At 37.8% G+C, this 57,500-nt stretch overlaps 2 protein-coding genes across 2 annotated transcripts in view; one reads left to right on the top strand and one right to left on the bottom strand.

Annotated features, from left to right (window-relative positions):
• Positions 1-8,567, top strand: part of LOC133579537 (xenotropic and polytropic retrovirus receptor 1 homolog) — a 72,364-nt gene extending 63,797 nt beyond the window's left edge. Inside the window, exons 14-16 of the mRNA XM_061934031.1 lie at positions 3,398-3,537; positions 6,150-6,371; positions 7,901-8,567. Of these exons, the coding sequence (XP_061790015.1) occupies positions 3,398-3,537; positions 6,150-6,371; positions 7,901-7,955 (417 nt within the window). The 3' untranslated portion in view covers positions 7,956-8,567. The remainder of the gene's footprint in view (positions 1-3,397; positions 3,538-6,149; positions 6,372-7,900) is intronic.
• A 19,038-nt stretch (positions 8,568-27,605) lies between these two features.
• On the bottom strand, positions 27,606-56,315 carry klhl20 (kelch-like family member 20). The gene is made up of 14 exons (XM_061934030.1): positions 56,188-56,315; positions 47,630-47,693; positions 44,256-44,513; positions 44,080-44,188; positions 37,875-38,081; positions 36,821-36,979; positions 36,647-36,741; positions 36,462-36,577; positions 36,134-36,317; positions 35,522-35,665; positions 33,888-34,021; positions 30,146-30,354; positions 29,956-30,062; positions 27,606-28,032 (listed from the first exon to the last, which is right to left on the bottom strand). Exons 2-14 carry the CDS (start codon positions 47,650-47,652, stop codon positions 27,948-27,950), a joined length of 1,830 nt encoding a protein of 609 aa, XP_061790014.1. The 5' UTR covers positions 47,653-47,693; positions 56,188-56,315; the 3' UTR covers positions 27,606-27,947.
• Between the last annotated feature and the right edge of the window lie 1,185 nt (positions 56,316-57,500).

The raw sequence follows: 57,500 nt of genomic DNA, 5'->3' as shown, positions 1-57,500 counted from the left end.
CAGCTGCTGTCTATATCAACCAGGGTGAGCCCCACCCCTTTCGTGAGCGCACTGCGCGTGGAGTGACCCCTGTTACGCGCCCCCGGCAATGGGGGTGGCGGGCAGGTAAGCTGCGCGGGCGGAGCGTGCGGAGTGACCCCTGTTACGAGACCCCGGCCACGGGGGTGGCGGGCAGGTAAGCTGCTTACCAGCTGCGCGTGACGCCGGCCGTGGCGAAGGCGGACGAGGCGGGGTGTCGGTGCGGTGGGCGCGGTGGTAACCCTGGACGTGCGTCGGGCCCTTCTCGCGGATCGCCTCAGCTACGGCTCCCGGTGGGGCCCTCTCGGGGGAAGGGGCCTCGGTCCCGGACCCCGGCGAGGCGTCCCTTCTCCGCTCCGTAAAAGTGTCCATCTCTTTTTTTTTTTTCTTCTGTTGTGGCATATGCAGCAGGTGCCTGCTCGTTTTTTCGTATGTGGGTAACATTTAACTATGTATATATATTTCCGAATTGGTTTAACTGCCACCCGCCTGAATCTATTTAAAATCTAATTTTTTTTTATTTCAACCACCCGACCCGACCCGCGGATAAAATCTAATTTTTTTTTATTTCATCCGCCCGATCCGCGGATAATCCGCGGACTCCGCGGTTGTGCCCGCAAACCGCGCATCTCTAGTACAGACATATCATTGATACTCTTGACATTTGCGATTAGTTTTTTGCTAGCTTCTCTTATATTGACATGCTAATGTTTTATGCTAGCTTTTTTTGTACATTTTGTACTTTGTGTCATAGACCTTGTAATAGTAGTTTCTTAAAAGCATGGGCGCTTTCAGGAATTCTGGGTGCCATGACCACCATTTATTGTTGTTAAATATCAAAAGTAAAAATACTTTTCCGGACTTTAGACTATAAGTGCTCATAGAGAAAAAAATGTATGTTTCCATATATTAGAAGAAGCCATCGTCATGTACCCACTAGCTCTTCAATCAGCTAAACGGACTCAATAACTCCACGGTGAATTTCTGGTGAATTTACTGAGGAATTTGTGAAACTGAAACAATACAAAAAGAAATCCATACAAGTAGAAACGCTGTGGACGGCTAGAAGACAGAACGACACTTCACCTTCCGGTTCAAATCTTTAAACAGCAGGAGACACTGTAAAGCAGGGGTGCTCATTACGTCGATCGCGAGCTACCGGTCGATCTCGGAGGGTGTGTCAGTCGATCACCAGCCAGGCATTAAAAAAATAGTCCTAAAAATGAGCGATCATAAATCTTCACTATGACGTCACTTTCGTCACTTGATTGACATTCACGGCACCCGAGGGTCTTCTGAGATGACGCTGGCTGCTGCCAGCTCATTAAAATTACCGACTGGAAGGCGAGAAACACTTTATTTCAACAGACTCTGGCACCGTACCTGTCGTCAAAACTCCAAAGACCGACTGCACAGTTGCACAATAAAAGCGCTACTTCATCCTGCCTGCGCTACCAAAATAAGAGTCTCAGAAAGCTGGCGTGCACATGCTAGCAAGCTACGGAGTTTGCCGACAATGTATTTCTTGTAAAGTGTATACAAAGGAGTACGGAAGCTGGATAAATAAGATGCCAAAAACCAACCACTTTCATGTGGTATTGGACAGAAAGGAGGACTTTTTTTCTCCTCCATTCGAAAATGCGGACCTTATCAGCACCACTGTCTGATTCCAATCAATGCAAGTCATCAGAATCAGGTAATACACCAACTTATATTCTTGTCTTCATGAAAGAAAGGAATCTATATGTGTTAAACATGCTCGTATTATCTCTAAACACTTTTAACTTATTAACAAATAGTAACTATATGTGTTAAACATGCTTGTATTATCTTTAAACACCTTTAACTTATTAACAATATTAACTATATGTGTTAAACATGCTTGTATTATCTTTAAACACCTTTAACTTATTACCAATATTAACTATAAGTGTTAAACATGCTTGTAATATCTTTAAACACCTTTAACTTGTTAACAATATTAACTATGTGTTAAACATTCTTGTATTATCATTAAACACCTTTAATTTATTAACAATATTAACTATATGTGTTAAACATGCTTGCATTATCACTAAACATCTTTAACTTGTTAACAATATTAACTATATGTGTTAAACATGCTTGTATTATCTTTAAACACCTTTAACTTATTACCAATATTAACTATAAGTGTTAAACATGCTTGTAATATCTTTAAACACCTTTAACTTGTTAACAATATTAACTATGTGTTAAACATTCTTGTATTATCATTAAACACCTTTAATTTATTAACAATATTAACTATATGCGTAAAACATGCTTGCATTATCACTAAACATCTTTAACTTGTTAACAATATTAACTATATGTGTTAAACATGCTTGTATTATCTTTAAACACCTTTAACTTATTAACAATATTAACTATATGTGTTAAACATGCTTGTATTATCATTAATAACCTTTAACAATATTAACTATATGTATTAAACAAACTTGTATTTTCATTAAACACCTTTAATTTATTAACAATATTAACTATATGTGTTAAACATGCTTGTATTATCATTAATCACCTTTAACTTGTTAACAATATTAACTATATGTATTAAACAAACTTGTATTTTCATTAAACACCTTTAATTTATTAACAATATTAACTATATGTGTTAAACATGCTTGCATTATCATTAAACACCTTTAACTTGTTAACAAAAACATATGTTTCATAAATAAGTAAATATAAATTATATATATGAATGAGGTAGATCCCCACGACTTGATCAATTGAAAAGTAGCTCGCCTGCAGAAAAAGTGTGAGCACCCCTGCTGTAAAGGGTTCACCCTGCAGTGAGTGAAACAATAACACGCCTATTCAGTGTCTTTGCTTGTGTTTAATGAAAACTATTTGCATTGTGGCCGTTAGCGGACGAAAAAAAAATCCACAAATTGCACTGTTCAGGGTTCAAAGCGTATGAAAAAAGTAGCAGCTTAGAATCTGGAATTTAAGGTAATTGTAGCTCCAGCTGCAGGGTGCAACATAATGACAGTAATCCGGATCAACCCCAAAATCGAATCCTTGTCCCATTTTGGACCTTTCCTGAAAGTTTCATCACAATCCACCCTGTAACTTTTTCTGTTGCTCACCACAACAAATCCAGGTGGAACTCAAAACATTAGAAGATGGAGCAAAAGCTGTCAGCAATGTTTGTGAAAAAAAAATTCAATTTGAGGATTTCTTAAGCTGTAAGCCATAATCGTCAAAATGCTGTCAAAAGACGACTTGAATTTGTTGATATCACATCCTTCCATGATGAAGAAGCATCCAAACATGGATGGACACGCCCCCGAAAGGAGCCAGGTGATGGTTGTCACTTTTCTGCTTCTCTCTGCAGGCCTACTACTACAGTGCCATTGTGGAGGACGTGCTCCTAAGGTTCTCCTGGATTCTCACCGTCTCCCTCAGCACAATGTCCAGCTTTCACGGCATCTCTGACATCCTGGCCACCACATTGGCCCCCATGGAGGTCTTTCGGTACGCAGCTTCCCGTCCTCTGCTCGTCTCCCACACACAGACAAATAATAATTTCAGACGTTGAGGCAAAACCTCGGGAAGTTTCTGGAGTGAGAGGGAGCTATCATTCAATACTGCTGAATAATATCGGCCATGATCACCCATTGCCATTTTTTATCTTTTCATTCAAACACCGATCCCCGCTAGTTATTGTTGGTCCCCCGGCCGACCAGCGGCTAGCAGCTAATTGTGTGTCTCTGTACACAGTGTGGAGCCGCTCCTATAAGTGATTAATAATCACCTCCGTTACGGCAAATAAACTATTTTCTGGTTTCTCAAGTAGCGTTATCACTGGAGGAAGGGACTAAACATGTTACACGCCGAGAGCATACAGGAGCAGGCACGCTAATAGCTAAGCTAACCGTAAGGGGTGCAAATCTTTGGATGTCTTGTGATTTGATCCGAATCTGAATCGATTCTTACAATGTATTATTTGGTATAACTACTGTAATTAAACTTTTTCACAGGTTTTACAGGTTAGAAAAGCCATGTATGCTGGTTGCATGGAGATGGCCTAAAACATATTTTAAAACTGATTCCTACAGGTGTTAAAACAGAGTTTTTGTTTTATTATTGATCTATAATGCAATCTTTAGTGCGCAAAATATGCAGTATATATATATATATATATATATATATATATATATATATATAGTGTGTGTGTGTGTGTGTGTTCGCGCATATATATATATATATATATATATATATATATATATATATATATATATATACGCATATATATATTTATGTACAAACCCCGTTTCCATATGAGTTGGGAAATTGTGTTAGATGTAAATATAAACGGAATACAATGATTTGCAAATCCTTTTCAACCCATATTCAATTGAATGCACTACAAAGACAAGATATTTGATGCTCAAACTCATAAACTTTTTTTTTTTTTTTGCAAATAATCATTAACTTAGAATTTCATGGCTGCAACACGTGCCAAAGTAGTTGGGAAAGGGCATGTTCACTACTGTGTTACATGGCCTTTCCTTTTAACAACACTCAGTAAACGTTTGGGAACTGAGGAGACACATTTTTTAAGCTTCTCAGGTGGAATTCTTTGCCATTCTTGCTTGATGTACAGCTTAAGTTATTCAACAGACCGGGGGTCTCCGTTGTGGTATTTTAGGCTTCATAATGCGCCACACATTTTCAATGGGAGACAGGTCTGGACTACAGGCAGGCCAGTCTAGTACCTGCACTCTTTTTTACTATGAAGCCACGTTGATGTAACACGTGGCTTGGCATTGTCTTGCTGAAATAAGCAGGGGCGTCCATGGTAACGTTGCTTGGATGGCAACATATGTTGCTCCAAAACCTGTATGTACCTTTCAGCATTAATGGCGCCTTCACAGATGTGTAAGTTGCCCATGTCTTGGGCACTAATACACCCCCATACCATCACAGATGCTGGCTTTTCAACTTTGCGCCTATAACAATCCGGATGGTTCTTTTCCTCTTTGGTCCGAAGGACACGACGTCCACAGTTTCGAAAAACAATTTGAAATGTGGACTCGTCAGACCACAAAACACTTTTCCACTTTGTATCAGTCCATCTTAGATGAACTCAGGCCCAGCGAAGCCGACGGTGTTTCTGGGTGTTGTTGATAAACGGTTTTCGCCTTGCATAGGAGAGTTTTAACTTGCACTTACAGACGTAGCGACCAACTGTAGTTACTGACAGTGGGTTTCTGAAGTGTTCCTGAGCCCATGTGGTGATATCCTTTACACACTGATGTCGCTTGTTGATGCAGTACAGCCTGAGGGATCGAAGGTCACGGGCTTAGCTGCTTACGTGCAGTGATTTCTCCAGATTCTCTGAACCCTTTGATGATATTATGGACCGTAGATGGTGAAATCCCTAAATTCCTTGCAATAGCTGGTTAAAAAAAGGTTTTCTTAAACTGTTCAACAATTTTCTCACGCATTTGTTGACAAAGGGGTGACCCTCGCCCCATCCTTGTTTGTGAATGACTGAGCATTTCATGGAATTTATACCCAATCATGGAACCCACCTGTTCCCAATTTGCCTGTTCACCTGTGGGATGTTCCAAATAAGTGTTTGATAAGCATTCCTCAACTTTATCAGTATTTATTGCCACCTTTCCCAACTTCTTGTCACGTGTTGCTGGCATCAAATTCTAAAGTTAATGATTATTTGCAAAAAAAAAAAAAATGTTTATCAGTTTGAACATCAAATATGTTGTCCTTGTAGCATATTCAACTGAATATGGGTTGAAAATGATTTGCAAATCATTGTATTCCGTTTATATTTACATCTAACACAATTTCTGCTTCATTGTGGCACATATGCCTCGCTATTGTCCCCTGCTGGGTAGCGGGAGTAGTGCGTACACAAGCAACCCTGTTTTGAATGGTTTCACCCAAACTATTTGGGTGATGTTCAAAAATAAAAAATAAAAATTTCACCCATTTTTTTTGGAGATGTTCGCCATGCAAAATGGCGTCCAATCATGTGATTGCAAAGATTTTCATTGGGCGTCTGCGGTCTGATTATAGAAAATGTAAATGTTCAACGTGACATTTATTCCTCCCTCTCGCAGGCGCTTCGTGTGGAACTTCTTCAGACTGGAGAACGAGCACCTGAACAACTGTGGCGAGTTCAGGGCCGTCCGGGACATCAGCGTGGCGCCCCTGAACGCCGACGACCAGACCCTGCTGGAGCAGATGATGGACCAGGAGGACGGCGTCAGGAACCGGGCGGGGAAGAAGAGCTGGAAACGCAGCTACAGCATGAGTCTACGCAGGCCCAGACTTGCCTCGCAGTGAGTGTGTCAGCACCTTTTTGTCAGTAACAAGGTCAAACCAAAATAAACCACAATAGTTTTGGAACAGAAGAAATGTCCAGAGGAAGCTAAGGTCTTGTGCGATCTCAAATAGCATGCGTCTACGCTGCTTCCAGTAGTAGGAAGATCAAGTGAGGAGTGAAACTTACAGATCTTTCTTGTCGTCTTCAGAACCTGAGAAGAGGGAGGAGGGGTTGGGGCAAAATGGCCTGTTTAGGGGGGCGGGGAGAAGGAGGAAAGGCAAAATACACTGATGTTTTGGTTTAATCTTGGGAAAGGCAGTAATACAGCATCAATCACAAAAGAAACCCATTTGGCTAGTGACCTTTGATGAAAAGACAAGTAAAACATGGATTAGTGGTCTCTGGCAGCACAGCAGTAGTGTCCTATGCTCAGGGAAGGCGGGGGTCAGGATGTAGGAAGAACCAAGCACAGCTATCTCCATGTAAAATGTCTTCTCTGAGATAGAAAAAACTGGCCCAGGGAGCTGAGTGACGCATAACATCATAAGAAGCTTAGACTAAAATTGTTGTTGGGCTAAATGTACATTTCGCCGCACCAAAGGTTTCCCTAATCATTTCATTTATTAGGTGTGGCCATCTTTTTTTTTTTTTACAGTAAAATGTTGGCTATTTTATTTAACCGATATATTATTTGATATATTTATTTTTTATTATATTATTTATTTTGTATTATATTATTTATTTTATTTTCATTATTTTTATTACAAAATATTTATTATATTATTTATTATATTGTAATATATTGTTTTTATTATATTTATTATTTTTTATGATATTATATTATTTATTATTTGATCATTTTTTTCGATCATATATTTATTATATTCAATTTTTTTTATTATATAATATTATGTTATTATATTATATTATTTTTTATGATTTATTATATTTATTTTTTATGATATTTATTATATAATTTTTATGTTATTCATTATTTATTACAAAAATACGTATTATATTTATTATATTTAATTTTTTTATGATTTATTTTTTTGATCATATATTTATTATATTGTTTTTTATTATATTCATTATGTTTTATGATGTATTTATTATTTTTCATTATATTGTTTTATACTTTTTTTATGATATATTTATTTTTTTATTTTTTTAAAAATGTGATCATACAATATTTATTATATTATTTTTATTATATATTTATTATGTTATTTATTATTATATATATTATATTATATTGTTTATTATATTCATAATTTTATATTTGTTATTATATATTTATTATATTTTTCGTCATGTTCATTATTTTTTATTACAAAATATTATATTTTATTATTATATTTATGATATAATATGTATTATACAGTGTATATATTTTTTATTTGAAAGTGAAGTCTATGGAGGTAGTGTTGTGAATAAAAAGTCATACAACAGAAAAGAGAGGACAGACAAACAAGGTGTTTAATGGTTTAATTTGAGCACAAAGATCTGCAGGATTGATCACTGCTGACAAATTTCCGCCCGCAGATCCAAGACCCGTGACACTAAAGTTCTGATAGACGACACAGATGACGACTCCTGACATCAGGCCACGCCCCTTGCCTGGGTCCAGAATCTGTTCAAAGGAGGGAACTCTTCCTCCTAACAAGGAACCGGCGAGTCGGGCGTAGACTTTGGGACATTCTCACCCCTCCACACACTTTGTGAACGCATGAAAGCAACAACTCTTCCTTCACTTCCTACACAAACCTTACCTGGCCCAAGTCCTCCGCAGACCTGGGCGCCGCGCCCAGGCAGGACTCAGTGGCGTGGATTCTCTGCTCTTGCTCCCGTTCAGGTACAGGACAACTTCTACACTTCAGGAGGAGGTCACGTGACCAACATGGCCGCACAGTGCGCACACAAGAAGAATGCAACTTTTTTCTGTTCCACTCCAACTCCCGACAGACTTGGAAGGACTCGACACGTTTGAGAAAACAATTACCGTATTTTTCGGACTATAAGTCGCAGTTTTTTTCATAGTTTGGCCGGGCTCCAGTGCGACTTGTATAGTTTTTTTTCCTTTGTTATTATGCATTTTCGGTAGGTGCGACTTATACTCTGAAAAATACGGTAATTGTAACGCTGTTGTCAAAAGAACAGGTGTGTCCTAACCTTTGGGCGGGGGCGGAAAGTCCACTGCATTTAAAGTAACTATACATATATATATATACACATATATATATATACTTTTACATATATATATATATATATACATATATATGTATTATAATATATACATATATATTTTAGAATATATATATATATATGTATCATAATACATATATATTTTATAATGTATATATATTATAATACATATATAATAACATATATGATAGTAATATATATATATTACAATATATGTATATTATAAAATGTATATATACTTTTTATTTATATTTTCTTATATACATATTTTGTATTACAGTATATCTAATATACATTATATTATGTGTATATAATAAAATATATAACTAAATATATTTTAACATATATGTTATAATATACATATATATATATATATATATAATGTATGTATAATTAATGATTAATATAATTTAATATTAAGAGTATGTGAAAGTTTTGTAATCAATCAGAAATATCAAGCAGCTAAAATGCGCCAAACATGGAAAAATGTGGAGAGAGTGTTTGGCATTTTTCCCATCATGCATTGTAATGTATTTGTATAATGGGTGTCAATTTGATTCATGTATAGTACGTGGACATTTTTTTTTTTTTATCACATCCACAAAGTTCAGTGAGCAAGTTGTGTTACATGTGTTGACTTTTTGTGTTAGTTTATCTGCACCATGAGTGGGAAAGGTTGTTTGGATTGGGTCATAAAAGTACATGCTGTGCTGTGTAGTAAAATCCACAGTCATCGACGTGACACCCTCATGTTGCCCGCATGATGGCGGCCGATGTTGCGACAATCGGACGGTCAGATATTTGAAATTAATTTAGGACTCCTCGTGACGTCTGGCGGGCCACACTTGGCCTGCGGGCCGTAGTCTGGACACCCCTGGATTAGAAGGTGGACCAAAGTAGATTGTGTTGAAGACAATGACCAAATGTTGTGTACAGATCTTGTAGTTCCAGAAGTCATCCTGTCGCGAGTTGCTGAAGTCGTGGACACAATCCTCTTCAGGACTACAAACTGTTGTGTTGTTTGCCAACTTCTCCCACGTGGATCTCAACTCGCAACCTCTCAGTCACTCTTTGGTTTACTTCAATGAAATATGGACCAAGTTTGATGTTTTCCTGGTGAGATCAGTGGTTGATGAAAGGCTTTATGGGAGAATGTTCTAGTTCTTAAAAGGGGCCATCGCGTACTTCCTGTTACATGTTCATCAACTTGTGCTTTAATAAAACCTACTCTTCTGTTTTAGGAACCTTAATTTTTGTTCAGTCTTTCATCTCAAACTTGATTTCAAACAAGACATTTTGTTTACATAGAGTCAATTCCGGACGGTAGTGTCGTTCCGTCTTCTAGCCGTCCGTAGCGTTTATACTCATATGGATTTCATTCATCACTCCAAGCAACGTGTTGTAAGTTTTACAATACAACTAAAACAATTCTTACTTACCCATGTCCCATGTGTGATGTCCGTAGTAGTGTTTTCATGCATATTTGTAATATAATCAAACTAACGTCGTTAGCATTAGCTAATATGCTAACACGTTTACGAGTGTCTGTGTTAGTATTATTAACTTAGAACAAAATTCTTTTTGTGTTGTTTCAGTTTCACAAATTTCTCAGTAAATTCAACAAAACATCACCGTGGAGTTGTTAAGTCTGTTTAGCTGATTGCAGAGCTAGCTTGCGCAGCTAGTGGGTCCATGACGAGGACTTCTGTTTTATTGATCAGCCGTTTTACTGCCGTGTTACAGACACTGTAACAATTAAGGTACGTAAAATATTTCCGAGTAAATAAGTAATTTCACAACGTATATATCTGCGACTTGCGGTGTGGCTAATATATGGAAAAAATAGGTTATATAGTGGGTGGGGCTCATATACAGGTGCGCTTTATAGTCCAGAAAATGCAGTTTCCAATCCAAACAATACAATATGCATCTGTCCATGTAATATTAGTTTTATTGATTTTTCAAGTTTGATATACTGAATCAGCCACAGTTTAGTTTATAATTTGAATACATTTTGCAAAATGTATGAAAATGAGGTACAACGAAGCAATGTGTTAATTGACTCAGCAATGACAGATAATCCTTTCACTTCCTGTTTATTGTTTACTCTCGCAGTGACTTTCTGTACAAAAGCAACGAAGACTGACACAAAACAAGAAAATAAAGTCAGTTTAGATTATAGAATACGATTGAAGAATAGAAAGTACATTTCTCCAGCATGTAATCAATAAAGTCAATTCTTAAAAACTATTGGAATAAATTATTGAAAGGTAGAAAAACATTTGGGACGGAATTGTTGTTAACGTTTTCCAAAAAAAGCAGAAAGACAAAATTATGAAAACACCCCTTCAAAAAAAGGAAATAAAAGAATAATATATACATACTAGAGATGCGCGGTTTGCGGGCACAACCGCGGAGTCCGCGGATTATCCGCGGATCGGGCGGATGAAATTAAAAAAAATTTGATTTTAAATAGATTCAGGCGGGTGACAGTTAAACCAATTCAGAAATATATATACATAGTTAAATGTTGTTACCCACATACGAAAAACGAGCAGGCACCTGCTGCATATGCCACAACAGAAGAAAAAAAAAAAAAAGAGATGGACACTTTTACGGAGCGGAGAAGGGACGCCTCGCCGGGGTCCGGGACCGAGGCCCCTTCCCCCGAGAGGGCCCCACCGGGAGCCGTAGCTGAGGCGATCCGCGAGAAGGGCCCGACGCACGTCCAGGGTCACCACCGCGCCCACCGCACCGACACCCCGCCTCGTCCGCCTTCGCCGCGGCCGGCGTCACGCGCAGCAGGTAAGCAGCTTACCTGCCCGCCACCCCCGTGGCCGGGGGCTCGTAACAGGGGTCACTCCGCGCGCTCCGCCCGCGCAGCTTACCTGCCCGCCACCCCTGTTGCCGGGGGCGCGTAACAGGGGTCACTCCGCGCGCAGTGCGCTCACGAAAGGGGTGGGGCTCACCCTGGTTGATATAGAGAGCAGGACGGTGGCCATGGAAGTCGGAACCCGCTAAGGAGTGTGTAACAACCCACCTGCCGAATCAACTAGCCCTGAAAATGGATGGCGCTGGAGCGTCGGGCCCATACCCGGCCGTCGCCGGCAGCGAGACGCGCTTGGAGGTGCGCTCAGCGCGGCTCCCATATGATTGCGCACTGGTGTGCGTCTGGGTCGTGACAGCGTGGCACGCGAATGTCTGTGCTGCATTGGATCAGTCTCCTTTCTTTAACAGGCAAAAGCTTTATAAACTCACCATACCTGCCAACTTTTGAAATCAGAAAAACCTAGTAGCCAGGGTCCAAGGGCCGCAGGCCCCGGTAGGTCCAGGACAAAGTCCTGGTGGAGGGTTCAGGGCTTCGCCCCCCGACGCAAAATGATTATTAGCATTCAGACAGGTTAAAATGTTGCTAAAACCATCACTTTTCTATCAGTCACAGTGACTTTTCAAAACAAAAATATTACAGCAAAAATCATATGGGTTGATTGACATGTTTATTCTGTAAGCTAACTTCAATAGTTTGAAATTATTTTGACAGTTAATGCCAGTTATCCTGTCAACCTTTCACAAGACTATAATTTGTTAATTGAAAGTATAAACAGTATAAACACTTTTTACAGTAAACAAATGGTAAAACAGTACTAAACAATTCCATAAAAAAAAAAAAATTTGTGTCATTATTAACTTTCTGTCCAAGCTTGTATAATCTACTGCCTTGTTCAATTGTAAAAAATATTCTGTGCCTAAAATTCACATTTCTATCACAATTATCATACTGTAAACATGGTAAGCTAACTTCATTAAAATTAATAGTCCTGTCAATAGCATGGAATTACAATTCAAATGTAGTTTTTTTGTAAGCCTTTCAAAAGAATTCAAAATATGAAAAATTAATGAAAATTAATTTAAGCCATCAGACACTTGAAAAGTGGCACATCACATCTCTAATGTAATCATTTTAACTTCTCAACAGAAATAGCACTGCAAAAATATTAAGGACATACTTCTGTATTTTGGTAGTTATGCTGTCAACATTTAACAAGATTTCTTCAACTTGGACTTGAAAGCATAAATAGTATAAACACTTTTAACAGTATAACAGTACTAAACAATTCCAATAGATAACATTGGTGTCATTACCTTTTTGTGGCTAAAATCCAAATTTATTCTATCAGATTGATCATTCTGCAAAAATGATATGGTAACTTTATGATAAGTTTACTTGAAGTGGCATAAAACACTGAAAGTGATTGTTCCTATAACCCCTTTGTTTCAAATGTTTGTTCCACTTGTGGCAGTCGGGCACCAGCATACCGTCTTTGACAACTTGAAGTGGCATAAAACACTGAAAGTGATTGTTCCTATAACCCCTTTGTTTTAAATGTTTTATGCCACTTCAAGTTGTCAAAGACGTGCTGTGAAATACAGCCGACAGGATTGCGCACCAAACACGAAGCAAGGCCAAAGCGCATGCATGGTGCAGGAGAACAAAGGACTTCTTTCATTTAAGGTTTGTGATAAACCATCAAACTCATTCGTTAAAAGGACTCTATAGTAATATAAAACAAGTTTTTCTGGACATTATCATGCAAGAAAAGTTTATTTTTGGGACCGCGATCACCGCGTAATGATTTTTAAAGGTTGCATTACAAACATTTAACTGTCCCATGTGATCAGCCAGTGCGATTGGAAGTCCATGCTCAATTATTGCCTCCGTAAATAAAACTTCGGCATTTATCACATCCAAAGAATCTGTTTGGGCGACGAAAAACGTTGAAAGTTTTCCACTTGTATCGCTAGCAACGGCATTAGACTTGTGTTTTTTTGTCCCAACGTGGTCTTTTACATCGCTAATTCCTCCGTATCCGATCGAAAAATCTTGTCTGCACAAGGTGCAATTCTTGTAGTTTTCACCCTTTTTTTTTTTAAATGAATGAAAAACCGTATTTTTTATCACTGCAAACGTAACCCGGAATAGGTTGATGAAAACCGTACGAATTACGGGAAAACCGGAGTAGTTGGCAGGTATGCCTCACTAATGCCTTGCATCGTCTATATTAGATATATAACAACGGGCAGGTTCGGGCGGGTGCGGTTCTGATCAAATGTTACATCGGGTGGATGGCGGATGGTTGACGACTTTCTGATGCGGTTGCGGATGAAATAATTGCCTATCCGCGCATCTCTAATACATACATATATATATACATACATACATACATACATATATATATATATATATACCATACTTGCCAACCCTCCCGAATTTTCCGGGAGACTCCCAAAATTCAGCGCCTCTCCCGAAAACCTCCCGGGACAAATATTCTCCCGAAAATCTCCCGATTTTCAGCCGGAGCTAGAAGCCACGCCCCCTCCAGCTCCATGCGGACCTGAGTGAGGACAGCCTTTTTTCATGACGGAGGACAACAGGGTGATAAGAACTAAATCATCCAGACTAGAGATAAATTGTATTATTATGTTTATCTTACCTAAAAATAAATATATTTATTAATTAAAAAAAACAAAAAACTAAATACATTTTTACTATATTTTGCTAAAAACATCAAAATTAATTGTATTTTTATTTGTATTATTTCGTGACTCCTTATTACATCCAGCCATAGAATTATACATTAAAATAAACATATTTGAAATAATTGATTTTAAATTATCATAATAATTCATTTAAAATGACCATATTTAATTATTAAAATAATTGCTTGTTTATCAACAACTTTAGCATTTTATTCATTACATTTTGAAACTCTCAGAAGCCAAGTTATGTTATATTCCTTAAGATTTATTTATGCAAGTTTGAAGTATCAATGATCTAAACACAGTTTGTGTGCATATTTTCAGGATGTAGATATCTATATACATATATATGAAATACTTGACTTGGTGAATTCTAGCTGTCAATATACTCCTCCCCTCTTAACCACGCCCCCAGCCCCCACCTCCCGAAATCGGAGGTCTCAAGGTTGGCAAGTATGATATATACACATATATATATATATATATATATATATATATATATATATATATATATATATATATATATATATATATATATACTGTTTTTATTTTTATCTTATTTATTGATCAATCACCCTGGGAAAGGAATAAGAATTGTTATTCTCCTAATGTGTTTAAGTGACAAAAGCATCTCTCTCCTCCACTTAAGTACACCCTCAAAGTGGGCGTGTATCCCCAAAGTGGGCGCGGCCTGTGACATTGTTGGAGTTTTTTGCGACTTAAGTGCTTCACAATAAAGTACTGTCATCAAAATGTACTTTATTTACATACTACTACTCAGCTATTAGTATTTGACTTTGGATAAGTGAAATCACTTATTTAAACGTGAATTTATCCATGGCATGACGGAAGGACTTTATACAACTAATTTGGCACTTACAGTACTTTGTACTAATTACTTGTAATAGTGTACTCCTTTGAGCATGTTAGCTATTTCTTGCACTTATGTTTCACACTTAGCATATGCACTTAAGATGTGAATTTAGGTGTGCTTATCTTTCTTAAATTGTGCATTTAGTAAGTGCACTTACATTGCACACTTAAGTTGCGTACTTAAGGGCACAAAGAAAATACACTTAGTTTGAGCAAGTAACTTAACTTGTGTACATTTATTTTATGCACTTAAATTATACATTTAAATAGTACACTAATCCTGTGTACTCAACTGCACTTGTTTTGCACTGTTAACATGTGCACTTAACTTGTGTACTTAGTAAGTCCACTTATTTTGTGTACACTTAACTTGTGTACTTATATTGTGCACATAGGTTGTGTACCTTAAGTGTACTTAGTAAATAGATGTATTTTGAGCAGTTGTCCACTTAACTTGTGGATCTAACTTGTGTACTTAAGTGCACTTAGTAAATAGATGTATGTTGAGCAGTTGTCCACTTAACTTGTGGATCTAACTGTTGTACTTAAGTGCACTTATTGTGAGCATTTACCATGTGCACCTAACCTGTGTATTTAAGTGCCCTTAAATTGTGCACTTATTTTGCACACTTACATTTTGTACTCAAGTGCACTTTAGCTGTGCACTTACATTATAAACACTGCTGGAATTCCACACACAGTGCTTAAATGCACCTTAATTGTGCACTTAGTAAGTGTATTTTGAGCACTTAACAAATGCTCTTAGTATTTGTGTTTAAGTGACCATATTTTCCACACTTAACTTGTGCACTTAAACTGTGAGTTTAGTCGTGCACTTATTTAATATAACTTGTGCATTTAGTGAGTGCACTTATTTTCCACTTCACTTGTGTACTCAAGTGCACTTTTAAGTGTGCACTTATATTCTGCACATAGATTGTGTACTTAAGTGCACTTAGTTAGAGCGTTTATTTTGAGCATGTAACATGTGCACTTAGTATTTGTGTTTAAGTGCACATAGTAAGTGCATTTTTTCCACACTTAACTCGTGCACTTAAATTGTGAATTTAGCAGTGCACTTATTTTAAATATTTAATATGTGCATTTAGGTGTTATTTTGAGCACTAATGTGCACTTATTTGTGTACTTAAGTTCACTTTAGGTGTGCACTTACCACTTACATTCCGCACATAGCTTGTGTACATAAATGCACCTTAGTTGTGCACTTAGTAAGTGCATTTATTTAGAGCACTTAACATGTGCACTTAGTATTTGTGTGTAAGTGCATAATTTAAGTATTTAACATGTGCACTCAGGTGGAGCACTCATGTCATGCACTTAAAGCTGTAACTTCATGCGGTGCACTTAGTTTATGCATGTAAGTGCACTGCTGCCCTAACTTCACCTACTTGATAGTGCATGTGCACATACAGTACACACTTCACCTGTGCACTTACCTGTACATGAAGGCCCAGGTCAGTCTTTAAACAAGTCCAGGTCCAAAGTCACCACAAAGAGAGCAGAACATCACAATCTCCCTAGAAATGTTCTCATACATTATTTTCATTCTTCCACTCGTTTTCTTGCCATTTAATTTTCCTGAGGGAACTCTCCTGAAGGAATCAATAAAGTACTATCGATCTATCTATCTATCTATTAATGCGCAACAAACAGCAAATAACCCTCTTTTTTTTTTTGCTAATTTTGCAGGTAGACACTTCAGCCTCAAATAGTGTTTCTTGACGAATGATACCTGTCAGTAAGCTAATATTAGCATGCTAGCTTTTTTGAAAATTTTGCAGGTACACACCTCAGCCTCAAATATTAAATTTTTTGACGAATGATACCAGTTAGTAAGCTATTATTAGCATGCTAGTTTTTGTGTGCAAATTTTGCCTCAAATATCTTTTTGACAAATAATACCTGTTAGCAAGCTAACATTAACATGATCGTTTTATTTGTGCTAATTTTGCAGATAGATGCTTTAGCCTCAAATATTTAGTTTCTTGACAAATGATACCCGTTAGCAAGTTCATGTTAATCATACTTGCCAACCTTGAGACCTCCAATTTCGGAGGTGGGTGCGGGGGGCGTGGTTGGGGCGGGGGCGTGGTTGGGGGCGTGGTTAAGAGGGGAGGAGTATATTTACAGCTAGAATTCACCAAGTCAAGTATTTCATATATATATATATATATATATATATATATAAATAAAAGAAATACTTGAATTTCAGTGTTCATTTATTTACACAGATACACACACATAACACTCATCTACTCATTGTTGAGTTAAGGGTTGAATTGTCCATCCTTGTTCTATTCTCTGTCACTATTTTTCTAACCATGCTGAACACCCTCTCTTCTGATGATGCATTGCTGTGTGGCACGTACAAAAGTGCTTTCATCAAATGCACTAGATGGCAGTATTGTCCTGTTTAAGAGTGTCACAACATTGCTGTTTACGGCAGACAGACTGCTTTACTGTAGACGTTCTTTATATTGTGGGAAAGCGGACTCAGGTCCGCATGGAGCTGGAGGGGGCGTGGCCTCCAGCTACGCCTGAATTTCGGGAGATTTTCGGGAGAAAATTTGTCCCGGGAGGTTTTCGGGAGAGGCGCTGAATTTCGGGAGTCTCCCGGAAAAAAAATAAAAATATATATATATATGTATATATATATATACCTACATCTTGAAAATATGCAAACAAAACTGTGTTTAGATAATTGATACTTCAAACTTGCATAAATAAATCTTAAGGAATATAACATAATTTGGCTTCTGAGAGCTTCAAAATGTAATGAATAAAATGCTACAGTTGTTGATAAACAAGCAATTAATTTAATAATTAAATATGGTCATTTTAAATGAATTATTATGATCATTTAAAATTAATTATTTCAAATATGTTTATTTTAATGTATAATTCTATGGCTGGATGTAATAAGGAGTCAGAAAAAATACAAATAAAAATACAATTAATTTTGATGTTTTTAGCAAAATATAGTAAAAAATTGTTGTTGTTTTTTTATTAATAAATATATTTATTTTTAGGTAAGATAAACATAATAATACAATTTATATCTAGTCTGGATGATTTGGTTCTTATCACCCTGTTGTCCTCCCGTCGGGAAAAAAGGCTGTCCTCACTCAGGTCCGCATGGAGCTGGAGGGGGCGTGGCCTCCAGCTCCGGCTGAAAATCGGGAGATTTTCGGGAGAGGCGCTGAATTTCGGGAGTCTCCCGGAAAAGTCGGGAGGGTTGGCAAGTATGCTCTACAGCATTCACACAAAATTTCTACCAGATTTGCATTTTCTAGCTCTTTGGGAAACAAAAATATTGTACTGGTTTGTAAGGTAAAAATGACCACCGCAGCCTTGGATTGGTCAGTATGTGGCCCTCAGTGGTCTAACAGTGGTCCCCAACCACCGGGCTGCGGCCTGGTACCGGTCCGTGAATCGATTGGTATCGGGCCGCACAAGAAATTGAAAAAAAATAAATAAATTAAAAAAAAATATATATATATATATTTTTTTTATTCAATCAACATAAAAAACACAAGATACACTTACAATTAGTGCACCAACCCAAAAAAACCTCCCTCCCCCATTTACACTCATTCGCACAAAAGGGTTGTTTCTTTCTGTTATTAATATTTCTGGTTCCTACATTATATATCAATATAGATCAATACAGTCTGCTGGGATACAGTCCGTAAGCACATGTATTTTTTCATGACCAAAAAACCCCCCAAAAAAACCCCACCATACCCCACACCCCCCCGTCCGTCCGTCCTTCCGTGGGACAAATTTTCAAGCGCTGACCGGTCCGCAGTTACAAAAAGGTTGGGGACCACTTGTCTAACACATGCATGCTACATTAGCTCATTGGAGACTTAACAGGCTGACTTTTGTGATAAACATTCAGCCATGTTTTATTTTAATTTTCATGTACTGTCGCTTTAAGAAAAATCAAACATTGCATCATCACATGAAACATTTTTATGAACATAAAATGTAAATTCTTCGAAAAACTACTAAGACAAAAAAAAGTTTCTGTGGCAGTGAGAGTAAAAATAATTTTGTATTCTAAAAACGTGCACGCTGCTGCAAGTCAAGGTTGTGTAAGCGGTCACGGCCATCGCGACTTCGTGACCTCCACATGGTTCGCACACTTGCAAAAAAATAAATAAATAAAAATAAAATTGTTAAAAATGTTTTCCACAGTCACATGCTAATAAATCTGGGCCAAAAGTTTTTTACTTGACAAAATAAACTTTGAAACTGAAAAATCAATTAATTTTTCTAAATAAAAACTAAGTTCACACAATTATTTATCAGGTTAAATTAAATCAGGATTAACTTTATTTCCTTTTTTATTCTTATTTTTATTTTTATTTTTATATCTTCTGAAGTTTGAGCCTTTTGTAATCTTATTTTTTTATCTCTTTCATTTTTTTTTTTGTTTCAGATTGTTCTTTTTCAGGTTTAAAAATATTTTTATTTACTTAATTTTTTTAGTTTCAGATCTTTTTTTAAGATAAAAGTTTAATTTTTTACTGTTAACATTTTTGTTTATTCATTTTTTGTTTCAAATCTTTCTTGTCCAGAATCAAAAGTACATTTTTTACGGTTTCAATTTTTATTTTATTAGTTTCAAATTTTTGTCTTACAGATTCAAAATTTTATTTTTTACAGTTTAATTTTTGTGTTTTTGTACTTTCAGATCTTTAATTTTTATGTTCAAAATGTTTCTTTTCAATTTTATATTTGTTTTTTTAGTTTCAGATTGTTCTTTTACAGTTTGAAAATATTTTTATTTTTTTTAACAGTTTCAATGTTTGTTTGTTTTTTAGTTTAGGAGCTTTCTTTTTCATGTCAAGTTTTTATTTTTTTTTAGTTTCACTTTTTTTTTCTTCCCAGGTTCAACATTTTATTTTTTACGATCTTTGTTTTTTTTTTGTTTCAGATTTTCCTTTACAGGTTCAAAAGTTTATTATTTACAATAACATTTTTTAGTTTCATATCTTTCTTTTTCAGATTTAAAATTACATTTCTACAGTTTAAATTTTTATTTATTTTTACAGTTTCAGATCTTTCTTTTCTAATTTCAGATGTAATTTTTATACTGTTTCAATTTTTATTTATTATTTTTTTGTTTCAAATCTTTCTTTTTCAGATTCAAAAGTAACATTTTTACTTTCAAATATTTTATTTTTATTAGTTTCAGATTGTTCTTTTTCAAGTTCAAAAATGTATTTTGTATAGTTTAATTTCTTTGTTTCAGATATTTCACTTTTATTTTCAGCATGTTCAGTTTCAATTTGTATTTTAGTTTTTTTAGTTTCTGATTGTTCTTTTACAGATTAAAAATTAAAATTTTTTACAGTTTTAATTATAATTTTTTTTAGTTCCAGATCTTTCTTTTTCATGTTTATTTTTTTATTTTTTATTTTTTTAGTAAAAATTGTTTTTCAAATTCTTTTTTTTTTTTACAATTGTTTTTGTTTTAGATCTTCCTTTTGCAGGTTCAAAAGTTAATTTTTTACAACAAATGTTTTTTTAGTTTCATATATTTCTTTTTTAATTTTTTAATTTTAAATTTTTATTGTATTTTTTGTTTTGTTTCAGATTGTTCTTTTACAAGTTCAAAATGTAATTTATTTTTATTTTTCAGATCTTTCTTTTTTAAGTCCAAAAATGTATTTTACATTTTTATTTTTAGTTTCACATCTTTCTTCTCTAGATTTAAAATGTAATTGTTTACCGTTTACATTTTTATTTATTCATTTTTTGTTTCATATCTTTCTTTTTCAAGTTCAAAAGTTTATTTTTTACAGTTTAATTTTTTTGTTTTTTTTGTTTCAGATCTTTAATTTTTATGTTCAAAATGTTCATCTTATATTCTTATTTTAGTTTTTTAAGTTTCAGATTGTTCTTTTACAGATTAAAAATGTTATGCATTTTTCTTATTCGGATCTTTCTTTTTCAGGTCCAAAAATTAATAATTTTTTAATATATTTTTTTTTAAGTTTCACTTCTTTCTTGTCTAGATTTAAATGCAATTTTTTTTTTACTGTTTCAATTTTTATTAGGTTCAGATTATTATTTTTCAAGTTCAAAAGTTTTACATTTTTTATTTTTTTTTGTTTCAGATCTTCAATGTTTAGGTTTAAAAGTTTCCGTTTCAATTTTTATTTGAGTTTTTTTAGTTTCAGATTGTTCTTTTACAGATTAAAAATTTAATTTTTTTAGTTTCAATTTTTTTGTTTCAGATCTTTCTTTTTCCATGTGAAGTTTATATTTTACTTTTAGTTTTTTTGAAGTTTCAATTTTCTTTTAGATTCAAATTTGTATTTTTTACAATTTTATTAAATTTTTTGTTTCAGGTCTTCCTTTTCCAGGTTCAAAAGTTTATTTTTTACAATACATTTTTTTAGTTTCATATATATTTTTTCTGATTTAAAATGGGTTTTTTTTCCAGTTTCAATTTTTATTTTTTCCAGTTTCAGATCTTTCTTTTTCAGATTTAAAATTTTATTTTTTACAATTATAGTTAATTTTTTTTTAGCCCAGATTTCATGGTTCGTGGGTGGCGTGGACTGAGTGGGGCGAGGAATCATGACAGACAGTTGAACAAAAATAAGAATGAGGACCTGACCCTACAACGCTGCCTTCAAGGAACGTTGGAACTAAAACAATTGAATCAGACCACCCCCACAATTATTCTATTAGACATTCAATATACAGTTAGCCTGTATTCTACAACATACACAGCAGCTGCTTCTGGTTTTAAGAATCTGCGGCAAAAATGTGAGTCTTTCACACGTTTTTGGAACTGAACTCAGGGGCCACCAGTTGAAAAGTCAAATGATGAAAAAGAGAGGACCTAAGATGGAACCTTGAGAAACTCCACTAGTATAACTAAAGAAGTTGAACGCCTAAATTATGTAAATCCCAAGTTTGGACCCCAGTGTTCTGTTTGCTAGCAAGGTTAAAATGTCAATGCAAGGATCTGCCAATGTATTTCCGCTTGACCAAGCTTCTCTATACAAGAGGTGCGTTAGTACCAGAGCCCCCTCCCCCCATACTCCGCCTGATCCTCGATGCTTCCGTGCTAAACTCCGTGGTGAAGGTCCGGGAGGAAAATACGACTGGTGGTGCAAATATGGAGGCTATGGTTCGTTGTTCTTGTAGAAGTATGCAAACTTCTTTTATATTAGCATGCTAGCGTTAGATGCTAGCATTTTTGCTCGTTTCCTTTGTATGAACCTAAAAAACTATGGATTTTGATACTTGGCGTCATCTTGCAAGTATGCTAATTGGTTCCTAATTGCATTTATGTTAGCTTTTTAGCTCCAGAGGTTCAGGGCACCGATAGCAAGCCCATCAAGGTTTTTTGATTGAAGTACAGTGTTATTTTCCCTACATCGCAACACAGTGTTACTGTTCAAACTGTGTGTAATGTTAGTGACCAAAAATATGAAATATACTTGTTAATTAAAACCTCTGCCTTGTTTTTAATTGATACTTAGGCCTATTGCGCTACTGTGTTTAATTGCTGGTCATTATGGTGGTACTTGGACAGCCAAGTGTTTTCTGAGGTGCTACTTGGTAAAAAAAACAGTTTGAGGACCACCGTACTAAAGGTTTGCGTGTACTAAAACACGTACAAACTTGAAAGCTGATCTACTATAAACTCGTGAGCAAAATAAGGCATTTAGTGTACGAATTCCTGCATGAATATGCAAATGATACGCTAATAATTACAACGCCCACAGAAGATGCAAATTTAACCAGTCAGCACACGCAAGATGATCTATCAAGACAAACTGTTCTGCAGGCGCTATGAGTTTGTGTCAACATATTTGAACGGTCATAAATTTAAAAATGACATACATATCTATTCAGCAATATCATTTTATAATTGTATACTGCTGGATGACTCAAGGGAACAATTAAAACAACCTGATGGCTTCGAAAAAAAAAATATATATATATTCTCATTCAGTAAATATATCTTTGTAGTTTATCTCCTATATGCCAAGAAAATTCCTTGCAATGTCCATTTTTTTGCGTTTGGATCATTCCGGCTGCATAGATGCCCTGCAGTGTTGTGACGGTCCACAGCCTCGAGTGATGAAAATAGTTTCTGTTGTCTAGATCAGTGATTCTCAAATGGGGGTACGCGTACGCCTGGGGGTACTTGAAGGTATGCCAAGGGGTACGTCAGATTTTTTTTTTAAATATTCTAAAAATAGCAACAATTCAAAAATACTTTATAAATATAAATAAAAACCTATCTTTTTTTCCAAATAGTTCAAGAAAGACCACAACAAATGAGCAATATTTTGCACTGTTATACAATTTAATAAATCAGAAACTGATGACATAGTGCTATATTTTACTTCTTTATCTCTTTTTTTCCAACCAGAAATGCTTTGCTCTAATTAGGGGGTACTTGAATTTAAAAAAAATTCACAGGGGGTACATCACTGAAAAAAGGTTGAGAACCACTGGTCTAGATTGAGAATCTACATGGGTCTGTATTTATTACATTCGGTTATAGACGTGTGCGAAACCCCAAGGTTGGAGGGCATGAAATTAGTTTTTCCATGGGCACATAATGCTGATAGTACGTGCAAAATCATCATTTAAATATGGCGGCCTGTCTTTGTTATCAATTGTACACACAGTCTTAGTGGATCACACGCAACACGCTCACTAATAGTACACAAAGTCTTTTACAGTTTGCACACGCTAAACGCATGGAGCGAGAAGAGAAAGTTCAAATTAAAAAGTTGGTCTGACTACGGTCCCTTTATAAAACTCCAAAAAACTGTGGAGGTGACTTTTCCTTCTTTATCCTGATGCTCGTCCCCACCAAGACCGCTAATACTACACCACCTTAGCTGCGCTCATCCTTCAGAGCATAGCGGTAACTTCCTGCCACTAAACACTTTCTCTATGTTTACATTTTCACACTTTGCACTATTTTCTTACACTTTATGAAACATCATATTCCTTATTTTAAGATCTTATTGTTAAGTGTTCAATGTGATTTCACTATTTTGTTTTCCATGCTTGTGTTGATATTTCCTTTCTGCCTTGATAGCTGAGGGGATTATAATCAGAGGAAATAAAATGTTTTACATTTCATATCACTTTTCACTGATCCTATACATCAATATCAATAATTATTGATATAAAAACCCCAAAACCAGTGAAGTTGGCACGTTGTGTAAATCGTAAATAAAAACAGAATACAATGATTTGCAAATCATTTTCAACTTATATTCAATTGAATACACTGCAAAGGCAAGATACTTAATGTTTGAACTGGAAAACTGTTATTTTTTGCAAATATTAACTCATTTCGAATTTGACGCCTGCAACATGTTTAAAAAAAGCTGGCAAAAAAGACTGAGAAAGTTGACAAATGCTCATCAAACACTTATTTGGAACATCCCACAGGTGAACAGAGTAATTGGGAAGCGGTGGGTGCCATGATTGGGAATAAAAACAGCTTTGATGAAATGCTCAGTCATTCACAAAAAAGGATGGGGCGAGGGTCGCCACTTTGTGGTCTTCGGAGAACAACCTCGCTCTCAACACCAGCAAGACCAGAGAGATCATCGTCGACTTCAGGAGGAGCAGCACCGACCCTGCCCCCCTCTACATCAACGGCGAGCGTGTAGAGAGGGTCCACACCTTCAGGTACCTTGGAGTCCACATCTCTAATGACTTCTCCTGGACAGTCAACACCACATCAATCATCAAGAAGGCTCAGCAGCGGCTACACTTCCTTAGAGTCCTCGGGAAGTACAACCTGAAGCCTGACCTGCTGCTGACCTTCTACCGCTCGTCCATCGAGAGCCTGCTGACCTACTGTATTACGGTATGGTACGGCAGCTGCACTGCAGCAGACAGGGAGAGGCTGCAAAGAGTGGTCAAGACGGCTCAGAAGATCATCGGCCGACCTCTCCCCTCTCTGACGGACATCTACACCTCCCGCTGCCTCAACAGAGCCAGTGCCATCATCAAAGACAGCACCCACCCTGGCTCTGACCTGTTCCACCTGCTGCCCTCTGGGAAGCGCTACAGGTGCATTAAAACCAAAACAAACAGGCTAAAGAACAGCTTCTTCCCCAGGGCCATAACCATCCTGAACGGACTGCCCCATTGTCCCTCATAACTGCCTTCTCTTCGGTGCAATAACCCATTCCACCAATCACCCTGTTTTTGTTTAGTTTTTTCATGTATATATTCATTTCACACCATATTCATTGCACTTCTACATTTTTTAAATTTTTATATATTTGCACATTGTTTTTCTAGCATGCACACATCGCACTGTATGAAATGGCCTCAATCTCGTTACCTTGCGTAATGACAATAAAGCTGATTCTGATTCTTCTGATTCTGAAATGCGTGCGCAAATTGTCCAACAGTGTAAGAACAACATTTTTCAACGAGCTATTGCAAGGAATTTAGGGATTTCACCATCTTAGGTCTTTAAAATCATCAAAAGGTTCAGAGAATCTGGAGAAATCACTTCACGTAACATTGAATGCCTGTGACCATGGATCACTCAAGCGGTCCTGCTTGGGCTCAGGAACACTTCAGAAAACCTCACTTTGGTCGCAGTTGGTTGCTACATCTGTCAGTGCAAGTTAAAACTCTACTATGCAAAGCAAAAGGTATTTATCAACAACACCCAGAAACGCCGCCAGCTTCGCTGGGCCCGAGCTCATCTAAGACGGACTGATGCAAAGTGGAAAAGTGTTCTGTGGTCAGACGAGTCCGCATTTCAAATTGTTTTTGGAAACTGTGGACGTCATGTCTTCCAGAACAAAGAAGAAAAGAACCATTAGGATTGTTTTAGGCGCAAAGTTCAAAAGCCAGCATCTGTGATGGTATGGGGGTGTATTAGTGCCCAAGAGGAATCTGTGAAGGCACCGTTAATGCTGAAAGGTACACAGGTTTTGGAGCAACATATGCTGCCATCCAAGCAACGTTATCATGGACACCCCTGCTTATTTCAGCAAGACAATGCCAAGCCACGTGTCCAGTGCAAGTACTAGACTGGCCTGCCTGTAGTCCAGACCCGTCCCCCATTGAAAATGTGTGGCACATTATGAAGCGTAAAATACGACAACGGAGACCCCGGACTGTCGAACAACTTAAGCTGTACATCAAGCAAGAATGGGAAATAATTCCACCTGAAAAGCTTAAAAAATTGGTCTCCTCAGTTCCCAAAAGTTTACTGAGTGTTGTTAAAAGGAAAGGCCATGTAACACAGTGGTAAAAATTAGGGCTGCGAATCTTTGGGTGTCCCACGATTCGATTCAATATCGATTCTTGGGGTCACGATTTGATCAAAATCGTTTTTTTTCGATTCAGCGCGATTCTCGATTCAAAAACGATATTTTCCCGATTCAAAACGATTCTCTATTCATTCAATAAATAGGATTTCAGCAGGATCTACCCCAGTCTGCTGACATGCAAGCAGAGTAGTAGATTTTTGTAAAAAGCTTTTATAATTGTAAAGGACAATGTTTTATCAACTGATTGCAATAATGTCAATTTGTTTTAACTATTTTATGAACCAAAAATATGACTTATTTTATCTTTGTGAAAATATTGGACACAGTGTGTTGTCAAGCTTATGAGAGGCGATGCAAGTGTAAGCCACTGTGACACTATTGTTCTTTTTTTTTTTTTTTTTTTTTTAAATATCTAATGATAATGTCAATGAGGGATTTTTAATCACTGCTATGTTGAAATTGTAACTAATATTGATACTGTTGTTGATAATATTAATTTTTGTTTCACTACTTTTGGTTTGTTCTGTGTCGTGTTTGTGTCTCCTCTCAATTGCTCTGTTTATTGCAGTTCTGAGTGTTGCTGGGTCGGGTTTGGTTTTGGAATTGGATTGCATTGTTATGGTATTGCTGTGTATTGTTTTGTTGGATTTCTTAATTAAAAAAAAATTAAAAATACAAAAAAAAAATTAAAAATTAAAAAAATAGATTTTTTTAAAATGAGAATCGATTCTGAATCGCACAACATGAGAATCACGATTCGAATTCGAATCGATTTTGTGCCAACTTTTTTGCAATGTGTTGCTGCCATTAAATTCTAAGTTAATGATTATTTGCAAAAAAAAAGTTAAGTTTCTCAGTTCGAACATTAAATATCTTGTCTTTGCAGTCTATTCAATTGAATATAAGTTGAAAAGGATTTGCAAATCATTGTATTCTATTTTGTTTACGAATTACACAATTATACAACTTAGTACAAAAGGCAAACTCCCCTTAAAAAGTGACAATAACCTTGGTGTGCCAAAAGGTTCAATCTCGGGCCCATTATTATTTAGTAAGTACATCATTGACATTTGATTTTTGTCATATTTTCCAGGGTTACAAAATTCCCTCAAAAAAAGCCACTTTTGAAGAACAGACTGAAAAACTGCAAGTCAAAGATCATCTATATGACGACACTCTAGGGGGTTTAGGAATATGCTACAAACATGTTAGTCTCTTCCAACTGAACTCTGGGGCCAGTTCCCCCAGGAACCCCCAATGTCAATGTTCTCTCCCCCAGGAAATAACCAACGATACAGGCGAACAGATCGATGGAGGTTTGCTAGATTGTTTTTATTTTCTCACTCGTGCGGCCATCTGGACCGGAAAGACTTGACTGTGGTTATTTAAGGCTCAAAGACGTGGCCCCCCATGAACCTCGGTCACACACACCTAAGGGTGCATCCCACTTTGACGTAGAGCGTTTAACGGTGAAGTCACCTGGGGGAGACCTAAAGCAGAGCAGCTTCTCCAATATGGAGGCTTCGTGACGTCAATGTTCGAAGACAAACAGTTCTCTGTCCTTCCAAAACATTCCACTCACCCGCACACAAGTAACAGTCCTTAATGGAGGCACCACTGCCACGCGTGCATCAACGTCTCTGCGGGCAGCAGTTTTACCATATGTGGGATTCACAGTGAGTCATTTTGATGACGCCGACTCCGCCTCCTAATCGTCGATAGTTCATTCCTCCATATAACCTGTGGAAGTCGAAACACAAGAGAGTTCATGTTTCTCTGATGGGTGGCATACAGTGGGACCTCGGTTACTATAGTTCTTATCATATATATATATATATATATATATATATATATATATATATATATATATATATATATATATATATATATGTCTTAATAAGGTTATCCAAAAAATAGTGCTCGATACCGTAGTAGAGCGCAATATATGTATGTGTGGGAAAAAAATCACAAGACTATTTCATCTCTACAGGCCTGTTTCATGAGGGGGGTTCCCTCAATCATCAGGATGATTGAGGGAACCCCCCTCATGAAACAGGCCTGTAGAGATGAAATAGTCTTGTGATTTTTTTCCCACACATACATATATACATACACATATATATATATATATATATATATATATATATATATATATATATATATATATATATATATATATATATATATACTGCCTTTAAGCTAAACGTTTGACATTGTATACTTTATTTAAGTGCTTTAGGGCACACTGAGATATTTGGTCTTATGACGTAGTAGTGAAACAGTTTGACCACCAGAGGTCAACATTATCCCCCTTCTATTGTTCTAGGCCAGGGGTGTCCAAAGTGTGACCCTCAGCTAATGTTTTGTTTTATCGGCCCGCGGCACATTCTGAAAATATTAATAAATAAAATACAACACTTAAAAAAAGTGGAATAAAAGAGCAAACAGGTGAAATGTAAAGAAAAAAAGTAGCAATGTTGATTCTAATAAAGTTTCCATGCAGGCAGTGTTTTTTCTTTAAAACTGTCATTGCACAAAAAAATAATGAATCAATGTTGTTATGATTTTTTTTTACCTATTTAAGGCACCAATTAGTTCACATCAAAAATTCCACTTTGAAATATTTTTGGAGGAAAATATTGAATATTTTGTGTGTTTGCCAAATAAAAACAAAACATAAAAAAATTATAAAAACTGAGTGTATAGATAATAGAACTGAAGTTGTTTTAGAGATTTAAGCGTTGAACAAAAAAATACAATAAATTATATTTTATAATTTTGGATTCCTAAGAATTTTAGCTGGAATTTTTTAAAACTGTCATTGCTTGAAAAATAATAATGATCTAAAATCAATGTTATACATTTTTGACCTATTTAGGGCTCCATTTACTTTGCATCAAAAGTTCCACTTTGAAAAATATTTTTGTGGAAGATTTTGCATATTGTGTGTTTGCCATAAAAAAACTGTTTCCTTTAACAAAAAGGGCAGAAAACAAACAAACAAAAAACATTTTAAAAAAACCCAACAACTTAGAATTGACGGATAGATCTGAAGTTGATGTAGACTCTAGAGATTTAAGCGTTAAATAAATAATGTATGTATGCCCTGGCACAGCACTATCATCATTTCATGACCGAAGCAAAAAACTTTTCACACTTTTATACTGAAATAAATACACCTACAACTTATTAAATACAGATATAGAAAAAACTACCAGCAACAGTAAAGTTTAGATCCATGAAGGAAAGAAGAAAGTGAATGAATGTTATAACTGAATACATTTACATATGCATCAAAATGTGTTTTCTTTTGTATTATTTTTTTTAATGAATTAACGTTTATGACAACCTTGTTCCAAAACACAATGAGATAACAGGATAATGCATACATAGCACCAACACTGTGTACATGTTTGTCAAATTTTTATTTAGGAGAGGGCAGAAGTTTCAGCTGTCAATTACTTTGTCTCAAGTGCCTTGTATTGACATTTTTTTTTTTTTTTTTTACTCTGGGTACTTTTGTACTCTTACTTCTGTTTTTTTTTGTTTTGAGTGACAGCAGGGGTAGGGGATGAAGAGGGTTTGGAATGTTTTGTTAATGTGAATGTGAAAATCAATAAAAAGAACTATGAAAGAAAGAGAGGACAGAAGAGAGGCACCTACCTCCAAGTGTTGGCATCAGGGTCATAAACTTCTATAGTTTTCAAATACGTCGTCCCATCAAAGCCTCCCACTGCCATCAGCTGACCATTAACCACAGCCAAACCCACCTGGATATGCACAAGTCATTCATCCAAGCAACTGAACATTAACTGAAAGCAAATGTGCACTGACTGCTGAAACCAACACATACCCCACTCCGTCTGGACGTCATAGCTACTACAGGAGACCACTGATTGGTCCTGGGATTGTAACGCTCGGCACTGCTGAGCTCCGTGGTGTCGTCCCGGCCTCCGACGGAGTAGATCATGTCCTGGTAGACGGCACAGCCAAGGTGTTTCCGCCTGGTTCCCATGGGCGACACTGTGTGCCAGCGGTTCTCTTGAGGATTGTAACGCTCCACTGAGGACAAAGAGGAAAGAGGTGTACTATATTACTTACAACACGGAAAATATTTACCGGTAAGTGATCAGGACATGGACAGTCACTCCTTTCTAAGGTTTGTTTGATTCAACAGGTACAGAAAATCATAAAAACATTAAATAAAGGTTATAAAGTAATTTTAATTTGATCTCCGACCAACCAGCAAGAATTCTGACCGTTCATGAAAACCAATTAATGCTTGGTGCGAAAGAGACCACTGTTAACGCAAGTCATCGCCCTCACTCTGGGGCCAATGATCCATAGTCTGGAGAAAAGAACGGACTGAAAAACGTGGGGCACACCATTTGGCAGCTTCTCCATATTTTTCATGGTCTGCTATATGGAAGTTGTTTTGGCACAGGGGCTAAATTCTGCTTTGAGTAGCGCCCACTGCTCTGTTGTTTAGTTGCCTTGCAGAGTCTGCCAAATGGTAGGTCATGCTTTTCAATGGTTTGTTTCTCGGATTCGGTGGGTGTCGCCCTTTGCACTCGTGTTCTCAGTTCCGCTGGTTGGAAGGCAGGATTGAGACAATCTCGGACTGTGAGCTGTGGACGATTACTACCATCGGCGGGGATGCTTAGAGCTCAAAGTTATGCCCGCAACTTAAAGCTTCACAAAAAGCCAAGCGCCAGCTCCAATGTCAAAATACTTTTAAGTAGGGTTGTCCCGATACCAAAATGTATTTCGATATTTTGATACTTTTCTAAATAAAAGGGACCACAAAAATGGCATTATTGGGTTTATTTAAAAAAAAAAATCTTATGGTACTTTAAACATATGTTTCTTATTGCAATTTTGTCCTTAAATAAAATAGTGAACATACTAGAAAACTTGTCTTTTAGTAGTAAATAAGCAAACAAAGGCTCCTAATTTAGCTGCTCAAGTATGCAGTAACATATTGTGTAATTTTCCATTCTATTATTCTGTCAAAATTATGGACAAGTGGTAGAAAATGAATTATTAATCAGGACCAAAGGCTGAACTCCTTGAGCCCTGTGAGGGCGTTGCACAAGTATGTTACAAGAACAGCGTTCAGAAGAATATTGTTGAGTGATCTCTTGGAACATAAAGTAGATGAACATTTTCCTTCAGACAGAATCATCTTTAGTTTGCTACTTGTGTCCTCCGTTATCGATGTTGTCAAAGTGAGTGGTCTTTAACATTCGCCCAGAATCTTGATGTCTTTGACAACAAGTACTCTTCCTTTTGGGCCTCCATTCAGCTTGATGCAGATGTTTCAGTTTGAGCTCCAAGTACCCTGAATTTTTCCACCATCTCCTCAAGTCATGTGCTCTCTTGGCGAGTTTGTGTTAGGTACTTTTCAGCGTATTTCCCTGTTTCAGCAGTGTGGTTTGGAATTTCCTGTTGGCGAACTTCATGATGATGACCGGCTTGGCATTGTTTTTTTCACACAAAATTGAATGCATTTGTTGTTGGTGTTAACATCGACATCAACATCCTTCGATTGCAAAAAGTTGTTGCTCCTTCGTGACAATATCCAATTCATCTGGTTCTCCATTGTTGTCAACTGCTATGGCGTAGGCTCTGGGAGTGATGCGCAGCCTGGTCACGGTCACATCATTTGTGTATTCTGGTCCATCTCATCTCTGATAATCTTCAGAACAGTGTCTTCTTGCTGGAACTTCATATATCTTGGCAAATTGCTGTGTTTTCTTCTCTAGATTCTTCAATTCATCGCTTATATTCCTTATATTGTCATGAACCTCGTATTTCAAGATAACATTCTGAGACTGTAGAATGTCTATATTTATTTGTTTGCGGTCCACAGTTGATTATAAGTTGCCTATTTTTTCCATCATTATTCTGTCGTTTTCCATCATCTTTACTCATATCATTCTGTTTACAGAGACCCGTTCAGTAAGGCCGAATGTGCTGGGCTAGGAGCTTTGATTGTGTTTAGGCATTGTTGCTAAGCAGGCACCTGAACGGCGGTTGACGCGTTGAAGCTAGTTAGCCTCAACCGCTGCAGCACTTTGAATTTCCTTCTTACAGAGAATCCGTGCCTCCAGTTGGACAGAGTTCAGATCAAAGACGTCGCAAGATCTCCTCTAGCTGTGATGAGCTCCAAAATTACCCCAATCTTCGATAGTGAGAGCAAAGGTTTTTCTTGAACATCCTTTTCAAGTGACAAGAACTTTAATAGAAGAGCAGTGACAAAAATATAGAAGCTATAGACTTAGACTTCCTTTTTATTGTCATTCAAATTTAAACTTTACAATACAGATAACAACGAAATGTCATTGCATTAGCTCATGGTAGTGCAGGATAAAAAAGCAATAAGGTATAGGTACAGAATAGCATTCTGTACCTTTAAAAACTTTGTTTTTTCTAGGGCTGTCAACTTTAACGCATTAAGGCATGTGATTAATAAAAAATAAATGATTGCGTTATCAAATATGAATGAAGATGAATCACTTCCGGGTTAAGCTTTAACCCGGAAGCTGCGCGCATTGTCACAGTGTCTGTGATAGCGATGAGAGGCGGCCAATTTCGCTTCAAAACAGAACTTTAGATAGGACTGAGGTAACGTTATTATCATCGGCACAAATCAAGTTTCAAATACCATCTTAAAGCGAAACACGTAGTCGAGGATGGCGCCGCGAGCATGAATGCTACATCGATGATCGACAACAAGCAGAGGAGAAGGTTTTGCTGGCGGTTTACCTGCATCTATGTTGTCAACAAAAGTACCAAAGAAACAGACAGCGAGCGCATGTAAACCACTAAACGTCTGTGAAGACCAAGTCCTACAAGAAGATGTCACTCGTATCGCCACAGCGTCATTCAACAAAGATAAACCAACTGTACTACACAGAGCATCAAGTTGCAACTACTGGCAATATGTGAATTTATTGTGCATACTGGAGAACATTGGACCCGAGTACGTAATCACAATGTATAGTACAACGCGACCCCATCACGTTGTACTATAAAAATAGATCAGCATTGTCATCTGAAAAGGTAAACAAGCGTGTTTGTTTCAACAACTGGTGAAACTAAAGAAGAGTTCATGCAGATTTGAATGGTGCACTATGTTAAGTTGTTTGAGTGTGTTAACTACAATACTGATTAGTAACTGTACCTAGTTTGCAATATTATTGCAAAGACTTTCAAAATAAGCACTTAATTCTTACTTTATTTATTGTCACCAAGTTTTGAGCAAATCAATGAATTGCAGTTCAGTAAAAACATTTAAAACATTTTCCTGTCTGACATTCTGACTACCAAATTGCATTTGTACCCAAATAAATTGGTGTATTTTCTCAAGCAAATTTGATTTATGCAAGCAAATAATAACCTGTGAATAATCATCAAAAATTAATCACTTGACAGCCCGAGTTTTTTTCACTTTCAACTTACAAAAAAACACAACTTTGCAATTACATAATCACCTTATCTGAAATCCCAATTTAGATCAGAAACGGCAAATTGTTCAAAATAATAAATATCAATTTGATACCACATTTTTGAACAAGTTTTAATCCTTTTACCTGTATTTAATGGTGACGTTCCGTCAGACCCTCCCACTGCGTACAAGAACCCTCCGAGCACAGCCACAGCCACACCCAGTCGTCTGGTGCTCATGGAGGCCACCCGGGTCCACTTGTTCTCCTTAGGATCATATCTGCATAGCAGGAGGATTGCAGTCAGTGCAGTGTAACTGAACAACCAGACTAATCATACTTGCCAACCCTCCCGGATTTTCCGGGAGACTCCCGAAATTCAGCGCCTCTCCCGAAAACCTCCCGGGACAAATTTTCTCCCGAAAATCTCCCGAAATTCAGGCGGAGCTGGAGGCCACGCCCCCTCTAGCTCCATGCGGACCTGAGTCAGCTTTCCCACAATATAAACAGTGTGCCTGCCCAATCACATTATAACTGTAGAATGATCGAGGGCGAGTTCTTGGTTTCTTATGTGGGTTTATTGTTAGGAAGTTTCATTAACGTCCTCCCAGCGCGGTAACAACACACAACAGCAGCAGTCAGTTGTTGTCTACCGTAAAGCAGTTTGTCTGCCGTAAACAGCAATGTTGTGACACTCTTAAACAGGACAATACTGCCATCTATAACATCAATAACATATACGGCTTTTAGAGAGTGCATTGCACAACTGCGCACACAAGGAGACGAAGCAGAAGAACGAGGAAGATACAGCCATGGCGACGCCGACGACGAGTAAGATGAAGAAATACGCTTTGTTGCACCTTTCCTGCCTGAGTCCGGCGATTAGTTGCAAATCTTGCTTTATTGATTGCTTGCACACAGCCAATCCAACACAAAACACACTAGTCCCCGCCCGCACTCAAGCTACCGCTCCCTCTCTTCTCTCGCCCACACACTCACTGACATCACTCACCTCACATGCTCTCCTATTAAAGGGCCACACACACACATACGCTACTCTCATAACAGCTTGTAAGTTCCAAGCCGCAGCTGCGATTGGACCTGCATAGCCTCCGGGAAGAAGTAGTGGACTACCAAGCGCTTGGCACTGAAGATCTTCCTCAGGAAGCAAAGATTGACCGGTTTTGGGCCATGCTAGGGAGAGATGGAAGATTCCAGACTCTAATGCATTTGATGAAAGCACTTTTGTGCGTGCCACACATCAATGCATCATCAGAGAGGGTGTTCAGCATGGTTAGAAAAATAGTAGTGACAGAGAATAGAACAAGGATGGACAATTCAACCCTTAACTCAACAATAAGTAGATGAGTGTTATGTGTGTATATATGTGTAAATAAATGAACACTGAAATTCAAGTATTTCTTTTATTTATATATACAAATATATATAATAAAATAAATATATATATATATATATATATAGCTAGAATTCACTGAAAGTCAAGTATTTCATATATATATATATATATATATATATATATATATATATATGAAATACTTGACTTGGTGAATTCTAGCTGTAAATATACTCCTCCCCTCTTAACCACGCCCCCGCCCAAACCACGCCCCTGCCCCACCCCGACCACGCCCACCCCCTTTCCCCCCACCTCCCGAAATCGGAGGTCTCAAGGTTGGCAAGTATGAGACTAATATTCAATTGAACAAAAGTTAAAGGTCAAACACTTTAACATGATGTAATACCAGAAGAATGTCTATGGGTACCTTTCAACGATGTTTAGACATGAAACCCCATCTTGTCCTCCCACTGCATACAAATAACCACCAAGAACAGCCACGCCAACGCTGGTACGGCAAGTGCTAGTTGGGGCCACATCACTGCTCCACTGGTTCGTTTTGGGGTCATATCTGGAAATTCCAGAAGTGGTTAGGAAATCTCATTTGCTGACAGTGAGAAGGAAAGCGTCCACAGGGCATTGGACCAAACTCCGACGTGTTCGTTTAACTTTGATCTCCCAAGGAGCGGTGAAAATGCTGCAAGTTGAAAATAGCTCAGAACTATGCTAAAGCTAACAACAACAGTTTAGCTGAATCTGCTACCTGTAACATACAAGTATCACTATCCAGCAAGACCACTTTCATGGCACAGTGTTTCTTAACCATAGGGCCAGGGACCACTGCTGGGCCGCCAAAAAGTATGTTTCTCAGCAGTACTCTGTTTCAATATGACAATATCAAACAGAAGTCGTCTCAGTCATAGAAAAATGTCTTAAGTGCAAAAATTATGACTAAAGCGGTGAAGTACATATTTCATTTGGACTTTAATTTTATTACATTTTGATTTATTAAAGACAATAAAATATACATTTTTCACACCTTTCTACGGAGTTGAGGTAGGACGAGCCGTCATGCCCTCCCACGGCATAGAGCAAGTCATCCAGGACACTGACACCAACTCCGCAACGCCGTTTACTCATCGATGCGACCATCCGCCATTCATTGGTCTGAGGATCGTAGCGTTCCACACTGGATATGGCATCGCCACTGCACCAACCACCAACTAGGAGATTAATGATGCAAAGTAATTCTAGTGGATCAGTAACCGGGATAACACTTTCAGTCCCCTATAATGTAATCTACAATATGTACTCATTGTGTCACGTGTCCAAACATTGTCTACTATCGGATGCTAGACAAGACAGACCTGCAAACAGAACTTCTCCACACCGAATGGGTTTCCTTGGCCGGGTTCTAGGGCCCTGCATCAGTGGTCTTTCCTGTGGCAGCAGCAGGTAGTTTTTGGCCTCATCAACCAGGTCTCTGACAAGCCAAAGAACCAAGTTAAGAACACAGAGGGTTGTGTGTTCTCCCTGACAGGGTTTGTATTACCTGCACTCCTCGTCACTCTTGATCAAAGGGTCTGACCCCACAGTGCCCACCAGAAACTTGGGGCTGAGTAGTGGTAGTCTGACATGTTGGAGAACCTACAATGAAAAACATTGTTAGTTTTCTCAACGCTGGTGCATACCGAGAGCTGCCATTGCTTTCCATCCAGCTCCAAACCTGGGGTAGTTGTGGTCTGCGTTCCTGGATGCTGTATTTCACCCAGGCCATGACGGCATTAAAAACCTGCTCCTCACTCCTCACATTGAGTTCATCGCTAGAAATGATGTCAATCAACTGGTTGGCTGGCAACAACATGAATTCTTCACTTTCCATGACCTGACAAAAAAGACAAAAAAATCACTTACAAGCACACTTCAAAATATTAAACTGGTTGTTTGTAAATGCACAGAGATTTTTACAACAAACCTTTTTTCTATTGCAACTAAAATGTTTACCGTTGGACTTATTTCTCCACATTAGTTCAGGGTACATTACTTCTTCTGTTTTTTTTTTTTTTTAACTGTCTGTTTTTGTACAAAAGAGTTAGCCTACAATCCAGACATATCGAGATTAGGTCAGATACTGGGAGTACTTGACATAAATTCCGTTAGTTGTGCTGTAGGCAGCCTCCCTGACCATATTTTCTTCAGTTTTAGAAGGAATGTCACTGCTGTCCAACGTTTACTTCACCTTTTGATCATCATCATCATCAAGGTATCTCTTTAGATCAGGGGTGTCCAAATTTTTTGACTTTGGGCCGCATTGGGCTAAAAAATTTGGCCGGGAGCGAAAGCATGTAAAGTAACTAAATGTCATACATACATATAGACTTTTATTTACATATATACACACACACACACACACACACACACACACACACACACACACACACACACACACACACACACACACACACACACACACACACACACACACACACACACACACACACACACACACACACACACACACACACACACACACACACACACATATATATATACACACATACATATATACATATATATACATACATATATACATATACACACACACACACACACATATACATATATATATATATATATATATACACACACACACACACACACACATATCCATATACATACATACATGTGCATGCAGCAGACTTTTATAGATCTGAAAATTCTCTCGCGTACATAGGTTTTGTGGTTTGTGAGTATGCAATGTTTTGGTTTTACACTGATACCTCCTGAAAGTTGTGTTGGGTGAACTTGTCCGCGATGCGCAGCAGCTCACGACAGGAGTGCGTATCAGCAAAGGCCCTGATGCCCAGACAGTTAGAAGGATCCAGCTGCCTCTTGAGGAACTCGCAGCATGCCTCTTGGATCTCAGCGAGCTGGAGCAAACAGGCTGCGGGCAGCAGAGTCTGAACGTTGCCCTCCTCGACAGTCACCTACAAGAGACAGTAGAAGTCATCTAAACTACAATATATCTGGCACTATAATATTTATACTTTAGAACAAGATGAATTACTGTAAATTCAGGAGTAGATTTTTCCCTACACTTTGAACCCTGCAGCATATAAAACAGTGCGGCTAATTTATGGATTTTTTTTTGCTGGCATCTATAATACAATTAATTTTATTTTAAAAAAACAAGCAAAAACAATAGGAGGGTGTTTTATTGTTTGTGCTATGGCGCTATCTTTTGGACTGCAAGTGCTGAAGTGTGCTTCCAATTAGCGGCACAATTGGAAGCCTTTTGGGGGCAACTTTTTAAACCATTGCATATTTTGGTGAGGCAGAGGAGTCGAGCAGGTGTTCCCGGGGAATTGGAGGCCTTTTGGGGGCCTTTTTTAGACAGTTTGGTGTATTTTGGTGAGGCAGAGGAGTCGAGCAGGTGTTCCCGGGGAATTGAAAGCCTTTTGGGGGTGTCACAAAGTTTGATTTTTTTCTGTCACTTATTTAGGGCACCAGCAGTTGGAGGGAAAACATTTTTGATTTTTTTCTAAGTGTCACAAAGTCGTGATTTTTTCTAAGTGTCAAAAAGTCGTGATTTTTTCTAAGTGTCTGTTCAGTCTTTTAGCCGTCCTTAGCGTTACTACTTATATGGATTAATTCATTCATCACTCCATTTGTAAGTTTTACAATATAACTAAAACAATTCTTACTTGCTAAACCTTCCCACCTGTGATGTCTGTAGGGGTGTTTTCATGCATATTTGTAAGTGCTATTGTAATGTAAGGCTGCAGCTAACGATTATTTTTCTATCGATTAATCTATAGATTATTTTTTCGATTAATCGGTTAATCTATAGATTATTTTTTTCGATTAATCTATAGATTATTTTTCCTTTTACTGATTTTTTTTTTTTTATTTAAAATGAAGATGAAAAAATACATTTAGGCCAGTTTTTTCAAAAGGCATGACTTTTATTTACAAAAAAAAAAAGTATGGCCACTCAGTCAACATTGACAACAACATGACAAAATATTCTGTAACAATTTAAACATTTAAAACTTTTAACATTTAACAAAATTAAAAGTAGCTTATTTGCTTTTTAATGTGCAAATATAAAAGTAAACATCCAGTGCAAATCTTAATATTCTGCAATAGTATAAGCATTTCAAAAGTAAAAGTATTGCTTATTTTGCTTTAAAATGTGCAAAAATAAAGATAAACATCCAATACAAAAAAGTGCAAAACGAAATATTCTGTAACAGTGTAAACATTTCAACAAAAGTAAAAGTATTGCTTATTTTGCTTAATAACACTACAATGATAGTATGATTAAAGTGAAAGTAATTTGTTCGTTTGTACATAGTATATGTAACCGTTAATGTTGTAAAAGGTATTTGCACAACTAATTAACGTTAGCGTTAAAGAGGAGCGCGTCTTTGTAAACACTGAACAGGCACGCCAAACGCGCCTCTCAGAGCGAAACGGTGTTTTAGTTTATGAATTTACAACGCAGATACAAATGACACATTCATGTTTTTGTGTAATGATGACAACGTATACTCACGCAGACGATTGACTAGTTGATGGTGATGGCAAGAACGCTGTCGGGTGTTTTCTTTTCAAATGTTCGTTCATAGCCGTTGTGCTGCTATGATAGGCCATTTCCGCTCGACAGTGTGCATACAACAACTGTTAAGTGTTTTGCTTTTTTTCGCTGTGCTTATCCCACACTTGAAGGGATGTACCAATGCTGAATGTGGCTTCTGGATTTCACTCAAAAGACCAGACCGTAGTTACTTTTTCCTTTTATTTTCCTTTAGTTTGCAACAGTTTTTCCAACGAAGAAACAGCTTCTTTTTTCTTCTTTAGTCTTTTTAGCAGTGTTAGTAGACTTTAGTAGATTTTAGTAGACTTTAGTTTCTTTAGTTTCTTTAGTTGTCATTAGCTGTCTTTAGTAGCCTTTAGTAGCCTTTAGTAGCCTTTAGCTTCTTTAGTAGGTGAAAAACCTTTAAGGACAAAACACCACAAGATTAACATGCTGTAAAAAATCCATCAATTATCAATCCCATAATTTACAATTATTAATTAGGCTATCAAACTCTTAACCATTAAACAAGTGTAAGAAAATGGACACATCTTTTCCCTTTAAGTTAAAACAGATTTTAAATAAATTGTCTCAACATAAATGCACCAAGATCCATATAAAATACATTTAAACCCAGAAACACAATAGATAAATGCAGCAGAAAACCCAATATGCAAATACATAAATACCTAACCAATTAATCACCTATTTAGATACATATTTAAAATCCATATTCAATATAAATATATTATTAATTTAGCAGTGAAACACTCAATCTTAAACGCTGTCTACTGGTAGAAAAATGCCCCTTTTTCTATGCCCTCACCAGCAGCCAATGATCCAACACAGTTAAATTCAACACTTTAAGTTGAGCGACTTCACCCTCCTGATGAAGCAAACTACTCCAAAATTTATCAAACTAAGCAAAGAATATCAACACTTCCTTACTAAACAACAGTTACACAAAACACCGTGTGTATTTAGCCTCCAGACTAAGCACGCTACATGCACACAACTCCCCCGCACCCCCCCATCTCACCAGCGCAACAGGTGCGCCACACCCACAAAGAGAAATAAAGTGTAATCTTACCGGCTGTCCGTTCAGCTTTTGGTTTTGGTACATTTTTGGCACAACTCTGCGTTATCTGTAATGAACTAAACCTTTCTCCACTCTGCGCTGGCGTCTTTTGTACTCCTTGATTTGACACAGCTGTCTAATTACTGGGCTCGCGCACCAGCAGATGAGACGGGAGCCCGCCGCGTTATACCTGCGCGTGAACGTAAACTGATCGGCTCTGATCATATAAGCCGACTGGCCGAAATAATGCCGAATTATATACATTTCCTGGGGTTGCCTAGGTGAATAGGGATGCGGATGTGCTCTAAGATAAAATATAATTTTATTAAGTGGGGTTTGGCTGGTTGCTAAGCAGCCACGGTTGCGAGCTCACGCGTCAGCTGACGAGACAGCTGTTCGCCGCTACAACATTAGGCCGTTTATTGAAATACTCCCACACTTTTGACGACTTTTGGCGTGCTTTTTTTCCCCTCGCTCGCACCGCTCGCATCATCTGCTTTGCGCTCCACCATGACGGTAGTGTGACGTAAATATGCGACGCGTCGACGCACAAAAACGGCGTCGACGTATTTACGTAACCGTCGTTTCAGCCTTATTGTAATGTAATCAAGCTAGCATTGTTAGCATTAGCTAATATGCTAACACGTTTAAGAATGTATGTGTTAGTATTATCAACTTACAATGGCATTCTTTTTGTATTGTTTTAGGGTTAGGTTCACAAATTCTTTAGTAACTTCACCAAAACGTCACCGTGGAGTTATTGAGTCTGTTTAGCTGATTGGAGAGCGAGCATCCGCAGCTAGTGGGTCCATGACAATGACTTCTGTTTTGTTTGATCAGCCGATTTACTGCCGTGTTACAGACACCGTTTGGAAACAATAAGGGTATGTAAATAAACATTTACAAAATATTTCTGTGTAAATAACTAATTTCACAACGTTAATATATTTTGGCAGTAATGACAATATCAAAGAAACAGAAGAAGTCTGGATCTGAAGTCAGAGAGACGTTTAGTCAAGCGCCAAAATTATGACTAAATTGTCAATTTTATTGACAATTTATTTAAGACAAATATGTATTATTTATTTATTATTATTATTCGTATTTAACGTTCTTTTTAGAACTGCATAATTGTATGTAGGTGTATCAGTTTTTAGTCCCTTCTTTTGCAGTATATTTGCTTAGTATTTATGTTTGTACTCAGCCTGACCTAAGCCTTGATAATAATCTTTGTGATTAACACATGCTTTCATATCATTTTACAAGGTTTATCCTGTTAAACTGCAAGTAGGTTAGATGCAATTAATAAATACTATTGAAATCAAGAGTAAGATTCATTAATATTTGAGTAGGTCCCGGGCCCCTCTGTAGTGGAAAAGTAGGGCCCCGAGGCCAAAAAGGTTAACAACCTGTGCTCTCGAACAACAACTGGTTCGGAACTAATGGTGTTCGGATTGTAATCATCTGAATATGGTGAGCGACAACAAGTAAGCTAGCTCGATGGTTAGCTAACTAGCGAGCTGGTTCTGCTGCTCTTGATCGTCTCCCCGTCCTGCAACCCAGTGCGGCGTTTAGGCAAGACGGACACCAAGTACCAACAGCTGAGGCGAGCATTCAGCACATTTTGTTTAGGTCGTATTTTTTTATAAAAAAACACGGAAGTGATATTTTGACGCGAAAATTAATATTTAAAAACGCTTAGTTTTGCATTCATTCATGGATAGTGTGCCTTATGAACGGAATCATTTTGGTTGTGCTTACCGACCTCGAAGCTATTTTATTTGGTACATGGTGAAATGATAAGTGTGACCAGTAGATGGCAGTCACACATAAGAGATACGTGTAGACTGCAATATGACTCAAGTAAACAACACCAACATTTTATATGTTATATCTATCAAAATGTTTTAGTATGACTTTGGTAAGCTATGAAGCCGCACCGCTTGATGGATGGTACTGTGGTTCAACATACGAGTATTATTATGGTGTGTGTATAAGGTAAGACATTATCTGCCGTTTTGTTTCGCAAAATTATGCAAAAGCAACTTTTCTTACCTTCTGGTACCTGCTGATCTGTATTTGGGATCTGCATAAGTCCTGAAAATAAGCTCCTTCTTTTTCCTCTAACTTCTTGTTATGGGACATTCGTTCTCCGCTGTTGACATTTCTAATATAAAGTAGTGTAAAGTTCTTACTTGGGTTTGCTTGCAATTTTGTTGTACAATGTACAATGACAATAAAGATCTATTCTGTATCTGTCAGTAAACTCGCCATGAAAGCGCTAAAACATACCGGTATATTGAGTTTATATTATTCACTCAAGGAACTTTAGTTATTAGAGAGTTCTGGACGGACGTTTTTTCCACGGGACACATTTCCTTGCACGTTGTTGTTGCACTCGTGAGCCACGGATGAGGAGATGCTGCTCCGTTATTGATTTAAGTAAAGTCTGAATGTCATTAAAACAGCTAGTTCCATCTTTTGACACTTCTTCCACCCCCGTCCTTGCATGCCACACCGCTACAACAAAGATGACGGAGAAAAGACGCTGCCAAAGGTGAGCCACGTAAATAAGGCCGCCCACAAAACGGCACATCTGTCAGAAAGCGGCTAGAAGATTATCTGTAAAACATAATCTATGCATCACTTTGACCAAAGAACCACCATTACATGTTATGTAGACCACAAGAAAGTGTTTTCCATTTATAAAAATAAATAAATAATATAATGCGCTCTAATTATCAGGTGCGCCTTATATATGAAAAAAGATCGAACATAGACCATTCATCAGCAGTACGCCTTATAATCCGGTGCGCCTTGTGGTTCGGAAAATACGGTAATATGTAATTTCAAGGGCTTCACGGTGGCAGAGGGGTTAGTGCATCTGCCTCACAATACGAAGGTCCTGAGTAGTCTTGGGTTCAATCCCGGGCTCGGGATCTTTCTGTGTGGAGTTTGCATGTTCTCCCCGTGACTGCGTGGGTTCCCTCCGGGTACTCCGGCTTCCTCCCACCTCCAAAGACATGCACCTGGGGATAAGTTGATTGGCAACACTAAATTGGCCCTAGTGTGTGGATGTGAGTGTGAATGTTGTCTGTCTATCTGTGTTGGCCCTGCGATGAGGTGGCGACTTGTCCAGGGTGTACCCCGCCTTCCGCCCGATTGTAGCTGAGATAGGCTCCAGCGCCCCCCGCGACCCCAAAGGGAATAAGCGGTAGAAAATGAATGGATGGATGGATGGATGGATGGATGGATGGATGTAATTTCAATGAGAAAACCAAAGTATTCCATTACTTTCCTAAAGTACTATTTCGGAGGAAAGTGTTACCTGTGAAGTGTAGGCAAAGTCAATCAACAGTTCCATTGCTCTTTCATCGATGTCCCGAATAACCACTTCTGTCTGCCGGCTTTCTGCAAGCTCCCCAGTAAACATCGCCCTGAAAAGCAGCGGGAAAACCTAAGCGATACAAATTCGACTCCACCTATTTAAGGTCCTGTCTATACCTGAAGTACGGGCTGCAGGCGGAAAGGATGACGCGATGGGCGTAGATTTTCTTGGCCCCCACCACCAGCACCACATCACATAGCTCCCGGTGCTTCCTCAGCAGGTTGATCACTTCCAGGGTCTGCCGCGGGTGCTTGTCGGAGATGTACGGCATGCGCGCCGGCTGGGGTACCCCTTCGGGGAGCTTGTTCGGGTCCCCCAGAGTGCAGCGGCTGGTGATGTCCATTCCAGTGGCGTCTTGGCGTGCGCTGGTGGCCCTTGAACAAAAAGAGACATGCTTGGTCATCACTTGTTATCAGAAGAACCGATACTCCGATGCTAGGGATGTTATGCTGCCCATTCCGATACGGATTACTCCTGTTGCGGGCCAGCGGGCACTAGGGGTGTGAATCTTTGGGCACCTAACGATTCGATCCGATTCCGATTCCTGAAAGACGATTCGATTCTCCTTTCAATACGATTCTCGCAATGTATTATTTGGTATAATAATTGTAATGAATCCGGTGGCAATGGATGAAGTGCTGGCTGTCCAGAGTCGGGACCCGGGGTGGACCGCTCGCCTGTGCATCGGCTGGGAACATCTCTGCGCTGCTGACCCGTCTCCGCTCGGGATGGTGTCCTGCTGGCCCCACTATGAACTGAACTCTTACTATTATGTTGGATCCACTATGGACTGGACTCTCACAATATTATGTCAGACCCACTCGACATCCATTGCTTTCGGTCTCCCCTAGAGGGGGGGGTTACCCACATATGCGGTCCTCTCCAAGGTTTCTCATAGTCATTCACATCGACGTCCCACTGGGGTGAGTTTTTCCTTGCCCTTATGTGGGCTTTGTACCGAGGATGTCGTTGTGGCTTGTGCAGCCCTTTGAGACACTTGTGATTTAGGGCTATATAAATAAAGATTGATTGATGATTGATTGATTGAATCTTTTTCAAAACAAGTAAAGGTTACAAAAACGTATTCTGCTGCATGGAGACGACCAGAAAACATATTTAGAAAAATAGATTCTTAGATTTTTTTTTCATTTTTTTTTTCAAACAATTTTTAAAATGTATTTAGAATTAAGATGAATAAGGATCACTTTTTTGTGCTACCCTCGCGGTCTCTCCTGATTTATTAATCTACCGTAAATTCCGGACTAGAAGCCGCTACTATTTCCTAAATTTTAAACCCTGTGGCTTATAAAACGATGGATTTTTCTTTGCTAACGGAGATAATGTTTTGTGTTCAATACTTTTCATTAAACCCAAGCAGAGACACTGACATGGTGTGTTGTTGTTGGTGCTATGGCGCCATCTTTTGGACGAGTTCGCTCACTGCAGGAGTTGAAAATGTACTTCCTGTTTTAATGCCTTGGACCATAAGTAAAGTCATCCACAGCGTTTCTACTGGTATGGATTCTTCATTCATCACTCAAAGCAATGTTCTATATTTTACAATATAACTAAAACACTTCTTACTTACTAAACCGTCCCATGTGTGATGTCTCTAGGAGTGTTTTCATGCATATTTGTATGTGCTATTGTAATGTAATGAAGCTAACGCCGTTAGCATGAGCTAATATGCTAACACATTTAAGAGTGTCTTTTGTCATTATTTTTGTATTGTTTCAGTTTCACAAACTCCTTGGTGGAGCTATTGAGTCTGTTAAGATGATTGGAGAGGTAGCTTGCGCAGCTAGTGGGTCCATGATGATGACTTCTGTTTTGTTTGATCGGCCGTTTTACTGCCGTGTTACAGACACCGTTTGGAAACAATTAAGGTATGTAAATAAACATTTACAAAATATTTCTGTGTAAATAACTAATTTCACAACATATATACAGTATCTGTGGCTAATACAGCATATAGAAAAATATTTTTTTCATCTAAAATTTAGCGATGCGCTCTATAGTCCGGGAAATACTTTACTTGCTCATTTCCTCTTTTTAGCCGGTTACTCTGCTCCTGTTAGCCTTGTTGAAATGTACAAAGCATTTATTTTTTTCTTGTTTCACTACTTCACATTCAAGCTAGTTTAGCGCCGCGGCTAGCCTGTCTCGTCCTCTCCTTCTCTATGTGCGCCTGTGCTAATCCAGCAGACATAAAGTTAAAAGAATGTTAGCTAATGGTTCTTCCCTGATTAGTTAGAACCAAATCTAGAACTACCGTTTAGAGAACATTAGCATTAATTTAGCATTTTAAACTTTATTTAACATACGTAAATAATCGATATTTGGACATTTGTCCATCGATTTAGAATCTTCCACATTCTAATCAGGATGCATCGAAGAATAAATCTTTTTTCCCCCACCTCTATCATTAACACAAATAAAAAGAGAAAAACAAGACCCATACAACCAACACACACACATCGAACAGTGTCAGGTTAACTGAATTTTAAGAAAAAAGCTTATTGCGATTTTTATAGTTTATAGATATAAATCCATACAACTGTGTAAATAAAAAGTGATTTTATTTTTAGACTGTCATTCAACATATTCTTGTCTCACAACATGCAATAATTTACTATAAAAATATTTGGTTTTCAGCAGACAGACTCAGAGCTTTTGTCCACATCATGCTTTTAAACTGAAAAAATAATAAAAAACTATACAATATTTATAATGTAATCATAATACGTAATAATATAACTATTATTTCTCATTATTGTAGAATTGTTTACCATTGTACGGTAATTGGAAGGTAAATAACGTTTAGTTATCCGAAATAAATAAACTAAAAAATAAAATGAACTAATTTAAGTAAGAAATAAATATTGATTATCTTTAAGTGCATTTTTTTCCCAGTTGGAAAAACGAGGTAAAGTTTTCGCTTGTTTGTCTGTGTTGATGAGCTCATATTGCCCATCCGAGACATTAGTCTTTGTAATCATATTCTTTTTACTCCCTAATTTTTGTTTCTTTGCGGAACGTCTCACCCACCAGTCGCTCTCCACTGGCCGAGACAAAGATTGTGGGTGACCGAAAAGAAGGCTGACTGCGCTCCGTTAATTCTACTGTTAAATAACGCACAGAGTGAGACCTTGTTCTCCCTCTTTGAAGCGAGAGACAAAGAAAACAAAAGCAATTAATTGACTTCTTTTTCATTCATCGCCCAGGGCGACGCGTAATATTAACTGAACGGTTCTGATATTTTTCATAAACCGTTCCAATCCCTAATGGAGTGGATTACCGTATTTTTCCGGATATAAGTCGCTCCTGCCGAAAATGCATAATAAAGAAGGAAAAAAACATATATAAGTCGGACTGGAGCCCGGCCAAACTATGAAAAAAACTGCGACTTATAGTCCGAAAAATACGGTATGTTACGCCACAAAGAGCTATTGAGGGATGCATCTTAAAGTAACGTTCAAGTCATACCTACCTGCGCATCAGTTTTGGGTCCATGCAATGTAGAAGAGTGTTTGGTACCACACCTGGAATTTGGTCTACAAAGACAAAAAAAAAAAGAAAATATATCACTACTACAAGTTTGACAAAGAAAAGCTGCATACGAAAAACTGAACCGTCTCGCAGACGCAATGTCAAAATGTGTCAAGGATTAGATTTTGTTTTACAAAAAGACTTTTAAAAACTGATAGACCAACAGGACGACAGTATATTCATAGCCAAACATGACACATTTATGTACACAGAACAGTACGGAAACATGGTGCGGCATTTTTGAACCAATCATAAACGCCATAACACTGACTTCCCTCCATGAAGTGATCTTAGAAAGAGAAAGGTGAAATCATTTAACAAATATTTATTTTGTGATGATGAGCAAGTATATGTTTTATGCTCTACTGCAGGGGTGTCCAAACTATGGCCCGCCTGCGAGACGTCACGGGTTTAATGAGGCATCTCTAATGTTAGAAAAAAAATGTCCAAACAACACATATTTCAAAATGACATCCATATAAATCCTCTGCAATGCAAAAAACGCAAAACACTCTCCACACTAGGGTTATCCTGATACCAATATTTTGGGACCGGTACCAAAATGTATTTCGATACTTTTCTAAATAAAGGGGACCACAAAAAATTGCATTATTGGCTTTTTTTTTTTTTTTTTTATCTTACGGTACATTAAACATATGTTTATTATTGCAATCGAAGAGCAAATTTGTCCTTAAATTAAATAGTGAACATACTAGACAACTTGACTTTTAGTAGTAAGTAAGCAAACAAAGGCTCCTAATTAGTCTGCTGACGTATGCAGTAACATATAGTGTCATTTATCATTCTGTTATTTTGTCAAAATTATAACGGACAAGCTGTAAAAAAAAAAAAATTATTAATCTACTTCTTTATTTACTGTTAATATCTGCTTATTTTACATTTGAACATGTTCTATTTACACTTCTGTTGAAATGTTATAATCACTTATTCTTACGTTGTTTGGATACTTTACATTAGTTTTGGATGATACCACAAATTTAGGTATCGATCCAATACCAAGTAGTCACAGGATCATACATTGCTCATAATTTAAGTCCTCATGTGTCCAGGGACATATTTACTGAGTTAATAAACATATTATGAATGTTTTTAAAAAGGAAAAAAGATTTTATATATATATAGATATAATAATAGTAGTATCGACTAGATATGCGCTTGTGTTTGGTATCATTACACTGGCTGTCAGGTGTAGAATCACCCATGGCGATATCTTTTGTTAGCGGTGACGCCGGTGAGCTATGGTATCCTCCTACGGTGTGTAGTGAAGCATGTTTAGCTATTCCTCATCCTGCAGGGATGATACTTGTAAGAAGCTCACTTTATTTGTCGCCATGGAGGCGAGGGTAAGTGATTTAGAAGTAGCTAAAACTCTGCCGACTGCGGATGGATGTTAGCCGCTAGCTAGTGAGCCATGTCTTAAAGCACCTCTTCCTGAGGGCGTTTCAGTGTTATAACTTCACCTTTATCGTCGGTTTTTAGGCCAAAATGCATCCGTCCTCCCTTTTCTGTCTACACACTGTGTCTGCTTGTAAGTACTCAATGATTGTGCGTTGCCGAACACGCTCCTCTGCTCGTAAACACAGCAATGTCATGACGTGACGGCGTGCTGTCATTCCCGTTAAAAAATAAAAAAATAAAATTGAGAACCCACTAGGGCTGCAACTAACAACTAATTTGGTAATCGATTAATCTGTCGATTATTACTTCGATTAATAATCGGATAAAAGAGACAAAACATGTCTATCCTTTCCAGTATTTTATTGGGAAAAAAACAGCATACTGGCACCATACTTATTTTGATTATTGTTTCTCAGCTGTTTGTAAATGTTGCAGTTTATAAATAAAGGTTTATACAAATAAATTAAAAAAATTAAAAAATAAATAAATAAATAAAAATAAAAAGTAGCCTCTGCGCATGCGCATAGCATCGATCCAACGAATCGATGACTAAATTAATCGCCAAATATTTTTATAATCGATTTTAATCGATTAGTTGTTGCAGCCCTAGAACCCACCCATCCATCCATCCATTTTTTACCGTTTGTCCCTTTCAGAGTCGCGGGGGTGCTGGAGCCTATCTCAGCTGCATTCGGGCGATAGGCGGGGTACACCCTGGACAAATCACTATCTCATCGCAAGGCCAACACAGATAGACCGAACTGGTACTTTTCAAAAAGAGTATAGTACCGTTTTTGATTCATTAGTATAGCGATACTTAGGGATGATACTCGAAACCGGTTTTCCCGGTTGTTCGATAAGAAAAGAACCGAGTCCTCGGACTCGAATCCCTTTTTGAGAACCGGTACCCGTTATCGAGACCAATATAATTAAGAAAAGGAGCTGGTTCTTTATTCGAATCCCTCGGAACGAATCCCGTCCCGACCAGAAATGCTCCGTGTGACATCACAAGAAATGACGACACATAGCTCAGTCATTAGGCGCAGCTAGCGAAAGCAGGAAAAAAATGGACCGGAAAAAGCGCTCCAAGGTGTAATAAAGTTCAAAACAAAAGGTACAATCCAATGAATAACTTTACTGAGAGATTTGAGCAGGGTACAAACACATGACGAACACTTTTACAACCACTCGGAAACATAGCAACCAGGCTAGCAACGCACCTCCTTTACGGCAGCTGTCGCAACGTTCTTAAAGCAACCGCAGCACATACATTTATACACAACATATATGACATGATCTCCCTTTTTTAACTTTTGTTTTTCTTTCCTTGTAAACAAAACAAAATCACACTGTATATGTGTTGTCTGTCTAATTATAAATAATGCAGACGAGGCGTGTTGGCTGAGTTCTTGACGTTTACTTTCACAGCGTGCTCATAACCTCATTCTTAGCTGCCGGGTGACGACATGCAACAACACTTTTCGGGGCTACTGCGCATGCTCGTCACTCCCGTTGCATGCTGGGTAGTGTAGTTGTTATATTCCCTAGCTCATAACATCTTTCCCCCTATAAAGAAATAATGTTAACTCAATAAAGTGTATTTCTTTTTTTAGCTTTAACTTTTAATTTTTTAGCATTGTAACCACATTTGCAAACAACTTTTCTCTTCATAGAATTTTCTTTCAATAAAGAAATAAAGTGCAAAAATGTCAAAGCATCATAACAAACAGTTATGTCAAATAGCAGCAGAATTGCACTTTTTGGAGAGCTGTATTATTTTCAGTTTTGTGCCCAAGGGACTGATTTTATTTAACACTATATTATTATTTATACACCTATCGTGATCACAGAGACAGGCTGTTTTTGTGTTACTGTATATATTTGTTTTTCTGAACAATCCCACTTAATATACTTTGGGTAACAACAGTCAATATTTATTTATTTTATTTTATTTTATTTTTTTAGGGGGGTAACAGTCAATATTTATTTATTTATTAGATTAAATATTTTTCTTATATAATAAAAGTGAGCTTTTGTTAAACCAAATATTGTGTTTTTTTTCCATATACAACAACCTATCTGGACTCGATAAGAGAATCGATAAGGAATCGGTTCGATAAGAGGATTCGATAATAGGCTCGAACTCGATAATTTCTTATCAAACATCATTCTTAGCGATACTATACTAGTACCGGTATACCATACAACTCTACTCCACACTTATCCTATTGTGCCGCGTTCTAGCTGCTTGATTTTTCTGATTGACAACAAAACTTTAATAAGGCCGTCACGGAAGTAAGCAAGGTGGGAGTCAAACTGCAGAGTAGCGTCACGTGTGTAGCGCGAGCGGCAACAACAACACTTAGGGCTGCAGCTATCGATTATTGTGCTAACCGAATCATCGATAAACATTCGGATTAAACACACGTTATAACCTCAAAGTGTATTTTAGGGAAAATAGTTTGAATCAACTAAGATTGTTCTGCTTGCCATAACCTTCTGTTTACCATGTTTTACCTTCTATTTACCTTATTTGAACAGTTATTTGCCTTATTTTACCTTCTATTTAACATTTATGTTGCCCTCTATTTACCCCTTCTTTTATGGGGTCCAAATTTGATAGACTTTTATTAGTAACATTCATTAAACGATTAATCAACGCAATGTAGTGTAATACGAAGCTTTTTTGTAATCGAATTAATCGTTGCAGCCCTATTCTGAATTCCATCCATCCATTTTCTACCGCTTATTCCCTTCGGGGTCGCGGGGGGCGCTGGAGCCTATCTCAGCTACAATTGGGCGGAAGGCGGCGTACACCCTGGACAAGTCGCCACCTCATCACAGGGCCAACACAGATAGACAGACAGCATTCACACTCACATTCACACACTAGGGCCAATTTAGTGTTGCCAATCAACCTATCCCCAGGTGCATGTCTTTGGAGGTGGGAGGAAGCCGGAGTACCCGGAGGGAACCCACGCAGTCACGGGGAGGACATGCAAACTCCACACAGAAAGATCCCGAGGCCGGGATTGAACTCACGACTACTCAGGACCTTCGTATTGTGAGGCAGACGCACTAACCCTTCTACCACCGTGCTGCCCTATTCTGAATTATTGCTGGTTTTGCTGCAATATTAAGAACATTTGTTCTGGTATCCAAGGCAACTCAGCAATATGAACTATATTAGTGGTTAGATCTATATTCTATTTTCACGAATTCAATTTTTTTTTGTCTTTTGTTAATGTTTACAAATTCAGGGAATAAGTAGCTGGACAAAGGCAGACTTTGGAGGGCAGAAAACAAATGACTCGTAGGTGGAAGCTTGAGCTTTTATTTTGTGAAATATTTAGTTGATATTGCTACACTGTGTTTTTCTGCCTATTATAATTGTCTCTAAAAATTGAAAAGCATCAGGATGGATAGGTAGATGGATAGATACTGTCTTTTACACTGTGACAGACGATGCAAGTCATGTGTTGCCATGTTGACTTTAGTTCCAGCAAATAGACACCTCCTAGTTTAGACTAAGGCTATGTCTACACTAAGCCGTATAACCCCTTAAACCAGGGGTCGGCAACCCAAAATGTTGAAAGAGCCATATTGGACCAAAAATACAAAAACAAATCTGTCTGGAGCCGCAAAAAATTAAAAGCCATATTACATAGAGATAGTGTGTCATGAGATATAAATTGAATTAAGGACTTAAAAGAAACTAAATTACCTCAAATATACCTACAAACGAGGCATAATGATGCAATATGTACATATAGCTAGCCTAAATAGCATGTTAGCATCGATTAGCTTGCAGTCATGCAGTGACCAAATATGTCTGATTAGCACTCCACACAAGTCAATAACATCAACAAAACTCACCTTTGTGCATTCATGCACAACCTTAAAAGTTTGGTAGACAAAATGAGACAGAAAAAGAAGTGGCATAAAACACGTCCTAGAAAGTCGGAGAAAGTTATACATGTAAACAAACTACGGTGAGTTCAAGGACCGCCATAATTAGTAGGACAAAACGGCGCTCGCCAAATACTCGAAATCAGTGACGCATGTTTAATACAAACAGTGTGCTTTATAACAATTAGGGAGGTTTGTGTCATGTTTGTCCTCCTACAGAAAACATATTAAAACAAAAAATATATTTTTTCCCCTCATCTTTTTCCATTTTTCATTCATTTTTGAAAAAGCTCTAGAGAGCCACTAGGGCGGCGCTAAAGAGCCGCGGGTTGCCGACCCCTGCCTTAAACGAATAATTATTTAGCCTAAGCCCCGTTTCAGCCACACTAAACCAGCGTTTAAAGTTTCCCTCCTCAGACAAATTTTTACACGGGTAAGTGCGCCGTGTATTTCTTGAATCTCTGGCTCTTAGGTTTGTATGGACTCATTGATCGTTTACAAACTGAGATCGGAGAGGAAGTGATGCCAGAAAGGCCGCGCCCCACACAGGAAGTGACGTCAGAAAGAACGCGCCGGCCAGCTTCATGATAACGCGGTTTCGTAACTCGGAGCTAACCACTGGAAATATAGAGGCGAGTCATCCAGACATGCCCGTGTTTCTCCATCCGTCTGTACAGACACTTTGTGGAAATCACAGATGAGAAAGCGATTGCAGCTATTTCGGATACAACACTTCTCAGACGGCAAGAGAACTTTCCAATATCCAGGTCAGTTACCGAAAAACTTTGTCCATTTTTGTCGAAGGAGAGTAAACGAGAATGCGGGCTACCATGGATGTGATAAAAAAAAAGGTAGCGTGTGCTTTGTATTACCTGGCCGTCGAGGGAAGACTAACTACGTAAATTGGCGAATGCTTTTGGACTGGCAAAGCAGACTGTATCAGTTATTGTCCGCCATTTACGTCGCGGACTCAACGTCTTGGTCCAGAGTATATAAAGTCACCAAAAACAAATGGACAATGAAGGTGAAGGCAAAGAATGAGGAGTGTCCTGACCAGATATCTAAATCCCTAGATTGATTGTTGTCAAATGTTCTTTGTCACATTGTGTACTTTCTTGTCTAATAAAGATTTGATTAGTTTATGATGGCTCAGGCGTGATTCACTACAATAGGGCCCCACAGCACACTGGATTCCAGTTAATTGAAATACCACAACACTGGATATTGTTCAGATAAGTTAAATTCAGAGGTGGGTAGTAACGCACTACATTTACTCCGTTACATCTACTTGAGTAACTTTTGGGATAAATTGTACTTCAAGAGTAGTTTTAATGCAACATACTTTTACTTGAGTATATTTATAGAGAAGAAACGCTACTTTTACTCCGCTAGTTTTATCTACATTCAGCTCGCTACTCGCTACTAATTTTTATCGATCTGTTAATTCACGCTTTGTTTGTTTTGGTCTGTCATAGTGCCTGCGTTTCAACAAATTCAGTCACTGGTGACGTTCACTCCGTTCCACCAATCAGATGCAGTCACTGGTGACGTTGGACCAATCAAACAGAGCCAGGCGGTCACATGACCTGACTTAAACAAGTTGAAAAACTTATTGGGGTGTTACCATTTAATGGTCAATTGTATGGAATATATACTGTACTGTGCAATCTACTAATAAAAGTTTCAATCAATCAATCAAAAGTGTGAAGGAAAAAAGACCCTTTTTTATTTCAACCGTACATCCCGTCAAAAGCCTAAAGACTGACTGCACAGTTCCTGTCTTCACAATAAAAGTGCCGCTCCATCGCGCCTGCGCTTTCAAAACAAGAGTCTCCGAAAGCCAGCGCAAACAAGCTAGCAAGCTACGGAGTTTGCCGCCAATGTATTTCTTGTAAAGTGTATAAAAACGAATATGGAAGCTGGACAAATAAGATGCCAAAAACCAACCACTTTCATGTGGTATTAGACAGAAAGGAGGAACTTTTTTTTCTCCTCCATTTGAAAACGTGGACGCTATCAGCACTACTGTCTGATTACAATCAATGCAAGTCATCAGAATCAGGTAATACACCAACTTATATTCTTGTCTTCATGAAAGAAAGGAATCTATATGTGTTAAACATGCATGTATATTCATTAAAACACCTTTAACATGTAAACAAAAACGGCAAAATAAATAAATATAAATTATATACTGTATATATATATGTGTGTGTATATATATATATATATATATATATATATATGTGTGTGTGTGTGTATATATATATATATATATGATATGTGTGTGTATGTTACTCATCAGTTACTCAGTACTTGAGTAGTTTTTTCACAACATACTTTTTACTTTTACTCAAGTAAATATTTGGGTGACTACTCCTTACTTTTACTTGAGTAATAAATCTCTAAAGTAACAGTACTCTTACTTGAGTACAATTTCTGGCTACTCTACCCACCTCTGGTTAAATTTAAGAACTTGCACACAAAGCAACACTGGAGGTGACTATGACATGCGCATTTTCCGCGCATGCGTACTAGGTCGCGTTGCGCCGGCTGACGTGCGGGTTCTTAAATGACCATTGTGTGTGTGTGTGTGTGTGTGGACAAGGATAAGGTTAGGTGGGATTTACCCTGGATAACCTTAGCCGGCTTAGTGTAAACGGGGCCTAAACCTGGCTCGAGGCAACAGGTCACGTCAAGCCATGTTGACTGTAGTTCCAGCAAATAGACACCTCCCAGCAAGGAGTTCAGCGAGCAAATGCCAATTTGCGTCGCATATTGTGGTAAATTTACGGAAATCATGGGCTAATAAAAGTTATGATTAAAGTGTATTGCTAGTCGGAAACATTGTAAACAAATGCATGTTGACTAGCCGAGTGACAGAGATGCTAACAAGCTACATGCTCCCACAGCAATGTCAACAATACTGACAAAACCAAGTGAAAATTGTTTTAGGACTAATTTAGTGCGTTTAGTAAAATGACAAAATGTTCATGAACATATGCACGATCACTGCGTAATGTCATTAACAACAACAGTTTATAACAAACATGTCATGCTAACTTGAACTGCCTTGACATAAACCCAAGACAAAATGACATCTGATCTCAGTGAGAATGCTAAGTGCCTACACGAGAGACAACGTAATAATTTATTTCAGATTGTATTTACCTTATATTTCCATCATTCCATCACGCACGAAACACGGCCATTATTAATGTTGTCAGGTTAATGGTTGAATCCGCAGCTTTATTTTCATTGACGTGTAGTGCGCATGTCAAATGCGACGAGCGGCTTCCGAATAACAGCTTTCAAAATAAAAGTGTGAGATCATTGAACGTCCCTAGACCAGAGGTATGAAACTAAAATGTGATTATTTTAAAATTAGATTTAAAAAAAATGTGCTGAATCAAGAAGAGGTTCTTGCTTGACAGGTATGATTAGGATTATGATATATAATCTATAAACAATGGCGCAAAAATGTGAGTCCGGATGTGACCGCAGCCTAGGAGCCTACAGGTTTACAAGCCCGTGTTCAACGGCCAGCTGAGAGGGTCAAAAAGACGATCTTGCGATTCAATTTGATGATAGCGTCAGAGGTACATTCGTGAGCATGTTTGGTGAAATCAATTGAGATATTATGAATGTTAAATCAACAATTTAAGCCGTAAATTAAGGTAAATGGGTGGAATTTAATAAATAGGAAAAAAGAAACGCACAGAGCTGTAAAGGATGCTGGATGGCGTGTCAGCGAGGGATATTTTTTTTTAACTTGTCTTTTTTGCAATAGTTTCACAAAATTATACAATATCTTGTCCTTTAATATTGCTCTTTTTAAAAACATACGCAATATATTTTAACAAAATAATAAGTACATTAAAAACCACACACTCCCTTCTCTATACTAGAAGATATAGAAAATAATTCCCATTCTAATTGTACAGCATCCATTCATCCATTTTCTACCGCTTGTCCCTTCGGGGTCGCATATTATACTCAATCCATGAATCAAATCGAGATGGTGTGCTTACCTACGCTTATCATATATATATATATATATATATATATATATATATATATATATATATATATATATATATATATATATATATATATATACAGTAGAGATGCGCGGATAGGCAATTATTTCATCCGCAACCGCATCAGAAAGTCGTCAACCATCCGCAATCCACCCGATCTAACATTTGATCCGAACCGCATCCGCCCGCACCCGCCCGTTGTTATATATCTAATATAGACGATGCAAGGCATTAGTGAGGTTATAAAGCTTTTGCCTGTTAAAGAAAGGAGACTGATCCAATGCAGCACAGACATTCGCGTGCCACGCTGTCACGACCCAGACGCACACCAGTGCGCAATCATATGGGAGCCGCGCTGAGCGCACCTCCAAGCGCGTCTCGCTGCCGGCGTTGGCCGGGTATGGGCCCGACGCTCCAGCGCCATCCATTTTCAGGGCTAGTTGA

This window comes from Nerophis lumbriciformis, linkage group LG03, assembly GCF_033978685.3.
Source record: "Nerophis lumbriciformis linkage group LG03, RoL_Nlum_v2.1, whole genome shotgun sequence".
Lineage (NCBI taxonomy): Eukaryota > Metazoa > Chordata > Actinopteri > Syngnathiformes > Syngnathidae > Nerophis > Nerophis lumbriciformis.
The sequence above is the reverse complement of the archived record's forward strand: the minus strand, read 5'-3'. Positions and strand labels throughout refer to the sequence as shown.

Excerpts from the sequence above, each read along its gene's own strand:
- klhl20 (XM_061934030.1), bottom strand. The coding sequence starts at position 47,652 with ATGGACCCAAAACTGATGCGCAG. Across the intron at positions 44,514-47,629 it reads GACCCAAAACTGATGCGCAG|GGCCACCAGCGCACGCCAAG; the intron begins GTAGGTATGACT and ends TTTTTGTTCAAG. Across the intron at positions 44,189-44,255 it reads GCCTGCAGCCCGTACTTCAG|GGCGATGTTTACTGGGGAGC; the intron begins GTATAGACAGGA and ends GCTGCTTTTCAG.